We start from the raw sequence: 72089 nt of genomic DNA, 5'->3' as shown, positions 1-72089 counted from the left end.
AGTGATCAAAATAGACTAATTAAATCTATGGGGACTAATTATGATAATTAGTTATATTTATATGTGTTGGGCTTATTATCCATGTTGGACCAAGTTTATGTATGGATACATAAAGAGTTGGGCCACATGAACCATGGATCATAAAACCTATGGGTATGGATTATGGGTTATACCCATGACCCTTGGAATCCTACATATAAATAGGTTACTCCATAGCCAAAATCACCACTTCTTTTCTTAGAGAAATATGGAGGTGTTTTGGTGCATGGAATTCTCTCTCAAGAGCCACCTTTGTCCTAGGTGTGTTGTGATTCCACTTGAGGCATTTCATACTATTGGTGCTAAGCTCTTAAGGCCAAATACATCAAGACTTCAAGCCACATAAAAGGTATGTTTCCCTAATTAGTATATTATATGGTTTATGTCAAATGCATGCTAGTTATAGGTTTAATGCCTGGGAAACCATTTGCATGTATAATTAGTGAAATCATAGATCCAAGGTATTTAGGGTTGTATGTGAACCATAGGATGTTGTATTATACCAAAACCCAACAGTGGTATCAGAGTTGGGTTGTTTTCTACTATATTTGATGCAAATGTATTTTTTTTCAAGTTGATGGGAAAAAAAGAAAAAAAAAACATGAAGTTTGTCAAATTTTATGATAATTACTTGATTTTATGAAAAACTAATTATTTGTAAAATTTGAGTCACTTTACTACAAGAGTTGAATTAGGTCAATTTATTAAAAGATAGAATGATATGATTATTTTATTTGTTTTAAAAGTTTGATCTAAGTGGTTTTAAGGAGTTGCAAATTTTGTCATAAAATGTTGGAACTCAAAAGTTTTTTTAAAGTTACGATCTTAAGAGTTTTGAAACTTCCGTAAGTTATGGATGTGAAATGTCTCATTTATTAACTCTTTAGGTTATGAAGTCCAAGAGTCTTCAAAGGATAATTGTCAAAGTTTCAAGATTTGTATTAGTTTATATGATTATCTAATTTCTTGAAAATTGTTGATGTGAATTATCTTTACTTATGAGTTTAATCTAGATCAAAGAAAAATTATTTGATTATTGTGTTAATTGGAATATTTGATCTTAATGGTTTTTATGAACTCCATAACTTGTCCTCAAGTTGTGGAAAGTGAAGAGTTTTTCTTTTTAAAGTGTCATTAAGTCTCATAGGTTATGAAAATAGAAGAGTCTCTATTTTTAATGTCATCATTAAATGATTTAATGTCTTCCATAACTTGTCCTCAAGTTATGGAACTTGAATTTTTTTCATTAAACCTTAATTAAACTCATAAGTTATGAAAAAGCCAAGAGTTTTGAAAGGTTTCAAAACTTGTCCTTAAGTTTTGGAATTTGTAAAGTTACCCCCCATGTATACTTTAATTCCAAACTAGATCTTAGAATTTTAAAAGTTAAAATTCAACCCTTATACTTTATAATATTATAAGTTAATAATATATATATATATATATATATATATATATATATATATATATATATATATATATAAGAGTAAAGTCAGTCTTTCCGTTAGTAGGCCTCATTCACGAAGCCAGTCTATAAGGGGGTATAAGGTTACTGCCTATAAAATGGCAATTTAATGGGTGTCCACTTTCACCCACCGCTTCCTTGACCGGTGGAGGGTCGTTATCCGAACGGGTAGGACAAGGACTATAATTCTCCCTTCATTAAAAGTATTAATGATAAATACTAAGTAACTAAACCTTTTATAAATACTCAATATTAGTTACTTAGCAAAATGTGAATAAGGTGCTAATCCATGAAATTACACTTTGCACTTTGTTTAAGTCGGTTAGTGGAGCGTGTGCGGTTAACCGGCACACTAACTCATATTTAACAAGGTAGGCAAAGGCCGGTAACTTAATGTTTATCATAGTATCGATGGAGCGTGTGTGGTTAACCGGCACATCAATTGAGGGGTAAACACTTAAGGGTACCAAGTAATTTGCAAGGTTACTTCACACCTTGTTTTGTGATCCTTGGCATCCCAGTCACAAAACCTGAAGGGCACACTCGAGATTGAAACATGCCATTGAAAAGTTCAATGAATCTCAAAAGATCTAGGAGTTTCAAATCCAATTAAAACCTAATAAATTATTTCGTTTTTCATGGTGGAAATTGATGAATCGTCATTCACCTACCTTCAAATATTCTATAGCTTGGATTACGGCATCCCTCTTCCAAGTTATAAAATAGTTTGTTGGGTCCTAGCCTAAATATTTCATATTGGGTGTTATATTAAGGACTTTAAATCAACTATCTTGAATATCTCCCAAAAGATGTCTAGTTCAGACATCTATGATCTTCCCAAATATCTTGGAACTTCACTTCCTCTACCTCCTCCATTTATTCTCTATCAGTTATATATCATGTATACATATAGAGACATAAAAGTTTTCCTCAGTCAGTTCAGTACCTTTGGGTAGCAAAGGCATACTTCAGGTTATACACGTACATGGTTAGTAACTATTATAGGTATAGTTAGGAGATACCACTTACTATTCCAAGTACAGGGAATCACACAAGAGTCAGATCATTCATGAGTCTATGCTAGTACATTACATGTTACATGAGTACATTTACATAGATACGCTCACATGAATACGTTTACATAGATACGCTTACTTGAATACGTTTACATAGATACGCTTACATGAGTACGTTTACATAGATACGCTTACATGAGTACGTTTACATGGATACTTTTACATGAATAATTTTACGTAAATGTTATATGATGAGTTACTATTACATATTATATGTGTAGATACTATAATATAATTCTCCTTCTTATCTTTATTTGTGATACAATCACATAATTGACGAGATAGATTGGACTTTATATCCTCGTTCCAAAGGATACTTTGCGGGACTAACCATTCCTAGAACCTCTGTTAGCTACAGAGGTAAATGCACGTCTACGGATGTCTTCGGTTGATACCATTATAGGTATACTTTAAGGGACTAACTATTCCTACACCCAGCTGTTAGCTACAGAGGTAAATGCACATCTACGGATGTCTTAAGTTAACATTGTTAGTTATCCTAATACAAAAGGATAATACTTAAGTTATATATATTATTACCTTTATCTTGTGAGTCATTCACATAACCGAGGAGGTGAATTATATTTGTGTGTCCTAGTATCAAAGGATACAATTTCTTATAATAATAATAATAGTCGAGCAGTCGGGTCTTGGTAGAAGGCTACTTTCAAAACAGTCGGGTCTTGATAGAAGGCTACTTTCAAAACAGTTAGGTCTTGGTAGAAGATTTCATCTATACTAATAGGAATCATAGAGATTTCTAGGGTTTATCAAACACTTTCAATTACTTACAAACATTTCCACACTTATACGAACTTTCTTTCAGAACAATGTCAAGTCTTCCATTACAAGTTTTACAAATCAAAAACACATTAATACTTATGACTTCACCAGCTTTTTGGTTGATACTCGCTTTCAAAATAACTTGTATTCTCAGGTCACAAATAGACAGGTACGACGACCAGGTTTTGTGAAGACGGAGCAGTCCAGACTCGTCTTATTTTCTGATTATTCATGTTATTGTTGTATATTATGAAAGAACACACTTGTAATTAAAATTATACTATTAATGCAATGTATGATGTTGTTGCTTGTTTACTACTTTACATTGTTGTGGTACATTACATGACGTCCTCCATCCCAGAACGTTTCCGCCGTTCTCGGTTTTGGGGTGTGACATTAAATCACATACAAGAGTATGAATTTAAACAATAATTGGCACTTCAACACAAGGTTAAGAACAAATTATGAATGTAATAAATCATGTTGTACACCAACCCAAAAAGTAGGACGCCAAATGCCACATGTAGCAAAAAATTTGCACGAAGACAAAATTCGAAAATCCTTAGGTCTAAAGAAACAAACAAGGAAAGAAGGAGAATTCAATGAAAATTTAGAAACACCATGGAAACTAGTAGAAAGCCCAACCAAAGGATATTTACTATGAGTAAAAGATATGTTGCAAGTAATCGATGATTTAAGGTAGAAGGTAAACATTAAAATAGACGAAAGACAAAGGAAAGCTAGTAAACAAACAGAATAACAAAACACCTAATGATGACTCAGTCAAAATCAATGAGCAAATAGCCAACCTGAAGCTAGCACTACTAAAATATAGACCTTTAATGACACACAAACCATGAGACGTACTAGTTTTATGATACGTAAAAGTGTGTGTCCTAAAAATAATATTAGCTCTCCCAAAATATGAAGGATTTAGGACAAATATTTTTGGGTGTCCTAAAATTAGTGTCATAACATAAAAAAATAAAAACAAGGAAAGCGCCTATCATAAAACGCGTGTCATGTAAACATGTCATTTTATATTTTTTTTACGAACGCGCGTCCATTCCTATGATCATCACAAAATCACAACCAACAACCAAGATTTTTTCTTCACAATTCATTCTGCACGATCGTGGACGAGCATTTCACTCTTGATTTCCCTAAATCTTTCTCCTTTTCCACTTCAACCTTGTAAGAATCGATGGAAAGATTGCTTAATGTGCTTTGTATATATATCTATAGAATGTGATTGCATAAAGTCAAATAAATGGTCTAGGACACTAATATCATTATAAACTTAGATGTTTCTTAAGTGAATAAACTAAGATTATTATGATAAGGACAAGCAAAGAGCCTTTTGATAGGGAATAAGATTACTCCATGTCAAGTGTTTAGTTCATATATTATATTATATTTACATATTATCTTGAAAAAATATTTTAAACTTGAAGTATGTTAGACAATTTTATATTTTATAAATTTTGAAATTCGATTTTTGTCTAAAATGTAAAATCTCTATATCTCACTAGACTTTATGTTTTACATACTTCTTTTTTAAATGACATGTACCTAAGTTGGTGAAATGAATAAATTTGTAATTTATCATATATTTAAAAGATTATTAAAACTAAATTTCAGCTTAATTTTTTCAAGTAATTCATTTAAAATCCAAAACCAATAAATTACAAAATATCTATAAAAATTCTAAAACATTTCAAAACAATCTGCAAACCGTTTACTTTTTTTTTACTTAAAAACATAAAGAAAATAATTCCATTATTTTTATTTGTCTTTTTCCACGATGGATATTGTGAGTGGCCACGTGGATCTGTCAATAACTGTATCCCGGTCTCCCTCTTCCACGGCGGATGAAACCAAACGGCTACAGCAACGTCGCCACAAGAAATCCCACAAACTCTCGTTTTCATGATCCCAAAATTTTGGATTACGAATTCGATGAGATCATGCCCCCCAATCGAATCATTTTCGCTTCAGCCTCATTACAATTCAGATTCATCACAATCTACTATTTGTTTCATAACGATTAACGAACCATGTTCTCAATCAAGCATTAGGGTTTAATACAATCCAACATTATGGAAACATTACAGGATCTGATCGAAGAAGCAAAGCTTCGTACTGTATGGTGGGCTATTTGTATTTTCGCTGTCACGTACTTTTTAACCCGTAAGTTTCTTCGTTTTTTTTTCGATCATGTAAAAATTTCCTGTTTTGTTGATTTTATTTCAAATTAGGATGTGTTATTGTATGAATTTGTGATAATTCAGCGTTAGCGAACGTATTGCGTCAATTGTTAAGCGAGAAAACTGCATCTGAACGCTGATTAATGAATGGTTTAATTGTTACAGACACCAGTAAATCGATGTGGATGAATGTTCCTATAGCAATTCTTCTGGTATCAGGCGTTCACATTTTAATAACCGAAGTGGATTTCCATTGGAAGATCAGGAAATCACGGCGACATTCATATCTAGCACACTTGGAGAAAAAACAATTGTCTGTGAATGATTCTCGTCTCAACACCTTGCCTCCTCCACCTAAATGGAAACGGAAGATTGATTCTCCAGTAGTTGAGGCTGCCATGGAAGATTTTACTAACAAGATTTTACAAGAATTTGTGGTTGATCTCTGGTATTCAGATATAACACCTGACAAGGAAGCTCCACAGCTCATACATGCTATTATCATGGATATTCTTGCTGAAATTTCCATGAGAGTCAAAGACATAAACCTTGTTGACATGCTAACAAGGTTTGTACTTCTAGAATCCTTTCTTAGTCGGCAATTTGAAACTTGAATCAATTGGGAATATTCTGATTGTTTCAGGGATGTAGTTGACCTAATAGGGGATCACCTAGAGCTTTTCAGGAAAAACCAAGCTTCTATTGGGAGGGAGGTTATGGTGACACTATCTTCTGAAGAAAGAGATGAAAGGTTGAAACACCATCTCATGGCTTCAAAGGAGCTTCATCCAGCTTTGATATCTCCCGAGAGTGAGTACAAGGTGTGAGATGAGAGTTCTGATGTAAGATTATCACTATCTTAATTCATGTTTTGTGAATGCTTTCTGATCTATGATTCTTATCTTGTAGTTTCTTAAGCGGATTATGGGAGCACTTTTGGCTGCAGTTCTTAGACCAAGAGAAGCTCAATGCCCTTTAGTTCGATGCATTACACGAGAGCTTTTAACATGCTTAGTAATGGAACCTGTAATGAGATTCGCAAGCCCTGGGTGAGTTTTCAAGAATCCTACTCTTTCTAATTTCTATTTCACCACACTTTCAACTTTTGATTTATACACTTTTTACAACAGGCGTATCAATGAGTTGATTGAGGGTATTTTTCTTGCTACAAATAAGGGAGAGAAAGAAACAGCTGATGATCAATCTAATGTCACTGTTCAACCCCAGAATCAACCTTCTGTTACAAACAATGAAAAAGGTCCAGAGTCAAACATTGGGTCTTCTTCTATTCAAAAGTTAGAGAAAACACCATCTACTTCTAACATCCAAAAGGAATCTTCTACAACTGTAAACCCATCTGCCACCATGACTAGTGGGCCCATCCAAGATGAATCAATTCCTACACGGACTTCTGATTGGGCCCGTGTTCTTGAAGCAGCAACCCAAAGAAGGACAGAAGTTCTTCAACCAGAGAATCTTGAAAACATGTGGACTAAAGGAAGAAACTATATGAAGAAATCTCAAAAGAATTCTGCTTCAGGTATCATAAAAGGTGGAATCAATGAGAGTTCTAATCTTGATACAGGATTTGATCAACAAAGAGACCAAATTCTTGATGGTGGACAAAACAAGACACCAACTCGGTTATCTTTAGTTGATGACAATTTGAATTTTGATTTTGGAAGTGATGGGAAGTTGAAGAGATTAAATAGTGCATCTGAGTCAAACATTCAAACTTTGAGTGAAACTGCATCTCCAATTCAAGTTGGAGGATCTGGAACTATTATCCCAGAGTTCTATAGTGTGAATCCTGGAAGAGATAATGATGCACAAAGTGTTAATAATATTGCTTCTGATAATAAACTGATAAGAACTGAAGGGTATGTTCCAAAGCTTAGGTGTCGGGTAAGATTATTCTCCTTTATTCTTAATTTCTTATTTCTTATTTTATATTTTATAAAACCCTTTATTTTATAACAAAATTCATTTCATTGTACAGGTTTTAGGAGCATTCTTTGAGAATATTGACTCAAAATCCTTTGCAGTCTATTCAATTGCAGTGACAGATGCTGATAACAAAACTTGGTTTGTGAAAAGAAGGTGTTATTACTAATCTCTTTAACTACCCTTTAAATTTCCTACTTATTGTATCAAATATTTGTATTTAGTATTTTTTTTTTCCATTTTATCAACAGATACAGGAATTTTGAAAGATTACACAGACATCTTAAGGACATTCCCAATTATACATTACATTTGCCTCCTAAAAGAATATTCTCATCTAGCACAGAAGATGCATTTGTTCACCAACGATGTATACAGCTTGATAAATATCTCAAAGTATGAATTTATATCGAAAAAATCATTATATTTTGACCAATTTTGCTGTTTTAACCACTTATACTTTATATATTTTGGGTTAATCTCATAAATGACCTTATATTTTGTGTTTTTTTTTCTGGATTAAACCTCAAATTTATTTTTTGCCTGAAAAAGACCTTGTATTTTTTTCATTTTTCCGAGTTGGCCCTTTTAGTCATTTTTTGCCAAAAAAATTGTAAAATTTGAGGGTTTTTCTAGAAAAACCAAAAAAGTTGAGGGTTTATTTGGAAGCATTTAGAAGGCCGAGGGTTTTTTTCGGAAAAAAATACAAAGTTGAGGGCTTTTACGGAAAAAAATGCAAGGTCTTTTTTAGGCGAAAAATAAATTTGAGGTTTAATCCAGAAAAAACATAAAATATAAGGTCTTTGTTAAGACTAACTCTTATATTTTTCCTGTCAAACCATAAAAGTTACAAACATTTTTCCAATTTAACCATTTTGACATGTTATATCAAATTGGTTAATTTGGAAAATTACCTGTGAAAAAGGTTCATTTTGAAAAAAATCTGAAACTTTTATGCATTGATTGAAAAAAATAATAATAAAGTATTAGTTATAAACCATGATATGTCAATTTTATATATATGAAAAAAAATTGTTGTTTTGAAGGAACTTTTGTCTATTGCTAATATCGCTGAGCAACATGAAGTATGGGACTTCTTGAGCATGTCTTCAAAGGTCTCTCTCTCTCTCTCTCTCTCTCTCTCTCTCTCTCTCTCTCTCTCTCTCTCTCTCTCTCTCTCTCTCTTTGTTTATAAATTTACTTTTTTATAATATTCAAAATTAGTAATTTTAAAGTATATTATTAACACACCACAGAGTTACTCTTTTGGAAGGTCATCGTCGGCAGTGAGAGCCTTAGCAGGTAATTTCAAACAATTCATTCAGTCCAAAAAAAAAAAAACAAGAAACACTAATTTCAAATTAATTTTTAGAGTTAATCTCATCAAAAGACCTTATATTTTGTGTTTTTTTTTTCGGGATTAAACCTCATCTTTATTTTTTTCATGAAAAAAACCTTATATTTTTTTCGAAAACTTTGTCTTTTTTCCGAAAAAAAATAAATAAAACCCTTAACCTTCTAAATGTTTCCAAATAAATCCTTAACTTTTTTAGTTTTTCCTAAAAAAAAACCCTCATATTTTATAACTTTTTTAGAGTTAATCTAAAAAAAGACCTTATATTTTGTGTTTTTCCGGATTAAACCTCAAATTTATTTTTTGCCTGAAAAAAACCTTGTATTTTTCATTTTTTCCTCTCTGTGACTTATAGTCATTTTTTCCAAAAAAGTTGTAATATGTGAGGGTTTTTTCGAGAAAAACTAAAAAAGTTGAGGGTTTATTTGGAAACATTTAATAGGTTGAGGGTGTTTTTCAGAAAAAAAAAATAGACAAAGTTGAAGGTTTTTTCGGAAAAAATTAAAAAATACAAGGTCTTTTTCAGAAAAAAAAAATAAAGTTGAGGTTTAATCCGGAAAAAACACAAAATATAAGGTCTTTGATGAGATTAACTCTATTTTTTGTTACATCATAATACTCTAGTTTCTTTGCACACCCTTTTGATTCTATTACAAAAAAAGTAATAACAAACTTGATAATTTAAAGTGTTTATATAAAGAAATTTTTCAAAATCATCAATATACTACATGTGGACAATGACATGGCATAAAAACTTGTTTGCTTCCGCCATGTCATCATAATTCAAACCAAGAGTTTATTATTCATTCATATTCATATAATAGGTCAACTTTCAAACTACTTGACTATTATTTTTTTGGTCAACAACAGTCAACGTGGATGATGCTGTGGATGACATTGTACGCCAATTCAAAGGTGGAATAATGAGAAAATCCGTGGGCCCAGGTGGGTCCCCTTCCGAATTTTCTTCATCTTCTTCTTCAGCTGCAAACAGAAACATGACATGGGAAACAAATGAAGCAAATGATTCACCATTAAAGCAACCTATTTTTGATATGGGAAACAATAACATTGTTTCTGATTATGAAGAAGGTGAAAAAGATAACAAGACAATTGTTAACAATGAGGAAATGGAATCAATGGGACAAGTTTACGGGGGCTATTTGGACAATGAGGTGAATTTTAAAGCAGGACTTTCACCAAAAATTGTTAATAAAAATGATGAACAGAATAAAAATTTGGTTTTGGAAAAGAAAAATAGTTCAGAGGTCAGATCTGAAGTGTTGACCATGGCTGCAAATTTTCCTTCAACTTCTAAAGAAGATCCACTTGGTATGCCAGCAGAGGTAAATATACATATATTCTAAACTTTTTATATTTATTGATTTATCTCTATAATATAAATTAATCTTAGCTTTAACTAGTAAGTTGCTATCGGAACCAAACTTGGGTAACTACGAAAGTATAGGGACCAAACTTGCAAATATAAAAAAGTCTTGTGGCCAAAGTGTGAAACCAAAAAAGTGTAGGGACAAAACATGGCAATATATTGCCAGGGGAGGGGGTAATCTGCAAATTTTCTATTAAGTAGGGACTATTTTTGGAATGTTATTAAATCATAATCTGCAAATTTTATAAACATATAGACCTTTTCTGCCAAAAAAAAAAAAAAAAAAAAAAAATCAGCACAGCTACCTATTGTAATTTATTTTCTACACAGACACCAAATCTGCAAACATACAAAAGTCTTAAGTATTAAACACATGGACTATTTCTGTAAAAACAATATGCATAGGGACCTTTATCTGTAAATTACAGGGACTGGTTTTGTAATTTATTTTATACATAAAGACCGAAACTGCTAAAATATTAAATTACTATGGCCAAAACATGAAACTGAAAAATATATACCAAATTTGGTCATTGAACCTTGAATGTTATATATTTTTTATGTAATGTTCGTTACTTGGTGTTTGTTTTTATAAATTATCTTGTATAATGTTATGTATATTTAGTTTATTATATGTAAAACAGTAAATTTGGTGTTAATTTTTATTATTAGTAATGATAATTAAGTCGAGCATCATTACATACGGATAATTTACTTTTGTTGTAAGAAAAATTAAATATCTAATGTTGTAAATGTCTAATAACATAATTTATTTATTGCAATAAAAAAATGTGATTCAAATTTGCGAAAAACCCTAATAAATATAAAGTTTTATTATGAAACCCTTTTGTGATTTTTGTCTGAAGCCATTATTTTGTTTTTCACTTTTATATATATATTTTTTTTACAGTGGTCCCCACCTAATGTAAGTGTTCCTTTGCTAAATTTGGTAGACAAGATATTTCAACTCAACAGAAGAGGCTGGTTGAGGTTAGTTATTTTCTTCTCTTTTTTTTTTGGAAAAAAATAAATAAATAAATAAATCTGTTGATTTAATATTTTCAACAAGAAACCAAAGAATTACAAAGTGATGGTCCATGATATCATTGATAGATTCAACAAGAACCAATGGATTACATAATGACTGTTTTACCCTTTGCACACACTCCGACAATCATATATGGTTGTTTGTTGGAGTGTAAGGGTAAAACGGTCAATTCATAAATCTTGGAAAATCATATTTGCTTAAGTATCTTCAACAAGAACCAATGGATTACATAACGACTATTTTACCATTTACACACACTCCGACAATCATATATGGTTGTGTGTAGGAGTGTAAGGGTAAAATGGTCATTTAGTTATAAAAGCTTGTAAAATCATATTTTGTTTACACAGACGTCAGGTTTTTTGGATGTCAAAGCAAATATTACAACTGATGATGGAAGATGCTATTGATGATTGGCTGTTGAGACAAATTCAATTGCTTAGGAGAGATGACATTGTTGCTCAAGGCATCCGTTGGATCCAAGATGTAAGTTTTAATGATTTTGATCATTCATATTTATATTTATATATTTACTTTAAAAATAAAAAATTTAAAAAAAAAAAAAAAAAAAAAAAACTAAAATGTCAAATATGTTAAGATTCTATGGCCCGAAGGCACGTTTTTTCTTAAAGTCAAGTCAAGTCAAACGGATTCTTCTCAAACAAATGAAGGAGCTGCCCGAGCACCTTCGGGCAGCAAGGCTAATAAACAAGGGTCGTTTGAGGAGCAACTTGAGGCTGCCCGAAGAGCTAGTGATATAAAAAAGATGATATTTAGTGAGTATTTATTTATTTCTATTTTTTTTCCTTTTGTTTTCATTTGTTAAAAAAGACAAAATTGCAAAAATGGTCCCTAAGGTTTGTTATTTTCTGTGACTAAGGTTCAAACCTTTGGAAAATTACAGATATGGTCCTTTTCAGCTAGTTTTATCATGAATTTGGTCCCTAAAAAACTTGAAATGTTTTATTTACCTTTTTAGTTTCTTTTTCCCTTTATTTCTATTTTTTTATTAACAAAAAATGGTAAAAACAATTAAAAATAAAGGGAAAAAGAAACTAAAAGGGTAAAATAGACATTTCAAGTTTTTCAAGGACCAAATTTACTATAAAACTAGCTGAAAATAACCATAACTGTAATTTTTCAAACATTTGGACTTTAGTCACAGAAAATGACAAATCACATGGATTATTTTTGTAATTTTGTCAAAAAAAAATTATATTTTAGGCAATCAAATTATATAAGTTTCATATATTTTTCCAAATTAACAAATTTGACATGTTATATCCGGTCAAATTGGTTAATTTGAATATATATATATATATATATATATATATATATATATATATATATATATATATATATATATATATATATATATATATATTAGAAAATATAATAATCTTCTTTTTTTTTTCAGAGGGTGCGCCTACTACATTGGTGAGCTTGATTGGACGTAAGCAATACAAGCGATGTGCTAAAGATGTGTATTATTTTCTCCAGGTAATTAATTAAATAAACACTAATCTTTTTCATTATTAAATGTTTAAAAAAAAAACGAAGAGTGTAAAGAATTTTTTTATTATTATTAAAAATGCAGTCTGCTGTATGTTTGAAGCAACTGGCGTATGGTTTACTTGAACTTGTACTTATAACGGTTTTTCCAGAGCTTCAAGAGATTATATCAAATGTTCATGAGAAGCAAAAAGGGCAAGGAGTGTAGTAGATTTTAATGCAAAGTTTTGATAATGTTTATTGTTTAGAAATTGACATTTAATTGTACAAAAAAAAAAAAAAAGTGTAGTTAGAATTTGTATAGACGTTTCACAATTCAATTCACACGCATTCACCTCCTTTCTTATAATCTTACATCAAACTCTTTACATCCTCATCATCTTTTCCAAAGTTCTTAATAAGTATATGTGTCATCTCGTGATATGGATAGGTGTAAGAATGGTTTGTTGAAGTTGATTAGTAGGATGGGTGACATGGAAGTTAATCAATGAATCTTCGTGTCCTTAAAAATTTGTGTAGGAAGTAGTATGAAAAGGTGTTGGACTTTTCTCCACAACATCTTGATGCGCATAAACATTTATCTTCTTGGGCTAAAATGGGAGATGGTGGTATGAATGACAGATTCATCACGTTCGAGAATAAACATGGAATTCGGATTTTAGGTTAAAATAAGACTTTATAGTGTGACATTTTGAAAGAAATTAACACTATTGATAAGAGGATGGATTATGAGAATGCTTTTGAGCTTTGAGATTGAGACATGTCTTAATCTCCTTAAAAATCTTGATGACATGGAACATGTAGAGGCTGGCGATATGTCTCAAAAGGCAAAGATAAAATGTTGATTAAATGTGTGATGTTGGATGGATATTGAATCATGGATGAACAAACCCTAAATGGTATTATACAACCCTAAACAGTCAAGAGAAAATACATGTGTTTATGGAGTGATGATGTGTGTGTCTGATGAGTAAATGAATTAGCGAAATACACACATACACACTTCTATTTATTGAATAAGTTAAAGATGGATTGAATAGTGGGTAAAACCCATAACACATCCGAACAGATGCCGAACCGAGATGGGTCTACGGGCCTTTATCAACTCCAACTTCTTAATAAACGTGCTGCAGTCCTCCTATTTAGCTTTATGGCAGTTTCTACCCTCTCAACAACAAATAATTTCCCTACATCTCCACTTTACACCCTGCACTTAAACATACTAAGTTAGTTACCTATTATTGTTCTTGAAAAATATTAGCAAGGTAGTAAATAGCTTCTCAACCCCCCCTCTTCAAGAATAACATTGAGTTAAATATAAAAAAGTTAATCGTCTTCTGAAAAAGGATCTATAAGACAAAGTTCAGAACATAAAAACTTGTGTTGATTTGAAGTCAAATGCTTTGTAAAAATATCAACCAAAAATAATTTTAACAAATTTCAAAATTCCTTTTGACCACCTTTTATCTTATAAAATGGACATCAACTTCAAAATGATTTTTTTTGTGAAAAAATAGGATTTAATGCATGTTTTATAGTTGAATCATTATTACTGAAAACATTTAGATTAATTAAATTTTCAATTACAAAATTGTAAACTTGGTCCCTATGGTTTGTGAAATTGGAACTTTAGTCCAAAATGTTTTAGAGTTGCACCACTGGTCCAAAAGATTTCATTTGTTGTGACTTTGGTCTAATTTGTTTTGAATTTTGTTTTTTAAATGACAATTTTGCATTTTGTATTTTTTTCAATATTTTTACTATAGAAATAAAAAATACCCACCCTTCTCTCTCTCTCTCTCTCTCTATATATATATATATATATATATATATATATATATATATACACACACACACACACACACACCAAGAACAAATTCAAAACACTTTAACATTTAAAACACATACACATTCATGTACACTCATGAACACGTATACATATTTATGAACAACACTTGTCACCATTATCCACCACCACCACATGTCGGTCACCAGACTTTGTCACCACCACCACCCTTGACTACTAGTCTCTGCTACCACCACCACGATCGACACCAATCTCTGCTGAAAAAATAAGAATGTCGCCACCACCACCCGTCGGAATATCAGAACCTCATATGTTCATCGTCGGAATATCCTAACGTCACCACCATCACCGTCTCTCTTTCTCTCTGCCAATGCTGACACCGTATTTCTCCTTCTCTGGCGACACCGTCTCTCTCCTTCTCCCTAGCATCGGCGCCCTTCTAATTTTACGACACCCTAGCGTCGCCACCCTTCTCATCCAGAACTAGGATTTTCATCTTCAAGATTTGATGAGTATCAAGGGTTTTCATTAGCCACTATCATGGTTTCCATATGTAGCCTCACTTCTCATCTGGATCGGTTTACATATACCGACAATTGCACACGTCGTCGGATGAGCATTGTCGCCCCTTTTCAAAGATCTCACATCGACACCAGATGTAACATTCATAAAATTCTTGAAAATTTTAAACTTTTTAATCAAACCCAAAACCATCATTGTTTAAAAATTGTTTTCAAATAAGTTTAACATCAGAGAAATCCTAAAGTCGTAAAACAAAAAAAGCATGAGGAGGTGCACGATCACACCTTCACCTTTCCGCAATCCTCTTAAGTACCTGAAACATAACCCAAAACTTTAAACCCAGAGCTTAGTGAGTTTCCCCAAAATATCACCACAACACATAATCATAGATATCACAACAAGAACATGTATACAAAACCTTCAGCATGTATGGACCGTCGTACCGGGCCTTCAACCTGTCTTGACCGTTCTCCGGGCCTTCGGCCTGACTGGTCTACCTCACAGGCCTCCAGTCTATCCGGGCCGCCATGGGTCTATTGGCCTTCAGCACAAAGCATGACCGCCTCAACCCAACCACACATACATGTCAACATACACACAACTCATAAACATATAACTAATCAACAGACAAACAGACAAATCTTACAGATCAATAAGCATAGCATTATCCTATCTACCGAGATATAGATCTAACAGATCACCATAATACTCAATCATACATTAAACAGGATAATCAATCCAAAAGGGTCGGCCTTGGTGCCTTCGACCCAACAAGTATAATGAGGAACACTCACCTCACACTGACGAATCAAACAGAAAGCCTCCGACTGCTGGCTCACAGAAAATCCCGAACTATCACAATAAACAAACATCCAATTAACAATTGGAATACCATTCTTGACTAAGGATCCATAATTAGGGTAAATGTCCATTTTACCCTTTCCCTAACTGGGTTAAGGCCCAAGTCCAAATCTTTGATCCAAAAGGCCCAAATTACCTCAAGGCCCATGATTGGCCCAATTTTACAAATTGGGCCCAAACCCCTTATTGGGCCTTATCCAAAGGTCTGATCCTCTAATTAGCCCAAAACACACTTATCCAGATAGTCCATTAGGGCCCAAGTATCAAAGCCCAACAGATGGCCCAATACCTGAAGCCCAAAGTCCGAAACCTAAACAGAAGGCTTACGCGAGGCGTACTCCGCCTCACGTTGACCACCATCGAGTTGGTTGACTCAGTACGCAGGGCGTACATCTCCTTACGCGGGGCGTACCCTCGCAGGTCTTAAAATCCTTATAAGTGCTTAGTGTGATAACAAAACATACGATGGATCCTAACAATCTATAAGGTCCTTCTGCTAAGATGTACGGTCTTAGTGTGATAAAAAAAAAACATAACACATGCAGCTTAGGAAATGATCCTAACTCTTAAAGCTTTTAGAACAAGCGTAACTAATATAGAATGCCCCGTCGATATGATGGATCCTAACAATCTATCTAGGCATCCTAGTTCTAAACTCTCCATTATAAGTTTATCAAACACCTATAATTCTTTGATGTTTAGGATTAATTATTGATTGAAGTCTTATGGTATTTGAGATTCATAAGACTTATCAAATTTCCAGATTTTATTATCTGTCGTGACGGAATTTGTACAGCATAACGGTTGTTTTGATAATATTTTCCAGGTTTCAACCAATGTGAAACCAACAATTTCCATAGCATTAATAAGTCACATTATTGATACGATGTGATATTTCATAATTTACGATTCTTAAATCTTGAAGTTGATCATGTAATTTTATGCGACGAACATTCATACTTTAGTAAAAACTAGTTATATTTTTTATAATTAATATAAAATATATTAATAAATTTTACATTCATTTTTACACAATCTTTTACAATAAAAGTTAAATTTGATAATTTTAACCAATAAGTATGTATTTTCATAAGCTTAGTTTTTCCACCACCTATGTCAATGTATTTTACTTTTACGATATAAATATGTAGAATAATATTTTTGATTACATGATGAGCATATTATCTTTTAGCAATCTACTTTAACTTTTATAGTTTATTAATGATGTATCACATTTTAGATTGTTATTTAATAAGTTTTTAACCAATAATAAGTATGATGCTATTATGTGTATAAAACATGACAATCATCAAAACTTTAATAGACACGCATGTATTCTCCCCCAAATATTAAAGCAGTAAAAAGGGGCCATAGAAGCTCACCCTTAAAGCGTGAGTTCCAATCGTTCGAATTCGCTTTCTTTGAGAAGCTTGACGTAAGAAACCGTAAATCCATAATTTTTGAACTATGAAATACTTTCAGGACCATTTCGGAATGAATTTGAACTATCGGGGTCTAATTTGTAACTTCACTAAAGTATATGGGATTTTTGGTAATTTAATTAAATGGTTAGGACTATTTTGGTAAAAAAAATACCAAGTGAGGGTTGTTTGTGGATAAATGGAATCACTTTTTGGGGATTGGGACCTATTTTGATTAAAGAGTTTAACAAGGAGGGTAGTTTGGTCATTTTATTAATAAGATGACTTAATGCTTAAATGGTATCCCGTGTTCTAGATTTAGGGGGTGTTTGGGATTCCTTTTCAAGGGGAAAAGTCCTTTTTGTAAAATGATTTTTTGTAAAATATTTTTTTCCAGAAGATGTTTAAAAAGTGTTTAGGATTTCTTTTACTTTTCCAGACTTAAAAATTCAAAAAGATACAAAAAGTCACGGATGTTTGACTTTTGTAAATGCTAGTTTTTATGTTTTAGGAAAAGTTGGTTTTAAAAGTCATTTTCCATTTGTCAAATAATTTTTGGATTTTTCTAACTTTTTTTTGATAAAATTAAAAAAAAAGTTAAAAGTAAAAAAAGTTGATTTAAAAGGAAAAACAAAGTAAGAAGTAAGAAGGAATAAAGATGGGAAAAGACACAAAGCAGCGACTGGCGGGTGATCAGCCCATCGTGAAGAGGAGGAACTCCACTCTTCGGCGACTCCCTTAGGAGTTTCTGTCCGTCGTCTGCAGCAAGGAGGTCCGATGCCGAAGCAACCAGGCCGAAATGGGAAGGATCAATCAAGGGGCAAGGCTGATTGGCGAGACAAAAGGAAGTCGCGAGCAACAGCAGTGACGGAAACAAGGTTCAAATCAGGAAGAGAAATTGAAACAATTTTCGTTTTATTTTTTTTATCGATAGCGACAAAGGAACGTCCCTGAGGGTCGATAAGGCCGAAGAGGAGTTTGGATAAGTGGAGGTCGATTTCTGGCGATTACGGGTTCGTGAATGGAGGTTTGCTCCGGTAGTGTATCGCGAAGAAAGGTGAGGGGTCCGTCGAGTCCGACGCTCCTCTGTTGGTCGAACCTCCGTCACCGACAGTCATGGATCGAGTGGATGGGGTGTTCAGTGGTCACACAACCACAAAAAGGGTGAGGCATCTCCGGTGTTTGGCTGGACCGGAGAAAGTGAGGATTCGGAAGCAGCAACGCTCCTCAGGTCATCTTCGTGGGTACATCAAGGGCAGTTCATCGATCGGTAACAGTTCTCTTTTCTTTTCCTTTTATTTTGACTGTAAATCAATGGAGCTTAATGGTGGGTGTTTTGGTTTGATTATTTTGATAGAAATCGATGAATGGACTAGATGTTTGGGTTGTTTGATCAACGGGAAAGAAAACGAGGGAGGAAGAAAGAGGGGGCTATTTGGCTGTTGTTGCTCGGTAATCATCACCGGGGTGTATTTTGGGTGGTGCTAGACGAAGAAGGAAACGAAGGTGGCTGTCTCAGCCGGCCAAGAAGTCGCCGGCAGTTTCTTGTCCTCATCGGGAGTTCTAAAACAGAAGAGAGAAGAGAGATAAGAATGTTGAGGAAGAGAAACTAAAGAGCTGTATCATTTTTAGAGATGTGCCAAACAAAAATGAATCAAAGAAAAAATGTGAAAATCTTATTTTGTAAAAATTTTAATAGATTGATTGTGGTTGTACACAATTAGATTTCTAAGGATATTTGGAGTAAAATCAAGAGTTAGATATTTTTATGTTGTGAATCTCGATTCTGGATTCTGGTGTCATTAATTTGTTTCATGAAATTTTTCCGAAAATGTCTGCTTGATGTCTCGGTCGTTGTGATTCCGGAAATGCAAACAGAAATCAATTTCGATATACCAAACTTTGTGAATTTATATTTAAAGTTTTGTGATTAATGGGTCGGGCTCGACAAATTTTACAAATCTGATTTTAATCGAGATTAAAAATATTATAAAAATATAATAAAATAACAGACCATAGCCTAAATTCAAAAACATGCTCAAAAGTGATTTTCGAGGTTTGTAATTTTAAAGAAGCATAACTTTCTTATACGACATCCATTTTGAACGTTATTTATATGCACGAAGTCATGAGAACATAATCTATTCCTATATCTTATCCATAACTCTCAAATATATCTGATGCAAAATTTTATTTTTAACGCCACGAATAAACTAATTTTTGTTGATTTTTGATTAATTCAATCTTTAACGATAGACGGTTTGAGCAGTTTCAGACGTTCTAAAAGAAATTATAAATATAATATATTTTAATATTCATTATAAACATAAAATTACACACGATTAGTCAATAATACATAGCGGTTCGCAGTGATTTGACCGTCAAACTCTGACCGATTTTTACCAATTTGTTACACTTTGACTTTTGTTTCCTGTGATTCATGTGTAGCCTAACAATGTGATGGTAGTCCAACACACAAAAGTAGACTAGCCTAAAAAGTAAATAGTCAGGCCTTGAGTTCGTGTGTATTCCAGCAACAAGAGTCAACCCCTCGTCTATGTCTCGTTCTTAATTGATTCATAGGCAGCAAAGAAATCGCAACTCCCTCTCCAAAATCGACTGACAAGAACAAAGCAATTCTCCAATCAATCACCAAGACCTTCTCTTCTCACCCATACTTTCGATTACAAGTTTTCCCTCCGTTTTCATTCTTCTTGATTCAATCACAGGTTCTTCTCACTCTTTTTTTTTGTGTTTTTTGCAGGTTTAATTGGCAGATAAGACAATGTATAAGGTCTACAAATTCGGATATGAAGGTGTGGGTTTGAGGATCGATAATTGGTGGGTGCTCGGTAATAGGGGTGATAGGGATGGCTACGGTGGAGATAAGGGTGGTTGAAGAGGCTAGTGTTTATGTGGGTGGTGTCGGGTAACATAAAATGGTTCAATATTCAAGGGGTGTTTGATTGTGATGAAGGGTGATGGATATATGATGGTATAAGTTGTGTATGGTGGAGAAACGGTTGTTGTATGGAGGCTTAAGATTGGTATTGGTTGGTATAAGGTGGAATGGTGATGGTCTGGCATAGAGGCTAGTAAAGGTATGGTTCTCGGCTGAAACAAGTGGCTGATGATGGCGATATTCGTGATATTTTTTTGGAGAGTTATGATGGCTGATATGGTGGATATAAGGGTGGAGAAGGGTGGCTGAGAAAGGTTAAGGCTCAGATGGTAAGTAGTGGTTAGTGGTAGTAGAATGTGGTTAACGAAGGTAGGAATGGATATGGAAAAGGGTGGCGTTTGGTGATGTTGGATGGAGAAGGGTTCAACTACGTTTATTTCCCATAAATCATCAAAGAGTGCAAGTCAACAAGTGATTTTTTGGTCTTGAAATCAATGTATTATCAATTTAGATACGTGTAGTTTTCTTTTTCATTGATTTGTGTGTTTCATACATTTTGCCTCATGAACCATCACTTCCATGATTTGTCTAAAATTGTATCTCCGGGAAACAATGAAGGAGCAAATTACATGGACTTGAATTGAAATGGCTCACAAATTGGGCTTAAAATTAGTTAATTGATGGGCTTCTAAAATTGCAACTTGAGCCTCAATTGGTCTTCTTGTATGTGTTGATGAAATTGGTTGCTAAATAATTTGTCTTTAAATCGTATCTTCCACCAAACCCAAACATCATCGATAAAATTATGAGTGGGTATGAGCCATAACCGTCAATTCCTTATAAAAATAAACTGGAAGTCATAAAATGAAGACCATCAAACCGTCAATTCCTTAGAAACTTTGGACTTCATAAAAAGAAGTTCAACTCTCATTAAAACCCGTAGAATAGGTGATTGAGGAACCCACCAAAGTAGGATTGCACTTGCAATAACAAGTAAAATAAATCCGCCAATTTGTTTTCAAAGCACAAAGTGTTGTAGTTTAATTTTCATAATAATAAAAATCAACTCCCACCAACCCATTGAATAAGCGGATGGGAATCAGTGATACTCTGGTTGCACTTGTGATGATAAATGGTGATGCAAGCCATCAATTCATAAAAAGTAGCTTGGAAAAAACTATAAGTGGATTTCATTAGATGAAAAACAACTTCCATCAATACTCGTCAAATAGGTGGTGGGGACCTAAGAAATTTAGACAAACTTGTAAAAACAAGTTAATAGGTCATCAATTTGTTTAAGAACTTTGGACTTCGTAAAAGGAAACCCAACTCCCATCAACCTATTGAATAAGCGATAAGGAACCCACCAAAGCAGGTCAACCCCAGTTGAATACGAACAAGAGTCATCAACCAGGAGATTCAAAATTCATCACAAAATTTAACAAAAAATTGTCTTTGTAATCTCAAAATCCATATAAAAATATTAAAATTAGGGGTAAAATAAACTTTTTAATTCATTTAGTGAATGCAAAACGGACACTAAACAAAACTTATGGTGTTCAAGGTGGGTTTGAGAAAGTTTATGACGCTTTAAGTGGGTCATATTTGGAATAAATTATGATTTTATGATGATTTGGTTAGAAGTGGTGCTTATGCGTGAAGGCATGTTTATCTTCTTTGCATATGTGAGTTCTTATTAATGGGATTTTTTTCTTGAATATCAAATTTGTAGAGGGTTAAGACAAGGTGTTCATTATTTCTTTTTCTTTTTCATACTAGCTATGGTAGATCTTCATGGTGCTATTAAAGATATAGCAGAACATGCTAATTGATGCGGATGAAATGTTATTTTTTGTAGAGTCATTTGTATCTTGAACGCTTGTTCTTTGCTTCTAGGCTGAATATGAATTTGCAAAAGTCAAATTCATATATGATAAGATGGACATTGAGGATATCAAGACATGATTAATGAGTTTTGTCCGACGAAACTTCCATTTATTTCTTCAGGGATTCATATCAATATGAATATGTTTTATGTGACCATGGTGTGAACCCCCTAACTTTAACCCTGTTACGTAATGGGGACCTTGGCGGGTTGAATTGAATGGCGGAATCTTATTATGGAAATATTTTGGAGAAAAGACTTTCTAATTGGAAGGTTAAAGCTCTCTCTTTTAATGGTCATTCTATTTTAATGAAGATCGTGTTATGAAGTTTAGGATTTTCTACATAGGATAAAATTACTAAGTTAATAAAATCTATACGAAGTAGGTTTAGGGGAGGAGATACTGATGAAAAGAAATTACTATGTGTTCTAGTTCTTATGTGACCTTTGTTTTACAATTAGGCTATGGGGTATATACCTAACCCGAAGGGCATGGTGATGATGCGGACAGAGGATCACAACATGCATACCACCTACTTTGGTGTGGAGGGGCATGTCTCAGTCGTGTGTCACTGGATGACTCTTTCGACTAGTCAATAACGTGTGTCATTTAGCATGATTTCGTCTAAGTGAGGCTAACTTCATTCATTATGATGTATTAACGAACTAGCAAGCAAGAAACTAAGGCTAAAGACTTTGACAAAGAAAACAAATACGTATATTACTTCAAACTCTTAAAATATTAAAAGGCAATTCTTAATGGATTCTACAAATAAGCCCTCCCTCCTATTTATAGATCCTTACAACTCAAGGCTTGTGGAACTTGTGTTATCTTTAATTATTCTAGATTTATCCTACTAATTTACAAAGACTTCTATATTATTCTTTACTACTTTATAATATCTTAGAGATTTTGAGGACGTTGTAACATTATCCAAGTCACTATTGCAGTGTAAAATATGCTCTAAATCGTTTCAAAGTCTTCCAAGTTATTTTAGCTTCTTCTAGCGTCTTTTTGACTATTTCGGGTCGTTGATATTCTAGCGTCTTCCAGAGTCTCATAGGGTGTTCTCGATCTATCCGGAGACATTCTTGATCATTCCAGTGCTCTTTAGAGGATCCAGGAACTTGGCTCGTGGCATGTGGCCGACCACACGAGTAGGTCTAGAAATCGTGACGTGTTCGGGTTTACGGGTCGCAGGTTGACGGGTCAAAAATATACCAACCCGAACACGACTCATTTAACTATACAGGTCACAGGTTGGCGGGTTTGAAACATAAACCTATATATGACCCGTCAACCCACTTATTTATACGAGTTTACAGATTGACGGGTTTGTGGGTCGGATTTTGGTTCGTAGGTTAGATTTGGGTTTGTGTGTTCGTGGGTCAGATTTCATAAATAAAATTAATATTTAAACATAAATAATTCTTGATCAAACATATCCGAATTTTAGAAACTTAAGTCTTAAACATCCAAATGAAAATTAAAAACATTCATGAAAACATGTTCAAACTAAAACATTAATACAAAAATAGATAAATTCAACGGTATGCTTCGATGCCATTCAATAATGATTTGATCATTCTTCGTAAGTTCATTATGTCGTTCATTATTCGATTTTGTTTGTAAGATACTGATATTATTTAGAACAAACGTCAAACGTATCGCAATGCAAATCAACAAATGGTTACCCGCGGGTCAAATAATCAGTTGTATCGGGTATCCTAATATAAAATATAAACTGTATAGTGTATATAATACAAAATACATTTAAAAATTATATAATTTTTTATTAAAATTATAAATAGTTTGACGGATCAACCCGTATATTTTTCTGAGAAACTCATATATACCCTGTTTGATAAATGGGTTGACAGATTGGGGATGATAAATTGAAAAACTCAACCTAAATCTATTTATTTCGTATTATGTTTATTTCGTATTATGTATGTCACGGATAGAGAATTGTTGCAGAAACAATTAGAGGCTTTCAATTAATCCTTTCCGGAGAATTAGATGGTCTTCCTGAACGGGCTTTTTATTTGGTAGGTAACATCGATGAAGCTACGGCGAAGGCTACATAGTAAAATAAGAAATTGAAAGATTTCGTCGAATGACTATTCATCTATTGTATTTTCATGCAAATATGAAACAAGAAAACTCTATGAAAAGATGGTGGATTTGCCCAAGATCTTTGGAATACATTTATTTCTTGCAGGTGTGGCTTGCTTTGGTTTTGGTGCATTTCACGTAACAGGTTTGTATGGTCCTGGCATATGGGTGTCCGATCCTTATGGACTAACAGGAAAAATACAAGCTGTAAATCCATGGTGGGGTGTGGAGGGTTTTGATCCTTTTGTTTCGGGAGGAATAGCCTCTACGGGAACTCCCTGTTCTTTCTCTTTTTCTTTATCCTCAAAGCCTTAGATTAGAAACTCAGAATTTTTATGCATGCAGTGGCTGACCTATGTGAAGAATTGAGGGTCCGGGTCAATGTTCAATTGACCTTTGTGAAGAATTGAGGGTCCGGGTCAATGTTCAATTGACCTATGTGAAGAATTGAGGGTCCGGGTCAATGTTCAATTTCCGGCTTGTAATGTAAATTTTTTTTTTTTTTTAATTTTTTCTATTAGGTGCATCCGCTTAAACTACAACACCCTACTAATAGTATACATGTAAAAGAATAATCTTAACTGTCAAACACTACCAAGCTTTAAGCTTTTTCTTTAATTTCGGTTATTTCAAAAAGCTATAAAAAGCCGAACATAACCTATATCTTCGCCCAAATCACACAAATCTTTAAAAATACAGCAGAATTCAAGAAATTCGAAGGAGGAGTTAAATTGCTCATTTATAACGACCAAATATCTAGTATATATTACATCTAATCTAATACACTAAAACCAAAAACTTGTTCAAGAAAACTAGAACAAACTATTCAACAAAAGAAGATATTTATATACACAGACAAAACCACCATAAACAGATCACCAAAAACTAAGCATTCGACATCGACACTAATCAGTTTCATGATCAGGAGCAGGGGAATACCAAGCAGGAAATCTTCCTTTTGACCGAAGCAATCTGGTGAACGGGGAGTCCGGCATTTTCCCCTTTTCTTCTTCCTCCATCTCCGCCCTACTCTTCGGCAGTCCGTCAGGCACCGGACATGTTCTTCCACCTCCGGCGGCTGCTGTAATCTCCGAGTTTGAATTACCCATGTTTGATTCATTCTGATGTTCTAATTGCTTTTTCGATTTGTGAATTTCGGAAATCCCGTGTAAGCATCTAACTAGCGATTTCACACCTCCTGATTCCAGAATCACCCTCTCCACCACCTCCTTTGGCTGTTCTTTCTGTTCACAAATGAAAAAGATTACCACAAATCAAACTTCAATTAACGAAAATCAAGTTGACAAATTGCGTTTGCGTTTATGTATTAGTTAAAGGTAATCGTGTTCTTACTTCCAGATCTTTAAGCTCGAAATAAGCTCTCCAACAACTGTATGACGGGTCTCCTTCAAGCGTTGAACAGTAATCTGATCACCAAGGACATATAAACTTCGATTATTAGAACGAAAAAACAGAAACTAAATCTGATCTATCAAAATCAGGTGGTTTTTAGGGTTAATCAGCGAGAAATGTAATTCGTTTTGCTTCCTCGTGATTCAAAATCAATTAGTATAATTAAAAAAGAGTACCTGCTAGATCGTTTTCGGATTTCTGGATCAACGGAGGATCCTTAACGATTCTGTCAAACTTGCTCCGACTAAACGGTTCAAGTTTGGGTATATACGCATTGTTTCTGGAAGAACAACAGATCGTCGTCGTCATCGACGGAGCTAATGGCACTGATCTTATCATCATCGTCGCCGGAGTAAAATTACGTGTGTGGATTTTGAGTAGTTTTTTGTGAGTGATGATATTTCTTAATTTCTTATTCATATGATATTAATAGACATCGATGGTGTTTGGATAAGGATGAGATATTTTAATGAGTTTCCTGTTTTAGTCCTTTTTTCGTAGTTTTGATTATGCTGTGATCTTGGCCGTTGGATGATGACGATTGGCGGTTTCTAGAATCCTGTGGGTGTAGAGGACGTTGGAAAGGGGGTTTGATACTTGCTACTGTATGGTGCGATACATGGGAAAACAACTTTAGGATATTTTATTGTGTACTTGTGGAATGTGGACCAATGGCTTTTTCGCTTTTCGGATTTATATACAAGTATTTATTTATATATTTTTTTCATACATGTACATCTTATCTATTTTAAAGCATCTTGATTCATGTATTTGCCTTGGTTTTCGGGTTATTCGATTTGAAAATAGTTTTCGATGATGCATTGTGGATCTTGGATCAATATGCTATGCATTAGTAACACTTCTAACAATCCGAGGTTTAAGACTCTATATGGGTTTTGTCATTGGTAAATGTTTATGTGTCATTTTTACCGGTGGCGAACATCATAAATCATTTTTTTTCGATAGTAAATCTTATAGGTGAATTTCCAACACGAATGGTAAAATTTTAATGGTAATGCTTTTTTTATTTCCTGATTAGTCGTTGTAATTTTTTTTTTAAATATACCATTAGAAAAAAACCACCGCATCCCATTCATAGCAAAGTGTGGCAAAAAATTATAAAAACTTATTTGATGCCTTTATGACATCCTTTTACTAACCTTTAGTCTAATTGGTTTTGTTTGCAACTAAAATTTCATGGTTGATATCATATGAAGTATCAACGACAACATAAAAGATAAAACTATATCATATCCATATAGCGAGTATATCATATGTTGTGATGTCACACCTCCAAACCAGAACGACGGAAACGTTCGGGGACGGAGGACGTCATGTCAAGTATCATAACAAATGAATAGTAAAGAAAGTACACACCACCGTAATATAAATATATTTGAAAAGTTTACATGATTGTATGTTTTACATGTTTGCAAAAGAAATCAAATACAATATGGTGATCCAAAATATGTTACTAACGCCAGTGCGTTAGTTTTCAAAAGTAGTTGCTACCTGGTTTAGCGGTTTCCTGAGAATACAAGTTATTTCAAAGAAAAAGTGTCAACATTAAAGTTTGTGAGTTCATAAGTAGTGTTTTGAGAAAATGTATGTCATTCGAAAGTGCGTGTGTGTTTTCCAGAAAATCCCTTATTTTCTATTAGGTGTATGAAATGAGTTTGAAAGATTGTTGTATATATTGTATTTATTTGAACCAGGAAAATCTTATATTTTCCTAAATGTGAAATGCAGTCTCAAATGACCAAAACCGTAACCTGTAAGCAATTATGACATGCTAAAAAGAATGATGTTGTAAATCGTTGTTGTACAAAATGTATGTATTTGGACCAGGAAAATCTCATATTTTCCTAAAAGTGAAATGCAGTCTTAAATGACCAAGACTATAACTTGTAAGCAAATATGCCATGCTTAGAAATGAAGATGTATAGTTTTATTGTTAAGTAAAACTAGTTGTGGAAGTGTTTATCCTGAGTTTTGATCATGCCGATAATACCTTAGAATATAGTTATTACCCCCCGAGCATGGTTGAGTTAAGTATTACTACGTGCATGAGTCATTGTTTCCACGTGTTGTGAGTTCCTCATAACCATACTAGACGCAGTACCGAAATGTTGACATTTGTCACCCCAAATGACGGACTGTAGCTAACAGTCAGGGTGCGGAGTTGTCAGCCCCGTATAGATCTATACACACTTGTCACGCTCTCCCTCCAAGAGACTCTGGTTATAGGTGGGGACTTTCGTTTGGTACAAACAAAGCCATATGACATCACATGATTGCTAACAACGAGTTCACGAGTAATATGATGAAAAATCGTTTGTATGAAATGATTTCCTTTTCTACCGTGTTACAAAGACGTGACGATGAGTTGAGTTTTCTTGTAAAAGCATCATGTTATAGTTGAAATGGTTACCTTTGATATGATGCAGTATGCAAACGTATAAATAAAACATATTTCTATTTATAAAATATATTGTATCCCCAGAGGATAAAGTTGTGTTGTGAGGTGTTTTGCAAGATAATAACTTCATAAGATAGTTAAAACAACAGTATGAAAAGTATAGCAAAAGATCGATGTTTCACACGATTTTAGTCGTGTGTTTACTTGTATTCCCCCCCCCCCCCCTTAAAAGTGTTTCAAAAGCATTTAAAGTGTGGTTGTAGGGGTATCAACTCACTTGATTGATTGAAGAAAGCGAGATGAAAATCGAGTAGAACTTCGACTTGGAAAAGTTGATTTTCTCGGGATTTTCGGAAATCTCGGGAATGCAAAACCTTCCTTCGGAACTTGAATGTGAAAACCGGGGCTTTAGGAGGGTCTCGGGGGCTTAAACACAGAGTTTCGACATGAGAAAGAAGAGAACTGAGCAATGAAACCCGGAGCCCTTGAGATCTATTTATAGGGGCATTTCTGGTGTGCCACGTCGTGGATAAGGCTGCCCACGTCGTGGGGAGCAAGTCTTATCCTCTTCCGTTGATTGGACGCCCTCAGTTACTTGCCAGGTCGCGGCAAACTGTGCCACGTCGTGGCAAGCCTGACAGCCTCGGATTTCGAGCCTCGAACTTGTAAAATTCGTAACTTTCGCATACGAGCTCCGTTTTCGACGTTCTTTATATGCATGCGTAGGTGAGAATCTACTATACAACTCTAGTTTAGACTTCATCGGCTAATTTTGATTTTATTTTTAATTATTTATTTTTAACGGGACGGGACACGAAAAGTCCGTTAAAAATTCATAACTTCTTCATCCGATGTCCATTTTCGTCAGACTTTTCGCCGTTGCGCTACTATTGTTGAGTCCTTCGATTCTTATTTAGGTTGTTTCGGTCAAAAGTCTCTCGAGCTCTATTTCGAGTTTTTAGCTATCTACTGTTATATCCGGATCTTGGAAAAATCATAACTTCCTCATACGAAGTCAGATTTAGACATTCTTTTTATGTACGCTCACGGTTTAATGTTATCTACAACTTTCATTTAGATACTTAAGGCTAAAAACTATTGTATTGAAACTTCGCGTTTTTCGTTTAATCGGTGTTGCCGATTTTGTCGGGAATCTTTAGAATGGTCATAACTTCTTCGTTATAACTCGGATTTTAGTGTTCTTTATATTTTTGGAAACCTCGTTACGATATATACCACTTGGTATATCCTAATTGTTGTTTTGTAAAAGTTAAATTTTGACCCTAATTTCGCTGGTGTTACATTATCCCCCAGTTAGAGGGAATTTCGTCCAGAAATTTGCATTTTGACTGGGACTCCAATTGTTGCAGGCAGGTGTGAGTGCTTCTTGTCCATTTGTTCCTCTTGTTCCTTTATGAATCTAGATCCTAATGTGGGTGTTTCAGCGGGCCTTCATTACTCCGCCTATCACTTCGACCGATCGGGATCGTGTGGTTTTGGGTTTATTTACTTATGTTCTTTTAAATGTTAGCATATTCACCCGATGCTTTAGGGCAGCTTCGTTTTGAAGTTCATGGTTGAATTCGCTCCTAGTTTCTGAGCTTGGAGTTGACTCATTGTGCGCGTGGTATTTCTAAATGATCTGTTGGGGGATACTACGGGAAGGTTGTAAAGATATAGTACTCCTCACATGAGTGCCTCGGGTTTTTGAAACCTAACTATGATTTTAGAAATTGTGTTGGGTTAGTCGTTATATATCGAAAGGTTTTTGTTAGTTAACGGCGAAAGTGAAGAGTCTTTTCATAGCACATGCAATTGGCATGGTGAAGACCAAGCCAATCCATTTCTAGTAGCTATTTGGGAACTTCTTGTCGTATTAATAGAGAAGTCGATTAGTAAAAGTCTTCGTTAGTGGGATAGTGCATTCTACATATGTGTTTTCAGTGCTTTTAGTCTAGCTCTATTATTACTACCATGAAGGTTTTGTTTAATGATCGAATGGTTCGGGTAGTAGGGGTCTCCTGGTAGGTGGAATCCAGCCATTGTGTATGTACGAGAATAGGGAGATAAGGATTGTCTAGAACTAAGGCACATAAGGTTGAACATCAAAGTTAAGCTTATTGTACGCATAAAATACTCCTATAGTATTCTAAATGTCATGTTTGATTCTAAGGTTGATAAGTTTGGTAAGTTTTAGATTTGTTGTCCATTTTAGCTATCCCCTGGCAAATGTTGGTCGGCTCTCGGACAAATATAGTTGATCAGGCTATATTCATCCCAGTCCCGATTACATATCTCAAGGCATACATGTACTGTACAACTCATCTATAATACTTCTATATTGTTTTCATTATGATATTGACCCCGTTATATAATGTATGCATGTATACTTTATAAAAATTTCATTTTTTAAAAGTATAACTCTTACTCAGAGTGTTTTTGCCCAGTTGTGTTTATAGTTGTATATCAAAAATGGTTTTGATATACTTAGTTCACTATAAACAATGCTCTGATACCAATCTGTCACACCCCCAAACCAGAACGGCGAAAACGTTCGGGGGCGGAGGACGTCATGTCAAGTATCATAACAAATGAATAGTAAAGAAAGTACACACCACCGTAATATAAATATATTTGAAAAGTTTACATGATTGTATGTGTTACATGTTAGCAAAAGAAATCAAATACAATATGGTGATCCAAAATATGTTACTAACGCCAGCGCGTTAGTTTTCAAAAGTAGTTGCTACCTGGTTTAGCGGTTTCCTGAGAATACAAGTTATTTCAAAGAAAAAGTGTCAACATTTAAGTTTGTGAGTTCATAAGTAGTGTTTTGAGAAAATGTATGTCATTCGAAAGTGCGTGTGTGTTTTCCAGAAAATCCCTTATTTTCTATTAGGTGTATGAAATGAGTTTGAAAGATTGTTGTATATATTGTATGTATTTGAACCAGGAAAATCTTATATTTTCCTAAATGTGAAATGCAGTCTCAAATGACCAAGACCGTAACCTGTAAGCAATTATGACATGCTAAAAAGAATGATGTTGTAAATCGTTGTCGGATATTACCGAAGGCTTATCCAAGGCTTTTATTCGATCGCTAGTACGTTAACAGCTTTGACCCATAAAGGAGCTACTTATGCTTGGAGTGATAAGCATAAAGAAGCATTCGAGAAGCTAAAGAAGAAACTATGCGAGGCACCGATACTTTCTCTACCCGATGGAGTTGAAGACTTTGCTGTTTATAGCGATGTGTCTGGGGTTGGATTAGGTTGTATACTGACCCAAAGAGATAAGGTGATCGCATATGCGTCTCGACAATTGAAAGAGCATGAAAAGAACTACCCGACTCATGATTTGGAGTTGGCAGCGGTAGTTTTCGCTCTGAAGATATGGAGGCATTACCTTTATGGCACGAAGTGCAAACTTTTCACTGATCATAAGAGTCTTCAATATCTATTTAATCAGAAAGAATTGAATATGAGGCAACGACGCTGGCTAGAATTACTCAAGGACTACGACTTTGAGATACTTTACCACCCGGGTAAAGCTAATGTTGTTGCTGATGCTCTCAGTCGGAAAGTCGATCTTGAAAGGAAAAGGCCAAGAGCGTTGAGAATTGAAGTTGTCTCGACAATTGTGGAAAGTATAAAGAAAGCTCAAGAGGAAGCTTCTGTGAAGAATGACCGAAAGGAGGAACGTTTGGGCAAAACGTTGGTGTTTGGTATATACAGTCGTGGACTGAAGGTGTTCCAAGATCGGATTTGGATACCTAAGACAGGAGGAGTCAGAGATCTTCTGATGGAAGAAGTTCACAAGACCATGTACTCGATTCATCCTGGTAGCACTAAAATGTATAGGGACCTGAAACCATACTACTGGTGGCCGACAATGAAGCTCGATGTTGCAAAGTATGTGGCCGAGTGTGTGACTTGTGCTAGAGTCAAGACACAACATCAGAAGCCATATGGGAGTTTAGAACCTTTGTCTGTACCTATGGGTAAATGGGAAGACATTGCTATGGATTTTGTCACTAAACTGCCCAGAACGAAAAGTGGTCACCACATGATTTGGGTGGTCGTTGATCGATTCACTAAGAGTGCGCATGTCATAGCAGCCAAGGAGAAATGGTCTATGGAAAAGCTTGCAAATTCTTACGTGAAGGAAATTGTGAGGCTTCACGGTGTTCCGCTAACGATTGTTTCGGATCGTGATAGCCGTTTCACCTCGAGGTTTTGGAAAAGTCTACAAGAAGAGATGGGTACCAAGTTGTGTTTGAGTACAGCTTACCATCCACAGACTGATGATCAGAGCGAAAGAACGATACAAACACTTAAAGATATGTTGAGAGCATGTACCCTGGAATTCCTAGGTAATTGGGATGAACATTTACCTTTGGTAGAATTTTCCTATAATAATAGTTTCCACTCGAGCATAAAGATGGCACCTTATCAAGCTTTGTACGGACAGAAGTGTCGTACACCGTCTTGTTGGCTTGAGGCTGGAGAAAAGCAGTTTATGGGACCCGAGTTGGTTCATCAAACTGTTGAAAAGTTGAAAATAATTAGGGAGAGAATGTTAGCCGCTCAGGATCGTCAAAAGAGTTATACTGACAAAAAGCGAAGACCGATGACTTTTGAAGTTGGAGATTCAGTTTTTCTTAAAGTCTCGCCGTGGAAGAGACTAATAAGATTTGGAAAAAGGGGAAAAGTAAGTCCAAGGTTTATTGGACCGTTTAAACTTCTTCAGAGAATTGGGAACCAAGCTTACAAGCTCGAACTACCAGAAGAACTGAATGGAATTCATAACACTTTTCATGTGTGTTATTTGAGGAAGTTCATGGGAGATGTTCCCGACATAATTCCACTTTCGGAGTTAAGAATCGATGAGAACAAAAGGTTGATTGAAGAACCAGAGGCAATCGTTGACCGAAAGACTAAGAAATTGTGACGTAAGATGGTTGAGTTAGTGCTTGTCCGATGGAAACACACGAATGGGCCGAATCTCACCTGGGAAATGGAGAGTGACATGATGAGTCGCTACCCGCATTTGTTTGCTGATGTGTGATTCCGGGGACGGAATCATTCTAAGGTGGAGAGAATTGTAACGCCCGTGTTTCTGGGCTTGCCATTTTTAGCAATGTAATAGTCTAGGTTAACCTTTGTAACCCAATTTTGAAATAATAAAAATGTATTATTTGAGTATTATGTGTTTCGTGCTTAATTTCTTAATTATGTGATATGATTAATTAAGAATAAAATGAGCGTCAAAATTGAAGTGTAAAATAAACTTGATATCTTTGGATAATGTTGTAGTAGTCGAAATGAGGTTTCCGAATATATATAGAACGCCCAAATCTGACTTCGTATGAGGAAATTATGATTTTCTGAAGTTTCGACTTGGCAGTATGCAGCCCGAATACTCGATTTGAGATCGAGCGGTTTTTAGCCGAAACAATCTAAACGAGAATCGAAGATCTCGTTGTTAGTAGCGAAGCGATGAAAAGTTAGGCGAGAACGGACGTCAGACAAAGAAGTTATGAATTTATAACAAAGTTTTTCTGTCCCGGCATACTAAAAATAAATAATAAAAATAAACTCAAAATTTGCCGACGGAGTCTAAACGAAAGTTGTAGGGCGTAGTCTCACCTACGCGTGGATATAAAGAACGTCGAAAACGGAGTTTGTATGAGGGAGATATGATTTTTCAAAGTTTATTGAATATTTAATATTTAAATTAAAATGTAAATCTTGGTATTATCCGAAGAGGAGTCACCGGACTCATCCGAAGTACGCCCAACGTACCACTCGAGTGCTCCGAGTTCGTAAGCAATGACGTAAAGGAGTCGATGACGCAGGTGATGACGGATTCCGAGGCAGTACGCCCCGCGTACCCCGAAGTTACGCCCAGCGTAACCCCGAGGTTCAGCCCTATAAAAGGGGATGCGAAGCCAACTTCTTTTCTTTTACAATTTCCATCCTTTTCTCTCTAGTTTTTCCTCGTTTTGCGTGTCGCTTATAGCCCGAAGCCCCAGTAATATTTCCGAGCCCCGAAGCAAGATCCAAAGCCCCGAGGATCCCGAAGAGCGTTATTCCCGAGCCGAAGCTCTGCCCGCGAGGAGCCCGGTTTTTGTGAAGAACTTCCAGATCTACGGAGAAACACTACTTCTGCAAGCTGTAGTGCTGCCCGATCATCTTCTGATCAAGTGAGTGTGTAGTCATTTTCTTCCAACACAATATTATGAAGTATTTTATATAAAATACTTGCTACGTGTATATATTTTGTTGTTATATGTGTGAATGTATATTCACTTTCTTCTATCTCATAGATCCGATTTATTCTCTATGAAATACGTGTTATATGTGTGTGCCTCATCTGTTATGTGGAATATATATTGATTAAAGCATGCTATACAGGTTTTTAAACTATGTATAAAAATGTATATTTTTATCTACTAATATGTTGGGTAGAACATGGGTAGATAGTTGGTGTGTAATAAATAGATGAGAGGCCTCGGTGTTGTTGGTGTTATTCTAGTCATTCAGCAGAGTATGGATGACGACCATGGACTATTCTAGACTGTCCTATGGAACACTAGCATGCTCATAACCTGTAGGTGTTGTGAACGATGTGTTCACCGGTGTACTCTATCCCCCTCATGGTTGCCTTTAGGATATTTATTGCTAAGGAAGCCCTTTTGCAGTAATGTCCATCCCGATGAAAAATCCTAGATTAGGTCCCTTATAATAGATGTTGTTTTAGGGACGTAAAGTGAGGATAACGGGAATGGGTAATCGGGTTATTGATGATTGTTGAATTAAATATAAATATTTATTGTGGGTTGAAAACCTTATATGTTCACCAGGCTCCCAAGCCTGACCCACTCAGTTTATTTGTATTACAGGAAGTGGCGCAAGAGCTTAAGATGGACGAATCATCAAGTTGTTTTGTTTACAAGTCTGTATATGTATATATTCTTGAATGACTTGTAATGTTATCGTTTATGCTTTATGATCTGTATCAGAATATGACATCCCGACTTTTGATTATGAAATCAAATCATATTCATTTGTGAAATGTTTTGATAAATATCTATTTTATCATGTTTTGTTTTTGGGAACAAATTCCGCATCTCTTTTAAAATTAAAAGGATTTACTCTGAAAATGTTTAAAAAGCATAAATGAAATCGGTCTTTTCTGGCCGAGATTTTGGGGATGTCACAAAACCCAACAACAATTCCAACTTGTCGATGAGTTGGATGACTCGGAAGAAGAGATTGTTCGCGAAACTCAACTGACACCACCCCTACAACGACGCAGAGGAAAACAACAAGCGTGCGAGGGTGTCGCACAACCAGGAAGACAAAGGCCGATACCATGGCTTGTAGAAGAAGAGCTAGTTTGGTAAAAGCTTGGGTTGACATTTCTGAGGATTCGAAGACGGGAAATGCACAACCGGGTCATTTTTAGCTTCACATTTTAGACCGGTTTCGGGAGGAGCTAGGAAAAGGTGGCGACTATTGTACGAAACACCAAATGAATTTGAAGTTTCGAGAAATAGCAAGGGGGTTTCATAAATAAACGGGTTGTACAACTACCTAAAAACCTAACGAATAAGCAGCCAAGGCGACGAAGAAATACTTCAATAAGCTTTGTAATTTTACCTTGAGGAAGTCGGAAAACCATTCAAGTGGCACGATTGTTGGAAAATACTAGTTTAAAGTCCTAGGTGGAAAAATACGAGCAAGAATTTATTTTTGGAGTACAACAATCAAAACGAACAAAAATGGACCCTAGTGGTTACACAACTTCCTCCGATGCTCAGGTCGGTCTAGATTTAAATAAGGATGACGAACTCGAGATAGAAGAAATTGTCCGACCAATGGGTAGGGACAAAGCAAACAGGAAGGAAAAAGGGACTTCTTCGGTTGCATTGGATTTCAGCATGGACTTTGACGAAATGCGGAAAATAACAGTGTCGTTTGATCGATATAATCTTAATTTCGCTGAACCTTTAGCGTTCGACAAAGAAAAAGAAGCAAAGAAGGAGCGCGCGGAGAGACAAGAAATTGAAGATGAAGTTCTTGATGAAAAACACCGACCATCTCTCGGGACCAGCTCTCGAGCTCGTGATGAAGAAAGGAAAAAAAATTATGAAAAAATATTTTCCATAGGTTGTTGGTTTGTTTGATTTTTTGTTTGTGTTTTTTTTAATATTCAACCTTTTTAAATCTTAGGTGTATTATAATTTTTGTTTTAATTAATGAAATGCATTTTCTTTTTAATTAAATTTTATGTTTATTATTAATTTAAAAATTATAAATCATAAAAATGAATTAATTTTATTTAAAAAAAAAACAAATAGTGAAGGAAGCTTCTCACTCATTCTTTATGTTTAGATGAGTGAAAAAAAAATGAGAGAAATGATAACGTGGCAAAAAAAATTGAGGGAAACTCTTCAACTACACCCTGCAGTCTTATGGTAATTTTCAATTCTTTAGGAAGTTAGATATGGTTAATTCCATACTTAACTGCTATTATCACCGTTACGAGGGCCACAATCAAGGTGCGGAACTTCATAAAAAAAATTTCAATAAATACGCATAATGTCTTTTTCGCAAAAATATTTAAGATAATGGTTTTTTTATAATGGGTTTAAATGTAATTTGTTTATTTATATATAATGGGATATTCTCAAAAAAGGATCATACTATATTTTTCAAAATAAATTTACTTGATACGTCTCGAAATGCTAGGTGAATCTGAATTAATACATCCAAAATATGTTTTAAACAATAATGCAATGACTTTTTTGCTATATAACCTTAGAATTTACATACCTAAAAGAACTATGAAAACACTTCATATACATGTTCGACAACAACATGAAGGATATAACTAAATAGTAAGTAGCTAAGCTAGCGTAAAACTAACTCTACATTTTCAAGAAATCTTGAATTTGTGATACACTTCCCTTGTTCCGCCTACCTTTGTTTCAAGCAAATTGCAATAAAAAATGTTTGTTTTGTTCTTTCAATTGTTTACTACTCATGAAATTTTAGGTATTCCACATCAACAAGGCCTTCTTTCACTAGTTGCACGTAAGTTTGCAAGCTCTTCTTTCACTCGTCTAATAATTACTTCTGCCCTTTTCAACTTATGACTAATTTCATCATTCTGAGCCTTTAACACATTGTTCTCCTCCTGTTACATTGACATTATTAGCCTTTACAACTTTTAACAATAATTTACACCTAATCGATTTTATTTTATTGGGAATTTGTCATTTGTATTACAAAGTAAGAGACTGTTTGATATGCTTACTGACTCACTGAGTCTGGTAAGAGGTTGTGTCTGACTCAATCATATCCAGACCGTTTGATATCACAATTAAAAGCTTCTTACTAAGTCTGGTATGACTCAATCAGATCCGACTCAATCAGCAACTATCAAATAGCTCCTAAGACAATTTCCTAGCTTTTTTTTCAACAACGAAAGGTAAAAAATTTGAACCTTTATTTTGGCATGATGATCGATTTGTTGTTGGAGATTTTGTTGTCCTTCAACTTCAAGTTCCATCACATTCTTCTTGAGATTATCGATCTCATTCTACATCCATCAAAAGTTGATAAGTAAGCAAAGCAAGATATCAAATATGTGATATTTTTATATTCATAGGCTTTTACAAATTCAAACCTTTAACATTTCATTTTCCATTGTAAGCAATTGTTGTTGCTTAACACCCTCATTATTCTCCTTTTGCCAACTTGCAACCAATGCTTCAAGCTCTTGAATACGAATTCTTGCAGAAATTAGCTCTTCATCCTTCTCCTTCTCACAATTCACTTGTTGTACAAACCCTAATCTTATGCTCTTAAAAGGAGAAGAACCATTTTGACCCTTTGACCTTGATCCACTTCTCTCAACTCTTTTTAATGGTGAATTTATGTTATTCACATCCGGCGTTGTTTCCCCCATTGCCTTAATCTAGTATTATGCATTTCTTTTGTTAATACAAAAACACAAGAACATATTATATATATTACATAGTTTATGGATTTGCTTACTTTCTCATTATATTCCCTAGATTGAACCTTTTGGAGATTCAACTCAATGATCTATTGAAATAAACAAGTCATGAGAAAATTTTGAATAAAGAAAATGATAAGTAAGAAGTGAAAAGTAAAAGTAAAATTAAAAGTAAAACCTCTGCATCTTTGGAGATGATTTCTTTTTGAAGAATGATGTTGCGTCTAAGAAGATCTTGAAGCTCTTTCTCTTTTTCATCTAAATCTCTGTAAATAAACAAAATCATATATAATAAATTTACATGTTTTTAACAATGTATGAATTTTGGATTTTAAGTTTTTAACAAACAAACCTTTGCATAATAACAGAATCGTTGCTTTGTTTCAAAGCATGAAGCTCTACTTCTGCCTCCTCCCTTTGCAACCTTTGTCTTTCTGCATCTCCTTTCACCATCTTAATCTTGGAAATTCAATAAACTTTGTTAATATAAATAAAAGAAAAATATAAAAAAAGAGTTTTAGTTTCTTTTTTTTTTAATATTACCTGGTTTTCTAGTACATTCACAGTGCATTCTAGCTCTTCCACTGACTTCTCATAAACCTTCAATTCCTCTTCCTTTTCATCTTTTTCACAACTAATTGTTTTCACATCTTCCTTCAATGATTCTATCAAAATGTTTTTTTCATCAAGTACATGGCTTTTCACAACACTTTCATAGACTTCACATTGTAAAGCTTCAAATGCTTCTTCAATCTCATGTTTCTGATCTTTTAACATGATTGAAAGTCTCTTGTTTTCCTCTTTTTGTAATCTTAACTCTTCAAATGCTTCTTCAATCTCATGTTTTTGATCTTTTAACATGATTGAAAGTCTCTTGTTTTCCTCTTTTTGTAATCTTAACTCTTCAAATGCTTCTTCAATCTCATGTTTTTGATCTTTTAACATGATTGAAAGTCTCTTGTTTTCCTCTTTTTGTAATCTCAACTCTTCAACATTCATTTCCAATTCATGTTGAAGTTTGCATGATGACATTTCAAGATCAAAGCTATCTTTTAATTTCATATCCACAAATGAAATAATCATGTCTTCCTTAAACTTCTCAAGTTCCATAGAAATACTAAATTTCTCTTTCTCAAGATCATTATTTATAGAAACCATTTTTTCTAGCTTCAACAACAACTCAATCTCTTTTGCAAATGAATCAATCACTATTTTCTCTTCATCTTCATCATGAATCACTTCAATAACATCTATTTCTTTCATTATTGTAAAAAGCTCATCTCCCATATGATTAAATCTTTCCAACATTGCTTCCTCCATAACTTGTAAATCAAGAATCTTTTTTTCAAAATTTGTAATTTTTATCGAGAGATTTCCGGTTTCTTCTTCTTTTCTTGAAATTCGATCAAAACCATTCTTGATGTCAACCAATAACTTCCCTCTAAGCATGCTACAAGCTTCAAGTTCTTTTCTTGATTTACCATTTTGCCCTTTTAACTCGGATACTAAAGCATTCGATTCACATAATCCATGGTGAAGTAGACTCTTTTCTACATTCAAACCACTCAGTGTTTCCATTAATATTCCCATGTGACACACATGCAACACAGACACAACCCAATCTTTAGCAATTATCTCACACCATATTTCCTCATGCCACGTCAGCATTTCATGAACACAAGACTTGATGTTGTCAAAATCAAATGACATGAGATCTTGATTTTTAGCTTGGATTTCAAGAATCATATGTTCAATCTCTTCCACTTCTTTCTTCATTGAAATTGTATCTTCTTCAATTTGTTCTTCAAGAATCGAATAACTTTCTCTCTCGTTTATTAAAAAAACTTCTTTTTTCTTCATCTCTGAGATCTCAATCTTCATTTCTTCAATCATAAAATCGGTTTCTAAAAACTTATCAAAGTAACAACAAGACTCCACTTCAATTGCAAAATCTTTTTCTACAAGACTTTCTTTTAACTTATCAATCTCACATTCCTTTTCAACAATTTCTTCATCTTTTTTGTTGCAATCTTGTTGGTGTGCTTCTGACATTACCAAAATTGCCCCTCTTAATGACCTCAACATCGACTCCATTTCGTTACTCTTTCTTTTTGCATCCTCTAAACATGAATTCAATTCCTCAATCCTTAACTCCTTTTCATATACATTTCTTGCAATAATCTTTAATTTCTCTGAAACCCAATCTTGTTTTCCATTTACAAACCGATTTAAAACATCATCAAGAGCCATATCACCAACACTAAGAACCTCTTCAATCTCTTCACATAAACCGAATAAAACTCTATCTTTCTCTTCAAACTTTTCTCTTAATGTTCTATTGCATTCACTCATAACATCGAGTTTCTCTTGCAAAATGATCAATTCTTGTTGTGTTTCTCTCTCCTTTAAACTATTTTCTTGCATTTTTTTCTGAATATTGCAAAGCTCTTCTTGTAAGCAAACTATAACCTCACTAGTTTCAGCCTCAACTTGCTTTCTTACTTCATCCATTTGTTCTTCATTAGACTCATGAAAAACTCGATCATTTTGGTAAAAAGTATTCAATTTCTTGGCTTTTTCAAGAGAATCTTGCACTTTGGTTAATGAAGTTTGCTCTTTTGATTCTTGACTTAAGATTTTGTCTTTCAAAGAAGTGATTTCAGAATACTGATTATTATTAATGTTCTTGAGATCTTCAAGCTCATTGATTGACACAAGATTTTGTATCTCAAGAGCTTCAATGATTGATTTTGCTTCTTGAAGCTCTTCTTTTAAGTTTTCACATTGTTTTGTTATTAACAAAAACTTTTCATCTGTTTCAACATGAATCAATCTCTCCTCCTTGAGAATAATTTTCAAAATTTCAACCTCCAATTGTAAATCCAGTATTTCATTGGTGTTATTTGCAAGAATTTCATCCTGAAATACCATTGAAATTCTTGTTATATTCAAACATAAGTAACAAATACCTGAAAAGGTGGAAATTACCTTTATGACCTCAGATTTTTGCATTTCTAGTAAATCATTTAAATCGGCAATTTCCCTGCAGAGTTTTGCATTTTTCTCCATGAATTTCTCTAACTCTTTCTTGCTATTTTCTAACTGAAATTTAAAAAATTAAAAAGAAAAAGTTAAAACACAAGTTTAAATTGATAAAAGAGCAAACATAAAAGAAGATTGATTACCTCAAGTTGAAGAAAATCATCTTGTTTTTTGTCTTGTGTACTTTCCTATTGCCATTTTCAAAGGGTTAATAAAAAAAAAGATGATAAATGTAAAAAAAGAAAATTCAAAAATTACCTTTTCGATACTTTGATTCAAATTCTGATCAAGAGACAAAGTCAACTGATCCCTCAATTCAGAAACTTCAGTCAACAACATTTCCCTCTCCCCTTCTTCATAAAAATCTTGAAATCTAAACAAAATCCAAAAACACAAAATCTTGATTCTTGAAATCCATTCACTGTTAAATATAAATTTCCATTTTATTTAAAATCTACCTTCTAAGTTGTTCAAGAAGCCGAATATTTTCCACAGCAAAACGTGTCACTTCAGGATTCCTCTCAACTTTTCCACGAAGAATCTTGATTTCTTCATTCACCATTTTGTTTTCTTCTAACAAATAAGAATCAACACTCAGTGATCCAGATAAAAGACACTCCATTCTTTGTATTTTATCTTCTCTAAACTTCAACATCATTTTTGTACACCTGTTTTCCTCCTCCCTTTGATGCACCTAATATCAAATTTTATATAACTTTTTAATTTATATATATATATATAAAAACACACCAAAGAAAACTACAAAAGTAGAAAACATACCAGGCTATTCAGTTGTTCTATTTCTGCTTCAAGTTGTTTTATAGAATTTTCAGTAGATTGCTCTCTTCTTAAAGCTCCATTCAATGAAGTCTCTAATGATTTTAACTAATATAACAAAACAGTAAATAAAGCATTACTCTCAAAAAGATAACAAAAAGTCAAAAAGTCAAAAAAAACTTTGTTTTGAATTATTTGTTAGTATTACCTGTTTACAAGAAACTCTTAGGATTTTTTCATCATCATCTTCATAATTATCAAGTGAACTTTCATTGCTACAATTCTCATGTTTTGAATTATTTGTTATGGACCTTGATAAGTTGAGGCGTTTAAGAGTCACAAGCTCCTCCTAAAAAAGACATTTGATTTTATTATATTTTTAACTTTATATTTATAAGCTTATATTTATAATAAAAGAGAATAAAGGTTTTACCTTTAGAAGTCGAATTTGATGTTGAAGTGCTTCAACATCTCCTGATGCATCTTCATTAATCACAGCCTTGATAATGACAATAAGATGGAAAAATTGTAAATCTTGAAGAATGTAAGGGTAAAAAGGTAAAAAAAAAAAAGCTATCAAAATTTAACATGAATTGAAACTATGAAGAACTATCTTACATTGTTTTGAATAAGTTTTGCACGTTGTGCAAACTTTAAAGTGTTCAAAGTCTCAGTAGCAGAACTATCAAAAAATTAAAAAGAAATTATTACATAGTTAAATAATTTAATTTCATGTGATAACAATACAAGAAAAGATATATAAACATACCTTATTGAAGGGCTCACGTTAGCAATTATCATTGTTTTCGAGTTTCCACCTAATGAGTCCTGTATTATATTTGTAGTAAGGTCAATTTTAAACAGAAGGGTAAAATGGTCATTTACCCAAACAAATATTATTATCCATTTAACCGCTTTATCCATACAGGACTTAATGGGGATGAAAAAAGAAACATAGAAAGTCAAGAAAATTTTCATTTTTTCCCTATTAAGGTCATTTCTAAACAGAAGGGTAAAATGGTCATTTACTCAAACAAATACCTGAAGAAGGAATGTGAGTCTAGAATCTCTATAGGGAACATGTTTTGTCCTTGCATTAGCACCATCTACTAGAACCATTATCACATGACTGTAAAAAAAGACAAAATTTACATTAACAAGAAAACAAATACAAAAACAAAAAAAATAAATTTATAAAATCACTTAGTATTATTTTAGTAAAATCTTTTCATACCCAAGTGTCGATAATGATTTGTTAATATTTGCAGCTTCTTTTAACCTCTCACCTTCAGCACCAGAACTCTTTTGCCTGTTTAAACATAACAGTATAATTTTAGTTTTATGAAACACCAAAACAAAAAAATAAAAAAGAATTAATAATATATAACTGAAATACTGAATCATGTACCTTTCTGATCCAGCTAAATCAACAAGGTTTAATCTTGCAAATCTTAGGTTAGATGTTGAATCTTTTTCCCATCTACTTTCAATTACACATGTGAAAACACTATGTGAACGACTACTTTCTCTATTCATATTTGTAGAAGCAACTCTTCTGTTTGCAGAACCCTATGATACATTTGACAACATTAGTAAAAAGGAAAGGTAAAATTCAAGAACATAAAAAAAAAGATTAAAAGATCATATTTTTTACCTGACTTAAAAGCCTAAGAATATCACCCACTGTATGAACTTCTAATTCGGTTAAATTCTCAACATATACACCCTTTTTAACATCTTCCCGAAGCTAAAAGTGAGAAAAAAGAGACCTTTTTTTAAACATAATGATGACGTTTATTAGGTCAAAAAAGGGTCAAACTCAAAGATTTACATACTTGTAGATTTGTAGATGAAGGATCAAGAAGATCTGTGATTTGTTCGTTGTAGATTTCCAAGAAAGAACACTTGCAATTGTATGTAAGTCTTTCATTCTTTCGACTTCCTTCTTCCTGTATATGAAAAATGAATTTTTAAGATTGGAAATGCTTTTGAAGGGTAGATTTGGAATTATGAATATGTCATAAGTCATAACTACTACCGCTATGATTCTTGAAAATAGGAACTCGAATATTCTAGGTGTCATTCCACGATATTGGCTAGGTTTTACTTCAAGATTATTTATTTCACCAAGCATTGTGTGTGTTTTCCCACTTCCAGTCTGTAATTACATATAATATGAAGTAAGAAACTAAAAATTATGATTAATTGATTGACAAATGTTATTCACTTATTCTAATAAACTTAATTTACCTGTCCATATGCAAACATACAACTATTGTATCCAGATAAGCAATTCTCCACCATTGGCTCACCAACCATCTTGAAAAGGGTTTCCTGAAAAGTTTCTTGTTTTTTTAAGAATTGTAATAGAAAAATTCAAGAAGAACAAACTTAATTTATCTGTGTTTTTACTTGTATACCTGGTCAATTGTTTCACATGCTACATGGTCAAATGTAAACCTAGTTTCTGGATTTCCAACCCATGTCAAACATTGTGCACTTTCCTGTTTTAGACACCTGTTGTAGCCTTGTGAAGTGATTTCCATGCCATTGAGAGGTCGGATACGAATCAAAACCTGAAGAAATTATGCGCATAAGTAAAAAAAAATCAAAATCTTTTGAGATTAAATTGTATCAGAAGAAGCTTACTTGAACATTGTGATCCATCCAGAATGATGGATCTTCTCTAAGATCAAAATGAGGGACCTCGATGGTATTTACAGTTGTACAAGTGTTGGATGTTACAGGAATTCCTTTAGATAAAGCAGCAAAGTTTCCAGTACGAACAGGAGGCCTAGTGTTACCTCCATAAATTAACCCTGGATTTGGAGGCTTGGTTACAGTTTTTGTAGGTGTAGAATGTGCAGAATTAAGCTCCGGAAACCCTAAAGAAGCTCTTCCCAATGTCCTACATGACCTAGGAGTATTCACAGTTGAATCATTGCCCCACCCAAATCGATCTCTAGCTACAACCCCTTGCTTTTCTGGAGTTCTCATTGTCATAGCAGATTCCTGATGCCTACTTTTAGCTTTAGTCGGTGTTCTATGTGTTTTTGAGCTTCTGAACCCTGGTTCCTGAGCTGGTTTACTAGGGTTTTGAAGGGGTTCTTGAATTGAGTTCAATGGAGGCCTGGAACAAGAGTCGATGCTCATCCGACGAATCGATGACTCACGAATGTTAACATTCACCGGCACATTTTCAGTTTCTTCGAAATTAAGATTTTTACCGGAATTTCGTCGCGAGAGCTTCGAATCTCTCATCATTATGAATCAAGAAACGAAAACCAATAATCTGAAACGAGAATGAGAACCAAACAGTATACTAGACGCAAGATCAAGATAATCTAGTAGAATATCGAGCTGAAAATGGAGGTGAGAAGAAGATCATTTCAAATCTAGTACAAAAGCCCTAAATGAAGTGTAGTTTGTTTGGTTGTTTTCATGTGTTTTAAGGGAATGTAATTGAATTCAAATGACTGTTTTTTTGAATTGAAAGCTTTCCGAGATCTGGTTTAGGATTGACGGCTGAGATGTGTTGCTGATTTTTGAAATTTGGGGCGCAGGTAGTAACGTATATCGCGCTTTGTTGGATTTCAAGTTGGAGAAGGGTCTTATTTAGCAATATACAATAAATCAAGGGGGAATGGATAAACTAAGATATGCAATACTATGGCTTACTAACGGCTATATTTATCCAAAACCTAAACTTGTTTTATTTCAGAGTAAATTACACGAATGGTCCCTAGTTTGAATAATTTATGCTTTTGGTCCTTAATATTTTTTTCTTAACTCGAACAGTCCCCATTATATGTTTTTTTGCGTCGGCGGTCACGTCACACAAAAAGACTAACATGCCCTTACTATTTTTTTTTATACTTTTTAGGGTAAATTACACAAATGTCCCTGCGTCACACAAAAAGACTAACATGCCCTTACTATTTTTTTATACTTTTCATTTATTTTATAGTTATTAAATATGTTTAACAAGATATTGGGGTCTCACCCATTATCACTTTATCCCCTTTTACATCTAATAAGCCTCCATTGATATAAAAGGTAACAATGAATCCTATATCATTAAGTGAAAATAGGTAAACCAAAATAACAAAATAACAAGGTAAACCATAAAGAATCATTTTAACCATAAATTGATAGATGAAGATAAAGGGATCAATGAAAAATCATATTAGTTTGGAGAAGTGCACATTTTTTAATCGATGAAGTCAAACTCATAATTTTCTATTCTTGATTTTTTTTACCTGTCAGTAGGATGGTATGAAGAAGACGACCAAATTATGTCAACCTACAACTCGTAGAGTTTACAATATTAGCGTCGGTGGTTCATTGAGATGGTCGCGGTGGTTGATTTTCACACCGATGTTGAGTTTCACTGGCACCGACGATCTCTAGGGAGATGAGGTTGACAATTTCAAACCCTTGAGAATATAAGCGGTCCAGTGATACCTTCGTTTTTTTATAGGGACCAAGGAAGTGAATAGGCCCATGATTATATTTTAGTTTTATTAATAATAACAAATTAGATAATTAATTAAAAAAGAAAAAAAAAAGTAAGGATAATATAGTCTTTTTATATATAAGAGGGACCAAATAACGTAACAAATACATGAAATAAGGACTATTCGAATTTATTAAAAAAAAAAAAAAAGGTTAGAGATAGGGATGTCTAAAAGGATCAAATAGATTGTTACACAATAAGGATCAAATAACTAATTACTAAATAAATAAAACAAAATTAAGCAATTTCCAACAATGTTGCTAAAAACTTGGTGTGTGATTTAACAACAGGTTTAAATTTATAAAATGGTTTATAACAACTAGATTGTTACACACTAATAATGTACCTGATCGTGAAAAATATAATTGATGTAAATAATCATTTTTCAGTTCGTATTATGAAAGATTTAATCTAGTAATTAATCTCAATGGTCGTGATAATTAATTTATGCATATAATGGTCATCTAATGCAATCTTACACATTATACTTCATAATTATATTACCTAACCCTAGGATTTGGTGTATCATTAGTCAAAACAATTTAATGGCCAACTAGTTATGATTTAAGTTAATATAATTAGATTGGTCATCTAGACTATATAAAACTCAATCATAGGTGATAAAAATCAGAACTTTAACACATAAGGATTTACGATCAAACAAACATAATACATAATCAACTTAATAAATCCAAACTAAAAATCAAACCATAAATTTAAGGGTTCATCTATATCTATGTAGAAGTAGAGGGTATTAGCCCATAATCATGGCTAGAAAACAAAAAGAAATCAAAATAGTATTGCAAAACATCATATTTAAGAAAACTGTAACATCCCAAAAATACTGATAAATTTTTTTCATTGAAAAGCCAACAAAACCATACATCAAGTGTCTCAAAATCAATCATAGTAAAAATGTATCACAATCATCAGTGTAAGATAACAATTATCGATACGGAAAATCATAAGGGGATGTTGTGCAGTCAAGTCGGGCCCTTCCCTTTGGAATTGAAAATACCTTAAAATGTTTAAATCACAAAGCTTAGTGAGTTCCCCCAGAACACCACATACCATACAACGGGCCTAGCCCAATATACAACGTGTCTAACCCATCATACAACGGGCCCAGTCCAACATAGCAGTAAGCCTATCCCAACATATCATTGGGCCTACCCCATCATATCAACGAGCCCATCCCAACATTCAAATGGGCCCATTCACACCCCAAAACCGGAACGGCGGAAACATCCGGGGGTGGAGGACGTCATGTTTAGTATCACAAGACATGTATCATAGTAAGCAACGTAATGAACAACCATTTCATTAGAAAGAAAATGTTTACAATGTGTGTGTTCACAAAACATAGAATACATAATCAAATAACAAAACAAGACTTGAAACTATTATGCTTCATCTTCTAAGTTCCCAGCACGAGTACCTATCTACTAGTCTCCTGAGAATACAAGTTATTTTGAAAGAGTTGATCAGCAATTAAGCTGGTGAGTTCATAAGATTTTAGTGATGTAAGTAAGTTGTAGAAAGTTGTTGTAAAATGTAGTTGTAAAATGTAGTTGTAAAATGTAGTAAGTTGTAAGTTCTGTATAGAAAAGTTCGCCTGTTCCTCTAGAAAATCCTATATTTCCTACTTTAATGAAAGATAAGTAAAAATGACTCTATAATCCTTTCTATGAGTACTAAATGGATACAAGTTATATAAGACTTAGAGTAAATAAACAATCGATTGTGCGCATCTGCCCTAAGGCGGAAAACACACATCCTATTGTTTGTTTGATCGTTGTGGTATATAACCCTGGTGTATTCACTTGTTACTCATGGAGTTAATTGTAATGGTTCCTTTATATTTAATGAAAATATTCTTTAAGAAAACCCTTATTTCTTATAATAAAATGGTGACCACAGTGATTACTTCTATAATCACTTAGTTTATACTAGCTATATATAATCTAATCTCGAATAGATAGTTATTTGTATGAATCTACCCTAAGCCCACAACCAAACAAGGAACATGAAGTAAGGCGGAAAGCACACATCCAACTACCTGTTGGGTATTAATGATATATAACCATGATGTATAAACTAAGGTATTATAGAGTTAATCACCTAAGGTCCTTTAAGTTTATACTGGTTTAATAAAATGGATTAAACCCTTTACCGGTACGTTTCTAGTTTTGTATACCAAAAGTTCTGATTTGAAAAGTATGTTTTGTACTAGAAATGTGCATTGACTTTGTGTCCTATGACTTGACCCATACCTGGTACCCTTATGATGGCTTAATGTATATGAAACATATATATCTAGAATCAAATAGATAATAGACTGGGTGAATCCATTCCAAGCCCACAACCAAACAAGGAACATGAAATGAAGCGGAGAACACACATCCTATTATCTGTCGGATCCTATTGATATATATATATATATATATATATATATATATATATATATATATATATATCCTTTTATGTATACATTAAGGAATCATAAGGTTAGCATTATGGTCCCTTTCTACTAAACGTAGCCTTCTACCAAGGCATCAAATGTTATGTATGTTTGTAAAAATGTAAGCTTTCCCTAGTTTATAACTATCTTAACTTGAAAATAGTTTGCATTTGACTTAGAAGTTGTGTATTTTCCTAAATGTGACTACCATTAACCAAAAATATAGTTTTTACATTACCCTTTATGTGAGAAGATCACAATGTGAATGCAATGGGGAAATAATAAAGTATTGTAGTGTTGTATTATAGTAACTACTGTTGTACTTACTACGTTAAACCAATTGTTATTTAAGGTATAATGTGAAATAATTGCACCATACTATCGACTAATAACACGAAGTTTGAAAGACGTCGGAAGAAATGACATTTGGCATGCGTTGACTTGCAAGTCCCATTGTAGCGAACAACAAGGTGTATGATAGTCAATCCAGTATAGATATATACACAAATTCACGCTCTCCCTCCAGAAGACTCTGGACACAAATCGAGCCATGACAGGTGATGCCATGCCTCAAAACAGTGGTTCACATTTATGTTGTTGTATACTTGTATATGTATTGTATGTACTAGATGTATTGTATGTTCTCTCTGTCTAGCATGTAGTATGTTCTCTTTGTTTCTCATATAGTATGTTTTGACTCATGTATGAACTGACTCTTTGTATGCTTCATTGTACTAGAAGTAATGAGTAGTATCTTCCTAAACTATACCTATTATAGTTTACTAATGTTTTACTTGAACTGTTATTGAAAAGACTCATTTACTACTAAGTTATGCTTGTACTTTAAAAACGGAGTTTTGTTAAACTATAAAGCAACATAACTTAAAAGGAGTCTTTGAAATGTTTTGATCACTTATAACGGACATAAGCAATCTTTTGAAAGATGTATATAACAAACATTTACACAAATATCATTGTGTTCAACTTGTATTCCCCCCCCCCCCCCCCCGCCCCCCCAAAGCATTTAAAATAGTTAAAAGATTCATTACGGGTATGAACTCACCTGATGTGGGTGATTTAAACGAATGTGTGTGTAAGGATGAGAATCTCCACGAATGAAGTCCCGAAACTTAACGAGTCGATTTGGAGGCTCAAGAAGGCTCAAAATCACCAATAACAAGTGTGTGTTCTTGGTGAAATGGATGAAGATTTGAAGATATTTTTGAAGATCTAGGCTGAAAATCGGATGTTAGTTGAGAGAGAAATCGAGTTCTAGACTTGGGAGGGTGAAAAGGGATGAAAGAAGGCTTAGTTCTATACTTATACACTTGAGTGTGCTGTCAGGAGAGGGGTGTGCAGCCGCACACCCATGTGTGCGGACGTACACTCCTTATGTTGGAGTGTAAGGCTCGATTTTGGTGCTAAAAGTGTACGCAATCCATTCCTATGCTCAATGCTTGAATGTATGGTGCTTTGAACCTTCAAACGGACTCTAAATAAGGCTAAAAGATAGCAGAAATGAGTATGACACTCAATTGAGTTGACTGGCTGAGCTTTACAAGGCTAAATAACATAAAATTTCGGATTGTCACAGCCTAACCCAACATACAAATAGGCCCAGCCCAGCATACAAATGCAAGTCACAAAGACAACTAGCATCCTACTCAATATAGTGAAAAGACTCACCTGTCTCACAAAGTCAGCTAAAACTAAGCTCAATGCTACGTAGACGGTCCTACCACACACCTATCAAGTTAAACAAGGTCCAAACTTAGTCTACACTCTAGAACTAGTAATTTGACCAAAAGTCAAACTATGCCAAAAGTCAACAGTCAAAGTCAAAGGTCAAAAATCATCATTAACAAGCCTCCACGTCGTGGCCTCCCTTTGGCCATGTTGTGGTCGTAAAATGAAAAAACAGTCGGCTAATCTCCAGTCGCTATATGGCGGGTGCAAGGCCATGTCGTAAGAACTGGGTCGGAACAACTTACCGAATTAAGTTATTTTCCTTCATCCTTAAGAGCTCCAAAGCTTAGATATGAGTATTCTCGAGGTATTGATGGATAAAGTTTCCAACTTTATCCATTTAATACATCCCAATAAGCCAAGATTTCAAAACCTAGGTCCTTAATAGCCACTTAAGGCATGAAGTCGCTTATTAAGCACTTAATCCTTAAAGTCTCCGGTCCAAAACTTCCAGAAGGGTTTTAGGGATCCTAACGATCCCTAAAAATGCAAACTTTATGGATATGCATGCACTATGCATTTCCTTTCCTAAATCTAGGTCATAAGATGAAATATGAGCTAAAATTCATGCAAACTTCTTCTAACCACCACGAATTTCTAGATCTACAAGATATGATGCTCAAGGGACTCGAAGAGATAAAGTTGCAAACTTTATCTATTTAAATAATAAAAACAACATAAAGCCTAAATCTAAAGAGGAAGACATCAAAAGATGGAAGCTTGAGGACTTACAAAGAGTCTAGAAGATGCACACAAGTGAGGGAAAAGGTTTGCTTGCTGAACCAAGGCACCAACTCTGCTTCTTCTTCCTTTAAAACCACTAAAATCTTGAAAAATGAGAACAAAAGCTTCAAAAGAACAAGAGTTTGGCCAAAGGTTCATTTAGAGGTGATGGAGGCTGAGGGTGGAGGAAACCCTATCCGTCACTTCCTTTAAATAAGGTTTAAGGCTCGAGAATTAGGGTTTTGCATAAAATGGTTGCCACATCATGGCCAACGTAGTGCCACGTCATGGCACTAATTTAAGATGTGTGCCTCAAGCTGCCTTCTTCGATATGCTTTCTACAACTTCCCAAAGCCATTCTACCCTAAGAAAGTATGCGAGTTCTATTATTCCTGTTATGTTGATTATAATGTTCAAACCATTATCGGAACCATTGGAGATGGTCAATCTATGGTTAGTATCAATGCAAAATCTTTTCGAACCGCTCTTCGTCTTCCCAAATTAGATAACTATTCTGAAACCCCTTTTGAAGAAAAATGCAAGTTTATTCGTTCAAGATTGGGATATAACTTCCCTCTTCAGAGCACCTCTCGTGACCCAAAGAAATACACCATTCATCAATGCTATTGTGCATGATAGAAGTACTTATCAGGGGTGATTGGAAAATGTCTTGGACATAAGACTGGAAGCTTGGATCAGTTAAACCTATTTGAGCAAAAAAACTTGTATGACATGACTTGCAACAAAAGATTGGATTTTGCTAAACTCTTCTTCGATCAAATAATTGAATGTGTCACTGGAAACAAGAAGTCAGCATATGTTCCTTATCCATGTTGTCTTGGACTTATTTTGGCTCGTAATGAAGAGGGTTATAATGTCAATCATGGATTCGTCATTCCAATTCCAGCCCTGTCTTCAAAGATCATCAATGTCGGTTCATCCGATGGAGATATGCATCTTACTCAAAATATGGAAAATTGGGTTGCGTATCCCTATGTTGTTGACACCTATGACTTTGAAGAAGACGATGATGAGGATAATGATGAAGAAGATTATGAGGAAGATAAAGACACTAATAATGAAGACGATGAAGAAGGCGTTGATAATGAAGAAGGCGTTGATGATGAAGAAGATGAATTTGCTGCTAATAAAGGAGAAGCCTCAGTTCAAGGAATGACTAATTCTCCTCCAAGATTGAACCATCATATTCGCTTCTTCTCATCCTCAACATCATCCAAAACTCCTTCTGCGGAAGATTTTGTACAATGAGGATCAACTCCATTTCAAATGGAATCCACTGATCCATTCATTCACGATGCGAGTTCTCCAAGATTAGCGTTTCCTTCTCCTTAAGTTGCTACTGTTCCTCAAATGCTAACACCTCTTTAGACAACTTCTACTTATGAGGGGGAGTCCAGTTCAAACTTTCAAAATAATGTGCTCTCTCAACTCTCTCTATTGGTGAATACGACTCAATCTTTGGGAGAAAGATTGTCCAAAGTAGACAAAGACGTTGCAATTTTAATAAAATTTGTAACCTTTTTAAAAAAAATCGTAATTTTAAACAAAATTTGCAACTTTTTAAAAACAAAGTTGCAATTTAAATAAAGGGAAATCTTCAGAAAATCCCAATATTTACGGAAAAGTTACACTTTAGTTCTAAGATTTTTTTTGAACGAAAAAGTCCTGAAAAACGGCAAAAATTTACAGTTTGACCCTTTTTGACCGGTTGAAACTAATACCAAATTAATTTGGGACTATTTCGTAAACTAACCCAAAATATTTGGACTTTTTCTATAAAAAAAAATATTATGATTTTTCTGTAAACAAAAATATTATGATTTTTCTATAAACAAAACCCTTATAATAATAATAATAATAATAATAATAAATAGGAAGAATCCTCCGCTTTGCGGGGGCCGGAAGGTATTCCATAGCCTCCCAGTTCCTAGTATATTCAAAAGATGTATATGCACAATTTTTTTCAATATTTGAAGCATGTCCGGTACATAATGCTTTTGTAGCAAAAAAGAAAGAATGTAAGTTGCTATTATAATTAACTCAAATTAAGTAAATTGTTATTTCATGTATCTACCTTCAAAGCACACCAAGCACTTAATAAACATACACGTTAACCTATCTATATATCTATTTACTTATTCCTTCATATTAGGGTAAATTGCATAAATACAACATGACGGATTTTTATTGTTTTTTGTTTTATTGGCTTTGGCTTTGGATGCATTCACTGTATTGTAGGAGTTTAATCATTGTTGCCCTTATGAAGCGCATAAAAAAATATGACCAAATTATGATCTTATGAGTTATAAAGAACATTAATTTCAGTAAAACTTTGTACGATTATGTCAAAGAAGAAAGTTCATATATATGTGACTTATATTTGGATGATCAAGTTATGCTACACCAGCACTTCTTGTGTAAAATTTTCCCCGAAATATTTTGTTTTTTTCTTCAGGTATATAGCCAAAGTCAAAACCATCAAAACATACCTTTCCGTTTTTGTTGAATCTTGAATCTGGGATTATTCTATGACATGAGTGATTGTGAAGCCAACCATCTTGATAGATTATTGCCTTTATTTATTTATTTTTAATGCATTTAACAGTAAAACTTAATTAAAATAACACTATTGTTCTCATTTGAAGAAGTCTAAAATAGAATCAATTTACATACCTCGTAATCCACAAAGGCACCAGGTATTCCATGTATGTAAAGTAGCTTGACAATGTTAAATGTAGGATACCTATAACCAAAATGCATAATGCAGGTCATCATCATAAAGTTGCAATGAAGAAAACTAAAAATCCCAATGGAGAATAAAATTGGTTATCTTGTTGCTTATTGGAGCAACCACACACATACCACTAAAGCCATCATTCTCATAATTTTCTGTCTCATCAAAGTGGGATATGCAAAATAATATTTTAATATTTATTTCATTTTAAGGCCACAAAGTGTTATTTAACACCTCTAAAGCCATCATTCTCATATTTTTCTATCTCATCAAAGTGGGATAGACACAATCTTTCCAATTTGCTTCCTGTCACTTATTGATGAACTTATCATCTAAAAAACGGCTTTTCAAAACTTTCCTCAAATGTTGTTGCATGACTACTAACCTTTTCATCCTGTTAATTAAAATGAAATATAATTAGAAAATAGAGAAATTAAAGATTATATTTTTTTTCTTCAGAAAAATGAACAAACTTCACCTGTTTCTACTTATTAGTTGCATCAAGGATTCCATTCCCATCCCACAAAGGAAATCCAACCCACATTCTAGTGAAATTGTGGTTGAGGAGTTTATTTATCTACCTACTCAATAGATTCTTGAATAAGTGGTTTTAACCGAGAGAATTCACATACTTTAATGTAATCATTAGATAGGAAAAGATACTAAATTAGGGAAAAATAAAATAAAGGAAGTAAACATATGATTGTCACCTCCTTCAAATCTTTGTTGATTGAGTCTTTTCACAACAAAAATAACATTAGCTACAGTAACTGAATTTGGTGGACGTGCATCTCCGCCTTGTTGTTCTAAAACAATGTAAGTTAGATTTTATAGGGGTTATACCATAACAGGACAATAAAAATAACTGAAAAGCACAAAAGAAGTGCCGACTTTCTGTCATTCATATTATATGAAGAGATGCCAACCTACACATAAGAAATTAAGAATGCATGTTAACGTATGGTTAAAATTGAAATATGTTAAATATTTACAATTAAAATCAGTACATCACACTAAAAAACAGTTTATAAGTTGACATGAAAGTTCCATTTTAACAAAAAATTGAACCCAAAAAAAAAAAAGTAAAGTTGCACGGAATGAAAGAGGCATCAATGTTGCTTTCGCAGCATTTGTTTCCTCCCATTTCTTATCCAACTATTGGATTTAACCCTATTCAAGATTAATGACCCAGAAAATCTCGTTTTAAAGAGGTAAATCGAAATTAAATATCACCAAAATTTCTGGTTCAACTCTAATCGGAGTTGGATCGAGATAGAATTGTCTATTCTTGTTTTTGGCTTCTTCAGCTGACGTATCCTTTTTTTTTTAACTCGTTCTTATAAATCAAAAAACATCAAATGCAAATGAAGGTAAAGAATTTAAAGAAATTATTCTGCTTTATGTTGGTATTACACCGAAAGCGTATGATATACCTGGTCAAAATCGTCGCCAAAATCTGACTCTATTAATTTTTGGGAACAACAAATCACAAAAAACATATTCACAAATTAGGAACACATAAACACATATATGAACAAAAAAACACAAAAAGGGTCGATTTCACATACCGATACTACGTCGATCATCCTGCTTGGCCGTGGTGTGTGAGTTTCTGTACCTGTGTTGGAGCAAAATCATGAACAATTTAGTGTTAGGAAAAAAACACCGACCGTATAATCCAATTCATTGATTCATCTTCATGTCCAGCGGCAAAATCATGAACGATGTAGAGTTAGGAAAAACCAATGCTATACAAATGCATCAAAAGAGAGATTGAAAAGATCGTTTGTATTCCACCATGTTCCTGGGAGAATGAAAACCTATGTCGGCGTAGTTGGAGGTGTGAACGAAATCGAGAAGAAATGGAGATAAGAAGAAGGCAACGACTTATTAACCGATGATACAGCTGTGTAGCAAGCGATTGGGAGAAAGGGACAACCGATAGTGATTGGGTGTGAGGGGCGGTCGATAAAATACAAGTAGAAATAGAAAAACGAAAATAAAGTAGTATAGGGTAGAAGAAGGGAGGAGACTCGATTTGGGGGTGGAAACAACGGGAAGTAAAATGTGAGAGCAATCTAAAGTAACCGCATCAAATGGAGCTGGTGATGGAAGATACATTATTTGAGGCGGTGGACAACAATCCAAAGGTGATTGGCGAAAAAACGGTGGACATAATTGTATAGAAACATGTGTAAACACCTGACCATAAAAAACGGGAAAAATGGCATAAAATGCCCCACATAAAAATAAAACTTGAACAGATAACCATAAAGAAAGGGCTTATTTTGCAAAAAAAAACATCATGTTTATTGTAGCTAAGAACACACAATAATAATAATAATAATAATAATAATAATAATAATAATAAGGGTTTTGTTTGTAGAAAAGTCTTAATATTTTTGTTTACAGAAAAGTCTTAATATTTTTTGTTTACAGAAAAGTCTCAATATTTTGGGTTGGTTTACGAAATAGTCCCAAATTAATTTGGTACAAGTTTCAACTAGTCAAAAGAGTCAAACTGCAAATTTTTGTCGGTTTTCATGATTTTTTCATTAAAAAATTTATTGGGACTAAAATGTAAGTTTTCCGTAAATATTAGGAAAAAAGTTATATCTAAAATTTCGCTTCAAACTCAATTTGTAGTTGTGAGTTATACATGATCCATGGCATTTACAACGCACTTTGGATCAAAGTTCACACATGGTACCTCAAATTGATGACATGGAACAAGAGGGTGGTTTTAAAGATGTTCAAACAGTATATCCTATATATGATTAGACTATATAGAAGGGATGCAATCTTGCACAAGATTAAACTGATATACACTATAATTTATAAGTCACATAGTGAAATCTTGGTGGACCAATTTATAAAGCCGCGTAAGCTATGGGCTATAACCTATAAGACATTTATCCTTCTAGGAATGTTTGATATCACAGCACATGTGGGCTGAACTTTTATTCATTCGCCTTTCTTCATTTTTGTTCCACATTGACTTAAAAATAAATTGGTGGTTTTCTTCTACAAATAGATATAATTCATATCTTCTACTCAAATCATTTTGAACAATTGATGTTTTATGTTTTATCGTGTATGCCGGATTTAGTTCAACTCTTTACAGTACAAAATGGCAAACAATTGTATCTTTTCATACCAAATAGTAAAAATACAATTATTATATAAATATACTGATTGCTACAAATATAAAAATTATATACGTCGTATTTTTTTAAACAGTTTGCAACTTATAACTGTAAAGGCCAACAAAACCAAAACAATAGTTTATATATAGCTAGAGGTTCTTTTAACCCGATGGATAGCATCAAATACATGTAGGTCTCATTGGGAGTCTTAGTGATTTTAGTGTTGTGCAGATATTCTATGTGTGTCTTGAGACGGATTGATGTGGGCTATTGAAATGATAAAATTTATCAAAAAAAATTTAAATTAATATTCATTTTATAGCTTTTTAAAAATTGATAACTAAATAAAAGTTAAGCAAAAAGATAAATTTTGTATCTAACTTTTTTGTCTTTAAAAACTTACAATCATTTTAAGAGACATAGTAAAAATTATATATATATATATATATATATATATATATATATATATATATATATATATATATATATATATATATATATATATATATATATATATATATATATATATATATATATATAGTTAGGTTCATGTGAGACGGCCTTATTTTGTGAGACTGTGAGACGCATTTTTTTATTTTTTTTTATATTTTTTTAGTTAATTCAAGTTCCGAAAATAATATTTAAAAAAAGAATTTTTGGATTTTTCCATTTATTTTGCATTTTAAAATTATTTTTTAGAATATGTACAATGTAATATTCTATTAGAATATTTCACGTATTTTTCATAAAAAATGGATTTTTTTTATTTTTTTATTTTTTTTAGTTAATTCAAGTTCCGAAAATAATATTTACAAAAAGAATTTTTAGATTTTTTCATTTATTTTGCATTTTAAAATTATTTTTTAAAATATGTCAGTGTAATATTCTATTAGAATATTTCACGTATTTTTCAAAAAAAAAAAATGGAATTTTTATTTTATTTTTTTTAGTTAATTCAAGTTCCGAAAATAATATTTAAAAAACGAATTTTTGGAATTTTCCATTTATTTTGCATTTTAAAATTATTTTTAGATTTGGTCTCATGGTCTTACAAAATTAGAATGGTTTCAAATGAACCTGAACCTATATATATATATATATATATATATATATATATATATATATATATATATATATATATATATATATATATATATATATATATATATATATATATAAGTTGAGAATGAGAGAATCATTCTTAGCCATACATTTATTTTGCCGCAAAACACTTAGGTATACCGAAGGAAATGGATAACGAATACACATGTTTCCTTAAACTATGTTGATCATTATTTTAATATACAAAAAACATATTTTTTTGTTTTTTTTATTTTTCGAAAGCTATTTTTATTGAAAAATAATTTTATATATATCAAAATTTATAATTTTTTATTCTCTGTAATAGACATCTATATTGATATAGTTTTAAAATAAAATAATTTTTTTTAGAGTTTCAACTATCGTTATTCATAAGTGAATAAAAATACATTAAATTTTTATTACACTACATTCGTTATTCACTTATGAATAAAATGTATGTTTAATTTTTCTACAATTTAAGTATCGTTCATATATGAATATAACACGTAATAAAGTTTTCTTACGTAAAATATATTTTTACATCGTCTTTCGTCACATATTATATTTATATATGAATAAAACGTGCATTAGTAGTCGTCATATGTTATATTCATATATAAATAAAACATTTATAAGATTTTTGTTACAGTTTATTTGTTATTTATATATGAATAAGCAGTATGTTAATAAAAGACGTAGTGTTTTGAAAATTTGAACTACTTATTAATATGTTAATATAACATGTGACGAGTGTTGATGTAAACTGTAAAGAATTTATTATATGTTATATTCATATATGAATGATATTTAAACTGTAAAAAAATTAATCATACTTTTTATTCATAAGTGAATAACGAATGTATTATAGTAAAAATCTGATGCATTTTTATTCATTTATAAATAACGATAGCTAAAACTATAAAAAAATAAAAATTTTAGTTTATCTTAAAACTATATCAATATGGATGTCTATTTATGGAGAATAAAAAATTATGAATTTTTATATATTTAAAATCATTTCTCGATAAAAATAGTTATTTAAAAATTTAAAAAACGAAAAAAAACTATGTTTTTATATATTAATATATATATATTAAGGTAATGTTTAACATAATTTAAAGAAACATGTTTTGTTGGAAAACATATATTCTTTTCTTATTTCCGCCGGTACGATAAAGACTTTTACGAAAATAATAAATAAGTGGTTGAAAATAATATATATATATATATATATATATATATATATATATATATATATATATATATATATATATATAGTGGCATTAGATCAAACTTAAAAGATTTTTTCTTTATATTTATCTCCAAATCTAGATAAACATCAACCAACTTGCTTTATGCATAACTTTTACAACTTAAAATAAATTATTTGTCATTTTCAATCAACACTAATAATTACTTTAAACATGATAAAACAATGTACGCTACAGTTGAAAGTGCAAGTTGAAAGTGCAAGAGTAGCCACTTTACTAAAGAATATTCCATTGTAGGCTCATTGTCATTTTAATAAGGGAAAATGATTTAAAAGCTCAATGAAGTTTTTAAACTGTTCAAAAAACCCCAATCATGTTTTGTCTGTTTAAAAAAACCCAACAAACTTAATATTTTGTCTAAAAAGCCCAACGAAGTTACACTTTCCTGAGAGTCAAATAACAGAAACAGATGACGTGGCTTATTACCATATCAGAAAAATGACTTGTTAGGCCAACTAAGTTTCCAAAACGTTTAAAAAAATCCAATCATGTTTTGACTGTTCAAAAAAAACCCAACGAACTTAAACAAAACAAAATTGGGATTTTTTATACGGTTTAGAACTTTGTTGGACTTTTTAGATAAAATGTTAAGCTCGTTGTGTTTTTTTGAACAAAGAAAACATGATTGGAGTTTTTTGAATGGTTTAGAAACTTCGTTGGGCTTTTAAGTCATTTTCCCTTTTAATAAACAAATGCCATTATTTGAGCACACCAGTATTCAAAAATCACAAATACCAGAAGGTACTAACTTGTGTCTATGATATATATTCTTTTAAATTCGAGATGAATAAATGAAGTCGTAAATCTTTAGGAGGTTTTCTGCGACAAACAGTTTTTGATTCTGATTAATCGAGTTAAATGGGTGAATCACTGCATGTGATTTTTGAGCAAAAGTAACAAATTTCCAAAGATTTATAAATATTGGAGACTTAACTATAGGATACAGACTAATTTAAAGAGATAGATCGCATGATCTTATGTTTCTAATCGGGATACTAAGATCCTTTATACATCTTTCTTCAAAATTTGTCCTAGTGGCTTAAAATCGTTTTTTTTAATCTTAATTAACTACCACATGTGTACTTACAACTCCAGTTAAACATGTTTTTCTTACCTATACGTGACCTTTTATTATTTATAATAACCAGAATTGGTAGGGTTGATCGATCCCTCATGGATTATGTATAAATCGCGGATATGACTCGGTGACTCGGTCCTAGCTAGTCTAAAAAGGTAGAATCGTTTGATTAAGCCAAACCAGATCGTATATATGCATGGGTGAAGTTTTTATATGTATTAACGTTCATATCAGATTATATTTTGTTTGATTCTCGTTTCATTTTATATTAATGTGTGAAATAAACTAATAACCTATGGATGCATTGTTGCTTTCCCATAACAATAAATAATGGTACTTTTACGCATTCGTCTACGTGTAATGTCTAGTGGTTTTGAAATATATGTTTTTAATAAAATTATGAGAGGATAATGCATGCATAATATATTGATAAAGTGTTAGCTATGGTCAATTTTGTTTTCCCGTACATATTCCATGCATATTCTGCACCACATATTCAATATCAATAATTGAGTTATTAGTTTATTTTGTATGCCCCTTCAAGGTTCCAATAGGCATATAAAACCTACTTCGTTCCTTTCACTTTCTTCATTTATACACACACTATATATACACATGCATGTTTTATACAACATATATACAAACAAAAACAAAGAGATGGCTGGGAAAATGGCAATATGGATGAAACTAATGGAGGTGGGGTTTGAGTTTATAATGGAGTTCTTTGAAGCATTCAAGATTGCAATTCATCAAACAAACCCAAAAAACATTTCTTTCACCCCCTCAACCCCTTACATTAGTCTTATTCTTTAAACAAAATTTGTGTAATTCTTTTATTAGATTTTGTTAGTGTCTCCTAGAGACGATTCTTCAATCTCATGTTTTGCGGCTTATTACACTAATGAAGCTTTAGGGTTTCGAGAATTTGGTAGAACGGTCGAGGGTGGAGGCTTCTGGTTTTGACTTTCGGTATTGTAACTTTCGTTACCTTGACTTTTTGTTGAGACTTTCTGTCTATAACCTCATGCTATTGTATATTACTCTTAGCATATTCCATTTTTGCAGTTCAAGATTGTTGCATAGATGAACTTTTTTCTAAATATATGATTTTGTAGCTTTTTTGAGAATTTGACTGAAGTTTTTATCAGAATTGAACCGGTTTATTTTATTTTTTATTTTGTACTTTTCTGGTTATATATATACATATATAACTTTGCAAACAAGAAGAGACATTGTTTTACGTTTATATTTTAAAAATTGAAAATATACGAATTGCGTTGATTCAAAAAAGAAATCAAACCATTTCTGAGTTGTGGGAGGTGGGAAAGGACTTAGGAGGAAGAAAATATGGTGTTAGCAAAAGGGTCACATAAGAAGAAAAAAAAAGTGCATGCGGTGGGGTGGGTAGAAATGTTTTTTAACACATAATTAACATACCATTATCTTAAAATTTCGTAAACATGACTTTGCTGGAACCATAAGCCATTTCTTTAATTTTGCTAAAACTAAATCGTAATAAAAGAAAATTGTAAAAAGGATATTAAAAAGAAAAGTTAGTCATTTTATTTGGATAGAATCAAAGTTAAAAGAAATTTTAGACTAAAAGACTTTCTTTTTAGCAAAAAAAAGGTGCAAGAGGTGGATAAAAAAAAGTGGACGCGCGGGGCATGAGAGGAGGAGGAGTAGAATGTTTTTTAACATGTAATTAACGGTTAATTTTTAAAAGTGGTACATAATTAAAAGGAATAACTATGCAAGATTTTAAAATAAAAAAGGATCATTAGGTAAAATTTCTTAAACGTAACCTTTTAGAAACTTATATAGACCATTTCTTAATTTTGCCAAAATCAACCCCAAAGAAAAATAAATTTTGTCACATGTCACTCTTACCGTATATAATTTTCTGGTTTTTTATGTAATTGGTTTTTTCGATTTATATAACAAAATTATAATTAATGCATTAAATGTATTGATCGATTGATTCAATTACTATCCGATACAATTTCCTAATAAAACGCATACTATTGTAACATGTAGACATTTTTTTATATGTTTTTCCTAATATCATGTATATCCATTCAATTATCATTATGTAACCATGAAATGCATACTATCATACAATGCACCATATTATACTGTAAAGACACATACCTTTGTTGACAACATCACCTCTCGCTATCTCTCCTTACGTCGACTCTCCCTTGCTCGTCGTTGCTCCCTTATAAAGACACCGACCTGATGCATTCGATAGCCACATCTCCGTCGCACCCAACACCAGGTTCCATTTTTCTTCTTCATTTTGTAACATCCCGGGTTTTCAGGTATTTTCAAATCCCTCATTTGGTTTTAAAGTATGTCATTTTGGTCCTTGGATTATAGAGATGTAGCCCTAGTGGCAAAATGGTAATTTTTAGAGCAGGAGTTGTACGTTGGGCGTACATGTGAGTACACTAACCATACTAGGGCGCGTCCTAGTACGTCAGGCGTACACATATGTATGCTAGGCATACTAATGTCCAGGTGAAACCCTAATTTTTAGGGTTTGAGGAGTATTTAAAAATCTTTATGGATCATTTAATCTCATCATTTCAGCCTCCAATCCCTTGGGTCGTTCTTATAAACCTAACCCCATAAGAGAGTGTTTCTTCCTGCTTCATCTTCTTGATCTGCTCCAGATCAATCTCCCTCTCTCTGGCCCGAGCAATCATGTCCTCCAACGTTTTTCAGTTGGACCTGCTCACAAACTGCCTGATGTCATATCTCAGTATTTCATGATATCGAGCTTTCTTCATCTCCTCGTCCACCACATACTGCGAAATCAAAAGAGCCCTCTTCCTGAACTTGGTGGTGATCTCCACCACCGTCTTAGTGGTCTGCTGAAGATCCTGGAACTCTCATGCCAACTGCTGCACCTCAATAGCTGGTGCAAACTCAATCATGAACCTAGCCAAGAAATCAATCCATGGCATCGCGTCCAACACGACATCATCCCCCAAGGCATGAACAACCTCCTCCCACCAATCCCGCGCTCTGCCCTTCAGAAGACAAGAGGCGAGTCTGACCTTGTCCCCCCCCCCCCCCCGGAACACTGGCTTGCGCGGAAAACGTTGCCAACATCTGCCAACCATCTGCTGCTAGCAATGGGGTCCCTACCCCCATGATAATCTGGTGCTCCACAAGCTCTAAAATCTCGAAATGTTAACGTACGCACTCCCATCAAAGCCATCATCTCGATACGGAAGGCTCCCAGCCTCTCATCCAAAATCTCCAGTATACCCTCCTAGACTGTGCCAAAGATCACATGAGTCTGGTCTAGTATGTTGCGCGTAATCTCTGCTGATACAAACTCTCTCATACGCTCCTCGAGCTGCTCGGTCCCTAAACCTGAGCCTGATCCCTCTCTGGCGCCTGACCCGCCCACTGGTCTCTCACGCAATGTCACCATGCTGAAAACACATCACAATAACTATCAAAATACACTTCACTGCTGAGGGATTACACATACACACTACAAGTTCCCTGGCTTTGTCTTGGCTCCTCTTGAATCGAGTACAGATCCTCTGCTTTCAGTAGTACAGGCTCATACTACCTTCCACAACTATCCGTACTTTCCTCGAGAACTGCCTTGACTCTACCAAGTCCCTTTTACTGCTATTGATCTCTGCTACTCTCATCCTAGGCTTGCCCTAGGGAAAATCTCTGACTCCACCCTAACTAATCATCAGCTACTGAAGGCCTCCTTGTAATGTCCATTAGCCATCACCTGAATACCATCACATGTGACGAGGCTCAAATAATCCTTCGAGTAAAAGACTCGTCCCTACAACGGTTAGACTCAGACGAGAGCTGCGCAATAGGGCCAAATTTAACACTCTGAGATTATTCAACCCTGATCACATGTGATGTGTCGTATTCACCTAATGGCTAACTCCCATCATTCGGAGTCCCACAAAGCACAAAGCAAGCAGCATTCAGACACAGGAAACTACTCAAACAATTCTATCCTTATAACGAGAAACTGTACTAGCATACAATGCTAAGCTCATACTATCAGACATAACCTAAGCAGGCTATCCTACTGCTGTCTACCCAATACTAGCATGTAATTCTCATAAAGCTGAAACACATATAGCAGCCACATAAGTCATCCTCCTAGATCCTTAGTCCTATTCTAGTATGTTGTTCTACTGAAACTGAAACAGATAATCATAATATAAACTTGTATGGGTAATTTGGGAGTACTTACTCGAGCTCGGTTGATTGCATGCACCACACCCTTTTCCCTTTTCAAAGTTATTTCTTTCTAAACATTCTTTTCGCTTATGCTAAAACTCCTTTATTTTTAAGTTTCTTTTTTAAAAATTCCTTTCGAACGTGTTTTTCTTTTGAAAACCTCATACCATTTCCTTAGTTTGAGTTCAGACACACCCGAAGTGTGCCCGAATCCCTCAAACCAAGGCTCTGATACCAACTTGTAACGTCCCAAAATACAGTCCAAAAATTTCCTTTAAAACATTGCTAAAACCATGTTTATAAAAACCATATCATAAGTCATAACATAAGTTCAGAGTATTAATTCAAAACATATTCTTGTTATCAGAGTAAACATCCCAGGCTGGCTAACTATGGTGTGTGCACTCCAATCTTCCCGAGCTCCTCTTTTGAAAACTAAGTACCTGAAACCAAAACTGAAAACTGTAAGCACGAAGCTTAGTGAGCTCCCCTAATCTACCACATACCATACAATAACATATAAAGCACATATTGGGTCTTGCCCACTGCATCGGACCGAAGTCCGGAAACTGCATCGAACTGAAGTCCGGAAACTAACCATGGCCTTACCCTCTGCATCAGACCGAAGTTTGGAAACTGCATCGGACCGAAGTTTGGAACTAACCAGGGCCTTGCCCTCTGCATCGGACCGAAGTCCGAAAACTGCATCGGATTGAAATTCGGAACTAACTGGGATCTTGTCCCCTGCATCGGACCGAGTCCGGAACTAACTGCATCGGACTGAGGTCCGGAACTAACTGTACATAACATAGCATAAACATATCAACTAGCATGAACACATATACTGCATATTGCATCGGACCAGGGTCCGGAACACATAACACAAACATGCTTGAATCACAAAGACATCAAGCACACTACTACTGCATCAGACCGAAGTCCAGAACTACTACTAACTAAACGGGTCGACATTATGGCCGTAGAACCGTTCCTACTGGAAGGAAACTCACCTGCACTGCTGAACTATGCTGATAACTCTCTGGCTGCTATCCGAAAACTCTATGAACTGCTGCTCCACTAGCACCCCGAGCTACCAATATATATATATATATATATATATATATATATATATATATATATATATATATATATATATATATATATATATATATATATATCACTTAGATCCAAACTGAACTCTAGAAGTCAACTAAGTCCACTCTTGTCAAAGTCAAAGTCCTGGTCAAAGTCAAACTTCCTGACTGACTCTACTCGCTGAGTCAACCCGTTGACTCGTCGAGTCCTTATACTCTGAAACTATCATAACACACCTCAACTCGCCAAGTCACCCAGACGACTCATCGAGTTCAATGATTTCTGAGTCCCATCCTGTCCATCTCACTGAGTCAACGCTCAACTCACCAATCTAAGTCTTAACTAGAAGGATTGGGGTTCTGAGATCCAACTCGTCGAGTCCGAGAACAGACTCGCCGAGTCCAAAGCAATCTCTAACAGACTCGCCAAGTTGTTCTTCCAACTCGTCGAGTTCTTGCCTATCTTCATACAACTCGCTGAGTCCACCCATGTAACTCGTCGAGTAGCTTCAGTTCTTAATCCATACAGTGACTTTTCGAGCCATGCAAGGGCTCCAAACTGTAGATCCACACTTCTAAGGCCTAATCCTCACGTAAAGTTGCAAACTTTATGTGAAACCAAGGAGCTATAGGCTTAAAACACTCTAGGGCTAGGGTTTGGGGCAAACATGCTTCACCAACACACCAAAGACTAATACTTTATGACATTTTAGGCCATCATAAGTGTAGATCTGGAGTAGCAACCTCAGATCTGAACTCCAAACCCGAAATGGATCTCAATCATACCAAAATGGCCCCAAATCTCATTCAAGAATAGGTCTAGAAGCAACAAAGGAAAGGTAACGGCTCATTACCTCCACGATGTGCCCAAAACTGCAGTAGATCCCAGATCTACACTACTTTCTTGATGCAAACTCTTTTGATCTTCAAGTTTCTTCCACTTGAACACCTCTCAAAGCTTCAATCTCCCTCCAATAGCCTTATACACATGAGCTAAGGTTTACTGGATCTCAAAGGGGGCTAAGGGAGCCGAGGGGAGGACATTGAGTCCTTTAAATAGGGTGCAACCCCGAAGATTAAGGTTTTTCTCATTCCAGCACCAACTCTTCGAGTCCAGCTTCCGACTCGGCGAGTTGGTCACTTAATTCGTGACCCAAACCCGCTCCGACTCGACGAGTAAGTATACCTACTCGTCGAGTCCCTTCTTCAATTTACACTTTTAGCCCTTAACTCGACTTTTGAAATTTGGGATGTTATAGATATAAAGGTTTGTTGATGATGGAGATTTGTCAAACTTTCAAGTGCAAAATGAAGAAGGTAGGAATATTTCAAAATTCCAGCACAACACCAACCTCTAATTTACTGCAATGCAAGTAATTGCATCCATAACACCCTTGGATGGATAAGTGGTTCCCGTTTTAGGAGTGATCATCATAATATGTGGAAGGAATTGAGTCAAACTATGGAGTAATAAGTGGTTATTCTTTGGGACAATATTCATTCGAATCCTGAATAAGCTACGACTCATTGATGATATATGAAAGGAATAATAATTGATTCTAATACTACAAAAACTATACACTCTCATATGACAACGTATCTATCTTATTTGAAAACTTTTTAACTTAGATATATCAAATCTAATCCAAGATTTCGATTTTTTTTTTTGTTATTAGAGCTATATATAATAAGAGTGAATATATATCAACACTAGGAACAAAAATGCAATAGTAGTAAATTATATAAGTGTAATCATACACACACGATGATGTAATAAGCAAAGTCAAAAAATGTTTTTTATTTGTTTTAGAACAAATTCATTGTGTCTCTAAATGAAGAAAAAAGATTAGAATTATTTAATAAAAAGTTAAATTGATATAAATTTTTTTTTAATGTTTAGTAGCAGCAATACAAAACCAATTTACAATTTTTTATAATTACTTAGGCTGGATATGAAAATTCGATATTTAATTTTTTATAATCATTTTGGTTGAAATTAAATAAAGACGGGTTTTTTTAAGTTAAAAAAAAAGTAGAGATGTAAATCACCATTTATCACTACCTACATATAAAAAAAAATAAAACATCATGGTTTTCTCAAATGCATAAAGTATAAACTATTAAGAATTATATTTGAGGTATGAGATTAAAAACGTACATTATTATTATTATTATTATTATTATTATTATTATTATTATTATTATATTTAACATATTAAGGTGCTAACTGCAATAACTATAAATCTACATCCATTGGCTTTCCAAATTTTAAGCATTTTATTGATGAAAAACAAACAACATAATTAGTATGCTTATTTTGCATAATTTTTTTTTATAAAAATAAATAATTTGATTGTTTTTTTTCCCTTAAAAATAAAGAAGATATCTGCGAGACAATATAGATACACATATTTTCCAAAAAAAGCTACGTATAATCTGAGCTCAAGTCATTTTGAATACTTGAAAACAATGATTAATGCAAGGTCGTTTGGTTTATTCTAATCTCGTTGAAGAAGAGCGATACTACCTTCACAAACTTTTATCACATATTAGTGGTCTTACATGTTTTGAACATATGTATTCCGTCAACAACGTAAAAACTAATACCAACAGTCCCTCTGCGTGTGTACAGATCACCTCTAAAAACATCATATCACCAAGATCACAAAAAATATTAAAATTATTAAGTTAGGTTTTACCCACATATGGTATAAATAATATGTTTTTTTGTGAAGGTTCTTATATATATGTATTTTTATCATAAAAATATTAAGTTTAAAATTCCAATCTGCATCATACAAATCCCAAGATCACACAAAAATATCAAAAGTCCCCTGCGTGTGTACAGATCAAGTTGGCGCCTTCCCACGGTCCTCGCTAGTACCTGAAACAACAACACTAACACTGTGAGCACGAAGCTTAGTGAGTTCCCCAAAATACCACACATAAACACATATTAGCCACTCGAGGCTATAACTCTATGGGTCCGTGCACCCAAGCTCTGTGAACCTTCAGGTTCTAACTCTAGGAACCTTCCGGTTCCAACTCTGTAACATGCACAACATAAATCACATAGAAATAATGCAGCACAACACATAGCATACACATAACATACATACACTAACACATAGATCTGATTACCTACTCAAGGTAAAGTATAGTGAGAAGACTCACCTCGCGTATCTCGGTATCTCACGAATCCTGGAAATCCCTCGTGCTCGATCCTCCGAGCTCTAATCCTCCTATAACATCACATGACTCTAATTAACACTTTATATCTCTAAGGTTGACTATCCCTAAGAAGTCAACACAGGTCAACGGTCAACGGTCAACTTTGACCGGACTCGGCGAGTGCACAAGGCAACTCGGCGAGTCTAGACGTTCTCCACCAACTCTCTAGGATTCCCTTTCTACACGTCGAGTACTCCCCCCTGACTCGACGAGTTTCACCTGGCAGAATCGCGGGGCCACCCCGACTCAACTCGCCGAGTCTCAAGAACGACTCGGCGAGTCCCAGCTCGACTCGGTCCACTTGACAACCCTCTCTAACTCGCCCTGACTCACTGAGTCAACCCATGACTCGACTGGACCACTCACTGGCCGGTCCAAGACAATCTTCAAGCTACTCGTCGAGTCTGCTCATTGGACTCGGCGAGTCCATGTCATGCAATCACTCAAACTTGCTTCTAAGGTCAGATCTATTCCAACAATTCATAGATCTGGCCTTCCTAGACTGATTCACCACGTAAAGCCCCAGACTTGATGCATAAACAACCTCTATATGACCATATATGAAGAATTATCAACAATAATCACTACTCAAGGTCATAACCTCCATTGTTCTCTATAAAGCTTGATGAATGAGGCTCTCTGGACCTCTATGGATCTAGATCCAAAGCCTCATCACTAGCAAGGGACAATTTGGCCATCCAATCAACTCAACAAGGTCACAAGAAACCCTAAAATCAATTGTACTTCACCAAAACAGAAGATGAGCCGAAATCATACCTCTAGATCGAAGATCTAAGCTTCAAATCCACAGAATAGCAATCTCCTTTGCTTCCTCTTGGCTAGAACCTCCCTCTTCTTTGCTAAACAACACAAAAAGGTCAAGAAATGCTTCCCTTCTCTCTCAAATCGCTAAAGCACTCTAGGGTTTCTCTCTATGGACTGATGGGTGCAAATGACGACCATAAGGTCCTTTAAATAGGTCCCAAACCCGAGAAATTAGGGTTTCATTAAACAGCGCAGACTCGCCAAGTCCATATCCTGGACTCGCCGAGTCCAGAGGAATCCCGCATCCAGAATCGCGACCCTACTCGGCGAGTCTGAGCTCCAACTCGCCGAGTCCCCTTTCAGAACACCAAAAATCAAAACAATAAAGGATACCTGGAATCCGGGCTGTTACAACTCTCCCCCACTAGAACTAGACTTCGCCCTCGAAGTCTCGCTCTGAAAATAGCTCCGGATGCTGCTCCCGCATCTCGCGCTCCGGCTCCCAGGTCATCTCTGATCCCTTCCGGTGTTGCTACTGAACCAACACCAGAGGTACCTCCTTGTTCCTCAGAACCTTGATCTTCCGATCTCTGATGGCTACTGGTCTCTCGGCATAATTCAGGCTCGCATCCACCTGAATATCCTCTAATGGAACTACTGCCGACTCATCGGCTATACACTTCCTCAATTGCGACACATGAAAAGTGTCGTGGATTTGCCCCAACTCTGCTGGCAATTCCAAACGATAGGCTACCCGGCCTACCTTCGCAATCACACGGAATGGCCTAATATACCGGGGCCCCAACTTGCCCCTCTTCCTGAATCGAATCACTCCTTTCCAAGGAGAGACCTTCAGGAGAACGAAGTCGCCGACCTGAAACTCAAGCTCGGACATGCGTCTGTCTGCATAACTCTTCTGTCGGCTCTGGGCGGTCAATAACCTGTGTCTGACCTGCTGAATCTGCTCTGTTGTCTGAAGCACGATCTTTGTACTGCCCATCACTCTCTGCCCAACCTCTCCCCAGCAAATGGGGGTCCGACACCTCCTACCATACAACAGCTCAAAGGGTGGCATACCAATGCTCGAATGATGGCTGTTGTTGTAGGAAAACTCTGCCAAGGGTAAATACGCATCCCAGCTACCCCCGAAATCCAACACACATGCTCGAAGCATGTCCTCAAGCGTCTAAATCGTCCGCTCACTCTGACCGTCTGTCTGGGGATGATATGCGGTACTAAAATGCAATCTAGTACCCAACTCCTCATGAAATTTCTTCCAGAATCTGGAAGTGAAACGCACATCACGGTCCGAAACAATCGAGATCGGCACCCCATGCCGAGATACCACTTCTCTCACATATAATTCCGCCAACTTCTCCGCTGAAGAACTCTCACTGATGGCAAGGAAATGAGCACTCTTCGTTAACCTATCCACAATCACCCAAATTGCATCAACTCCTCTGGCAGTCCTCGGCAATTTGGTGATGAAATCCATAGTGATATGTTCCCACTTCCACTCGGGAACCTCCAATGGCTGCAACTTGCCATGCGGTCTCTGGTGCTCGGCCTTAACCCTGCGGCAGGTCAAGCATCTCTCAACAAACCAGGCGACGTCCCTCTTCATACAGGGCCACCAATACTCTTTCCTCAAATCCAAATACATCTTTGTAGCCCCCGGATGGATCGAAAATTTCGAACGATGAGCCTCCTCCATCAAAGAAGTGCGCGTACCACCCACAAACGGTACCCAAATCCGACCCTGAAAAGTCATAAGCCCTCGTCCATCCGTAATGAACTCTGAAACCAAACCAACGACCCGTTCCCTCTTCTGCATCTTCGGCTGCACAGCCTCGGCCTGTGCCCCACGAATGGCATCCAATACCGGAGCTATCATGGTCAATCTCAAACATACATCTCGCAATGGAGTGCTCTCCGCCCTGCGGCTCAACGCATCGGCCACCACATTGGCCTTGCC

General features: G+C 34.3%; 3 protein-coding genes and 1 long non-coding RNA gene across 5 annotated transcripts; 2 read left to right on the top strand and 2 right to left on the bottom strand.

Moving 5' to 3' along the window:
* Positions 1-5154: 5154 nt before the first annotated feature.
* LOC111895725 (uncharacterized) lies at positions 5155-13194 on the top strand. 2 transcript variants are annotated; one of them, XM_023891798.3, is made up of 15 exons: positions 5155-5553; positions 5736-6138; positions 6214-6391; positions 6480-6619; positions 6701-7475; positions 7570-7670; positions 7766-7910; positions 8561-8629; positions 8771-8816; positions 9739-10214; positions 11169-11248; positions 11657-11792; positions 11905-12082; positions 12724-12806; positions 12904-13194. In XM_023891798.3, exons 1-15 carry the CDS (start codon positions 5463-5465, stop codon positions 13024-13026), a joined length of 3024 nt encoding a protein of 1007 aa, XP_023747566.1. In that variant the 5' UTR covers positions 5155-5462; the 3' UTR covers positions 13027-13194. The 2 variants fall into 2 exon arrangements, with proteins under 2 accessions (XP_023747566.1, XP_023747567.1); XM_023891799.3 differs by lacking the exon at positions 5155-5553 and having other exon boundaries at positions 6009-6138; positions 6222-6391.
* A 4898-nt stretch (positions 13195-18092) lies between these two features.
* On the top strand, positions 18093-19192 carry LOC111895588 (uncharacterized). The gene is made up of 2 exons (XR_002851636.3): positions 18093-18699; positions 18787-19192. It is a non-coding gene; the product is annotated as an uncharacterized LOC111895588 (long non-coding RNA).
* Positions 19193-25036: 5844 nt separating this feature from the next.
* Positions 25037-26158, bottom strand: LOC111895709 (CCG-binding protein 1). The gene is made up of 3 exons (XM_023891782.3): positions 25922-26158; positions 25686-25759; positions 25037-25576 (listed from the first exon to the last, which is right to left on the bottom strand). The coding sequence occupies exons 1-3, from the start codon at positions 26085-26087 to the stop codon at positions 25238-25240; spliced, it is 579 nt and encodes a 192-aa protein (XP_023747550.1). The 5' UTR covers positions 26088-26158; the 3' UTR covers positions 25037-25237.
* Positions 26159-36906: 10748 nt separating this feature from the next.
* LOC111895724 (kinesin-like protein KIN-12D) lies at positions 36907-45545 on the bottom strand. Its single transcript, XM_023891797.3, has 25 exons — positions 44662-45545; positions 44433-44588; positions 44263-44346; positions 44051-44170; positions 43848-43961; positions 43667-43759; positions 43421-43581; positions 43247-43321; positions 43054-43141; positions 42782-42840; positions 42631-42694; positions 42446-42511; positions 42221-42361; positions 42016-42120; positions 41694-41929; positions 41494-41608; positions 41379-41423; positions 41182-41295; positions 38737-41112; positions 38546-38652; positions 38372-38459; positions 38232-38282; positions 37861-38151; positions 37678-37773; positions 36907-37368 (listed from the first exon to the last, which is right to left on the bottom strand). The coding sequence occupies exons 1-25, from the start codon at positions 45274-45276 to the stop codon at positions 37237-37239; spliced, it is 5592 nt and encodes a 1863-aa protein (XP_023747565.1). The 5' UTR covers positions 45277-45545; the 3' UTR covers positions 36907-37236.
* Positions 45546-72089: the final 26544 nt, after the last annotated feature.

Source organism: Lactuca sativa, chromosome 7, assembly GCF_002870075.4.
Source record: "Lactuca sativa cultivar Salinas chromosome 7, Lsat_Salinas_v11, whole genome shotgun sequence".
NCBI classification, from domain to species: Eukaryota; Viridiplantae; Streptophyta; class Magnoliopsida; order Asterales; family Asteraceae; genus Lactuca; species Lactuca sativa.
Note: the sequence above shows the minus strand (reverse complement) of the source record. Positions and strands in the feature narration are given on the sequence as shown.

What these genes read in the sequence shown, in the direction of transcription:
- LOC111895709 (XM_023891782.3), bottom strand. Translation starts at nt 26,087, where the DNA reads ATGATGATAAGATCAGTGCCATTAGCTCCGTCGATGACGACGACGATC. An exon ending in ATCCGAAAACGATCTAGCAG is followed by an intron (nt 25,760 to 25,921) that starts GTACTCTTTTTT and finishes CTTGGTGATCAG; the next exon opens with ATTACTGTTCAACGCTTGAA. An exon ending in TCGAGCTTAAAGATCTGGAA is followed by an intron (nt 25,577 to 25,685) that starts GTAAGAACACGA and finishes ATTTGTGAACAG; the next exon opens with AAAGAACAGCCAAAGGAGGT.
- LOC111895724 (XM_023891797.3), bottom strand. Translation starts at nt 45,276, where the DNA reads ATGATGAGAGATTCGAAGCTCTCGCGACGAAATTCCGGTAAAAATCTT. An exon ending in CATGTGAAACAATTGACCAG is followed by an intron (nt 44,347 to 44,432) that starts GTATACAAGTAA and finishes GAAACTTTTCAG; the next exon opens with GAAACCCTTTTCAAGATGGT. An exon ending in AACGTGAGCCCTTCAATAAG is followed by an intron (nt 42,695 to 42,781) that starts GTATGTTTATAT and finishes ATTTTTTGATAG; the next exon opens with TTCTGCTACTGAGACTTTGA.
- LOC111895725 (XM_023891798.3), top strand. Translation starts at nt 5,463, where the DNA reads ATGGAAACATTACAGGATCTGATCGAAGAAGCAAAGCTTCGTACTGTA. An exon ending in ACTTGGTTTGTGAAAAGAAG is followed by an intron (nt 7,671 to 7,765) that starts GTGTTATTACTA and finishes TTTTATCAACAG; the next exon opens with ATACAGGAATTTTGAAAGAT. An exon ending in CACTTGGTATGCCAGCAGAG is followed by an intron (nt 10,215 to 11,168) that starts GTAAATATACAT and finishes TTTTTTTTACAG; the next exon opens with TGGTCCCCACCTAATGTAAG.